The sequence below is a fragment of the Triticum urartu genome, chromosome 6 (assembly GCF_003073215.2).
Source record: "Triticum urartu cultivar G1812 chromosome 6, Tu2.1, whole genome shotgun sequence".
NCBI lineage: Eukaryota > Viridiplantae > Streptophyta > Magnoliopsida > Poales > Poaceae > Triticum > Triticum urartu.
In genome coordinates, this window is record NC_053027.1 from 333,053,498 (window position 1) to 333,125,586 (window position 72,089).

The 72,089-nt window shown below is 45.9% G+C and overlaps 1 protein-coding gene and 1 long non-coding RNA gene across 10 annotated transcripts; one reads left to right on the top strand and one right to left on the bottom strand.

Moving 5' to 3' along the window:
* Nucleotides 1–6,735: 6,735 nt before the first annotated feature.
* LOC125513406 lies at nt 6,736–8,538 on the bottom strand. The gene is made up of 2 exons (XR_007285904.1): nt 6,953–8,538; nt 6,736–6,828 (listed from the first exon to the last, which is right to left on the bottom strand). It is a non-coding gene; the product is annotated as an uncharacterized LOC125513406 (long non-coding RNA).
* A 123-nt stretch (nt 8,539–8,661) lies between these two features.
* LOC125513404 (uncharacterized protein At5g03900, chloroplastic) lies at nt 8,662–35,622 on the top strand. Of its 9 annotated transcripts, XR_007285903.1 has the most exons (15): nt 8,663–9,222; nt 9,312–9,419; nt 9,497–9,597; nt 9,823–9,897; nt 10,015–10,084; nt 10,185–10,250; nt 10,366–10,464; nt 10,903–10,968; nt 29,104–29,246; nt 29,547–29,633; nt 29,714–29,777; nt 33,451–33,614; nt 34,169–34,312; nt 34,984–35,126; nt 35,239–35,622. XR_007285903.1 is itself a non-coding variant. In XM_048678517.1 (14 exons), the coding sequence occupies exons 1-14, from the start codon at nt 8,809–8,811 to the stop codon at nt 35,018–35,020; spliced, it is 1,638 nt and encodes a 545-aa protein (XP_048534474.1). In that variant the 5' UTR covers nt 8,663–8,808; the 3' UTR covers nt 35,021–35,622. The 9 variants fall into 9 exon arrangements, 8 of the variants coding, with proteins under 8 accessions (XP_048534480.1, XP_048534474.1, XP_048534476.1 ...); XM_048678517.1 differs by having other exon boundaries at nt 34,984–35,622; XM_048678519.1 differs by having other exon boundaries at nt 33,451–33,569; nt 34,984–35,622.
* The last annotated feature ends 36,467 nt before the right edge of the window (nt 35,623–72,089 follow it).

The following is a 72,089-nucleotide window of genomic DNA, read 5'->3' on the forward strand; positions in this document are numbered from 1 at the left end:
TCTGTCACTGAAGAAATTGACTGAACTGTATGAGATTTCCAATGGCTTCACTCGACAGGATTGGTAGGTGTAGGATTTTGAGATGAGCATCACTTGGAAACTTTTCCTTAGTTTTACCTCGACCCCCTTTAATAGTACGGTGTTTCCTATGACTCAAGAAAGAGAAAAAGAAACTATGAAAACAAAAGTCTTCACGCTTCATATTCCTCGCATGAATATCAAGTCTTCAGGATCACATCAGATTCTTCATTTTCAAAGTCTTTAGTTGAAGACATTCATTTTTAGGGGTCGACTTTCTCTATAAATATCAAACTCCTCATAGACTTATAGACCTGTGTACACTCACAGACGCATTAGTCCCTTAACCTATAAGTCTTCAATACACCAAAATCACTAAGGGGCACTAGATGCACTTACAGTTGGCGTTGCCTTTCTTGTGCTTGCACGAATGTATCTTGATTTTGACGATGTCGATATTCTTGCTCCTGAATTTGCTCTTGTGGACCATTGACATGTAGAGGATTGCGGCTTGCGTGACAGTCTTGTCGCGCGGCTCGTCGAAGAGTGTTCGATGTCGGTGTACTTGAGCCGGAGATGGTGTCGGAAGAGTGTCGACTTGAATGGCTCTGTTGTGAGTAGGATGAAGTGGAAGAAGAGCGGTTGACCAACAAGGCACGAATCTCATCCATTCTTGCATTGTTCTCTTGATTTTGTTCGTCGAGCTTGTTGTCGAAGTAGTGTCTTGTACGTTGCTCAGAATGTCGCAAGTTGGTGGCGAGATTGTCGATGCGGTCGCTCAATGCTTGTTGTTCTTGATGCAATGCTCTTTGTGCGACGAAGAGGTGGTTCTTGGTGACAAGGTGTTCGAGTCCTTGTCTTGCTCGATGAAGAGTGGGTTGGTAGAAGTAGTTGGCCTATCCATCATTCCAAGTAAATGTGTGACTGGAAGAAAGGAAGAACAATACCCAATGTACCTTGACCGATGTTGAGAATGGATCAAAGATCACTCAATGATGTAAAAAGGAAATAGCACTACCTTGGCTGCAAAGTTGGGAAGATTCCATTCACGTACCTTGGACTGCCGATGGGCACTACTAGGCCGACGGTGACTGATCTCATGACGCTGGTTACGTCGGTCGAGCGCAGACTGTCCACTGCTGCCTCTCTTCTTGACCTCGATTCAAAACTCACCTTGGTTAACTCGGTGATCACGTCCCTTGTGATATACGCCATGTGCTCCATCAGATTGCCCCCAAAAATCCTGGAGCATCTCGACAAGCTCAGGCAATACTGTCTTTGGGCGAAGAACAAGGATGATGGCCCGAAAGCTATATCCCTGGCGGCATGGAACCTAGTCTACCGACCCAAGGAGAGGGGTGGTCTGGGGATAATTGACCTCCGAATCCAGAACCAAGGTCTGCTCCTTAAGCAACTACACAAATTCTACAATCATTTTGACCTGCCTTGGGTTAAGCTGATTTGGGCTGCCTACTACGAGGGATTGGTGCCTCACGCAATGGATCAATGCAGTTCGTTCTGGTGGCAGGATATCATGCAACTTGCATCGATTTACAAAGGTGTCACTATGGTGGAGGTGAGAAACAGCATCACAGTGCTGTTCTGGAAGGATTTGTGGCATAATAATGTTCTCTGTGACAGTCATCCCCGGCTGTTCTCCATTTCTATTGATGAGGATGTCTCGGTGCAGGCCTTGCTAACAGCGCTGACTCTTGGCCATAACTTCCAACTGCCAATCTCTATCCAAGCCAAGGGGAGCTACAAAACCTTCAAAATAGCATGGGCTCGATTGAGTTAAGTGACACACCGGACATCTGGAGGTGCGTGTGGGAATCAGGAGGGTTTGCTTCCAGAAAATACTATGAACATTGCTTCCGTGAGGTGGTGGTGGATGATGCCTTTAAATGGATCTAGAAGTCAAAATGCACTAATAAATGGAGAGTCTTTGCATGGCTGCTGCTGGCGGACAGGCTGAACACAAGAAACATGCTAAAGAGGAAAAGCATGAAACTGAGAGACGATGTCTATACTTGTCTCCTCTGTGAAAGCCCACCTGAAGAAATAGTAGAGCACCTCTTCTTCGAATGTGGTTTTAGTAAAACGTGCTGGAGGAAGCTAGGGATCACTTGGGCCCACGGCGGGAACATACTTCAGCTGGTACATGAGGCACGCAACAAATGGAAAGGTCCCATGTTCATGGAGATTTTTGTTATTACAGCATGGAGCATATGGAAAGAGCGCAACAACAAACACTTTAGGGGAATGGTGCCCACGGTGGATGGCTAGCTCCAGAGGTTCAAAAATGACCTTGGTATGATAAGGCACAGAGTCAAAGAGGCCCTGGTGCCATTTATTGAGTGCTTGGTTACATCCATCTAGAAAAAAGAGTATCTCACCTTGTACACTAGTAATATGCATCCCCCTCTCTCCCCTAGTGGTGAGGGCCTGCCATATCCATCCTTGATGTAACCTCGAATGTTGTAAGTTTCCCAAGTTGAGTTAATATAAAAAGTCAGTGGGGGTTGCCCTCACTATCCTAAGCTTTCAAAACACACACAAGGAAATATCACAATTGGTACCATATCTCGTCAGTCTCTCACACCTACACAAAGAAAGCTTATGGTGGAGCTCGGTTAGGATGGTGGCACAAAATTTATGCAATTTTTAGTGAGACTCAATAATATTGGAAAGATTCGAAAATTTGCAAATGCAACAAGTAGACCAATAGCAAGATATGTTACACGGAAACACACACACACACACGAATAGGCAGGTGGGGTCGTGCAACCAAGGAATGAGCCAAAATGTGGAATCCGCGAAAAATGCTCTTGTTGCACAACGCTAGAGAGGCGCTAGTTCGATTGTACAGTAGGCGGATACGATACTTATGCACAACCTACTAAGCAAAATGCAATGGCTTCTATCCTAAGTATGCTATATGTATGGTGTTCTGATGATATGATCCAAGATAATTGATTATGGCAATCTTAAGGTAGTATGATGCTATGGTTCTTGCTTAAAAGCTCTTTGCTTATCTTTTCATTTTTCTTAAAAGCTTGTTCGGCTCTTTCTCTTTTGAGCTCTTTCTTTGGCCTTGTATGCAAGACTTCACGAACCAAGATAGCAATTGTGTATATGCTATGACAGCCTTGTGACACAAGAGATGATACCAATATATGTACCAAGATGATATGGTATATATGCAATGAGAGCTATGATCACTAATGTGCACAAGTAACATTGTCAGCAATACTCAAATGGATAGTCTCGATAGGTAAGGTACGAAAAATGGGCCATGGGGTTATCAATGCAATGGCAAGAATGTACAATGATGGAATACCACGATACCAAGATGATATAGAGGTTACCGTCAATGGTTTGTCTAGTGTAAGCAAGGGCGGATGATGATAGCATGGTTGGTGTCGATGATGAGTCCATGGCGAAGATGAGCGGGGGTGGTGTTGATGTCGAACCATCCCTAAGTTGCCGAAACGCGTTAGGAAACGGAAACCGCAACTCAAATTCTCAAAATGAAGCGTGTCAAACTTTACGGAGTTTGGTAGCGGGTAAGAGATGGTGGTTTGCGAAAAGCGGTGGTGGTATGCAAATGCGTATGCGGAAGTATATATTGGAGTGGCAATGCAGAAGTGTGTGCGGTGGCTGAAAAATTTTGGGCGAAAAATTTCAGTTTCGTCAGGGAACGTCGGACGTCCGGTGGTGGTCGGACGACCAGTGGGTGTCGAACGTCCGGAGACTGTAGGACGTGCGGTGCCTGGGCGATTTCGGGCACGGGATGAACTTCAAGGGTTCATGGTGAAGGGCAAAATTGGACGAATTTGCGGATGGAAATGGGGAAAAAGATGAGGGAAAGCTAGATCTACCTGCTACACATGAAATCCACGGATCAAATCCAACAAAACTTCATCACACCAACAAAACACAAAAAAATAGGGCTATTTTTGGTGGAGATTTTTTAAATTTAGGATGAAATCAAGCAAAGAAGGCTAGAAAATGGGGGTAAGGGCTCCAAATTCGTGATCAACCATGGCTCATGATACCAAGATGATGTAGGGTGGAACCCTAGGGGCCGATCTTTCATGATTGGATCAGATCCTACGAAGAACACAAGGGGAAACACGAGGGGAAAATGAGAGGAAACACTCAAATAAACGGAAAACGATCACAAATGTGCTAGATCCTTGAACATAACGAGTGATACATGATCCAAACACAACAAAGGACGATACAAGTAGCGGTAGTCTTCTCCGTGCAGAGGTCTTGAGGGTTTTCCCGTTAGGGGTCTTGAATCCAAGATGGATCTTCTCCGTAGAGGCCGCGATCTCTCTCGGTGGAGTAGATCCGGATGGATGAGCAAGGCTCTATCTCTCAAATGAGCTAAACCAATGCTAACCCTAGAAAGAGGGAGGAGGAGGAGTATATATAGTCTAAGTGGACGAAGGGGTACATGGACCTCGGCCCAACACGCTGTCAACACACAGGCGTCGGACGTCCGACGGCCGGTGGCTCGTGAGGGTCCGAACGTCCAGTACTTGTCGGAAGTCCAACGGTTCGGCTCGGGATGGTTGGCGTCAGATTTCTGGCTGGCGTCGGATGTCTAGGGCGTTCGGTGGTCTCCATACTTCTGACATATTGGTTCTATGATGGTGGTGCCGGTCGTCCGGAGGGGCTCGGTCGTCTGGGGGTTGGAGCATGTCGGACGTCCAGTCGGTGTAGGTCATCCGGCCGCTCGAGCATGCGCAGGCTGGGACTCGGCTGGCTGGCTGGAGCTCCCAGGCGTCGGACGTCCGACGAGTACCGGTCGTCCGATGGCTGTAGATTCTTGGTAGCTCTTCCTCTTGGTCACTGTACTTGGCCGTTGGGTGTAGTTGCTCCGTGGCCATCCTCTAGGTACCTAATCACACATAGTGTTTTCGCTCGAGGTAGTAGCCATGTCTCACATGTAGAAAGTGGTAGTTCGGAGAGGAGTGAGTTCACCTTATCTTCGATAGCCTTTACTCGAGCTCTTGTCATTGGTCCAAGTGGTGTCGTGGGAGACGTAGGTAGATCCATGGGGATGACCATAGGATGCTCCGCATCATTTAATGTCCTAAATTGAACCAATATGGTCTCCAAAACAATGTAAACAACCAAGCTAATCTTGTATATCTAAATAGGAGCACCCCACTACTTGATTTCTCTTGACATGCAAGCTATACACATCATCAGCCACGTCATACTTTCTTCCATCTTAGCTGTCGTGTCGTGAGACATGCAGCCTTCCTTGCATCTTAACTATAGCGAGCATGATCTTCAATAGCCTCTAGTGTGCAACAGATAATAATTAGCAAAAAGAATGTCTATCGCCAGACTCTACATGCAAAAGGGTCCATCCGCTTGCCATGTGGTACTACGGGAGGAGCGTTGAATACGATGGGAATTAATACGTGTACTAGGTTCCTTCGTCTCCCTCAACGAATAAATCTCGCTCGATTCCAAGCCCTCACTCATTCTTCTCAACTTCCATCTCTCTCTCTCCATAGTGCGCCGCCGCTGGACAAGTCTTCAAGGGTCATCGTTGGCAGAGGCCGGCGCACTGCTGCCATATTACCTGATTGTTTGTGCCACTGATTTGTTCATATGTGCAGCCGAACGCCATGGCGAGCGGCGCCGCCGGCTCGAACGCGACGACTTGTGTCCTTCTAGCCGTTAGGTCTCCAACAAGCACTACTCCCTGGCAGTCGCTTACCCTGGTCAAGATCTTCAAGCTTGTGGTTGGCGCGCTCGACAAGGAAGGCGCCCTCCTGGTGGTGCTCATGGACCAGTGCATGGTCATCGCGAGCGCTTTTCTGTAGTGAGCACTGCGGCCTCCGCGGCGGGGAATGGTGAGTACACTTACGCGAGGGATGGGCGCACTCCAGCTGCTACACGTTGGGTATGTCATGATGGATTTTCTGTTTAGATTTTTCAGAAAGGAGCAATAGAATTGGGACAAATGACGGAGCTGGGACATATCCATTAAGTATCCAAGGCATATCCAACATGCATCTGGATTTCTTTTCCTTTATTCTTAATAGTGTCAATTCTTTCGATAATTGTTCAGATACTGTACCCAAGATGTATCATTGTTTCAGGAAGCCCAGTAGCTGAGACTACTGTTTCGGCCATCTTCTTACCATCACAACTGTGTAGAGTTTTGTCTAGGTAAGTATCTGTTAGTTTTCCTTCATTATGCCCGGTTAAATATGGTGTTGCTCCCTTCCTTATTTTTTTACTGTAAGTCATTGGTATGTGTTGTTCTACTACCCTCCTGGCTGCATGTCGTAACGTAACGACATATTCTTCATAGCCTTTGAATTATCTATAGTTGCACCCTGAAATTTTAGTAGATTAATGAGCTTGGAAATGAGAAGATAGATCATTGTTTACTTTGTTACACTGAAATGGGTCAACCTAATAAATATCACACAATACCAATTTCCTTTTTTTCCACATCTCTTTAAATCATCACAGAATTTCCCGGCGCAACGCGCGGGGTACCCTCTAGTTGTACTAAAGAGGTTAGATTGCATAGGGAGATGAATATCAGGTGGAAATGGGGCTTGTATATTTTCATGCTCATGTTAATATTATTAGCATACTGTGATTCTTATGCATAAACTGTAAGACAATTGCTCCATTCCTAGTTTCAATTGCTGCTCTATTAATTAGAAGTGAGATGCATGAAATAGTGAAATACACACCAACATGGTACATATCAGTAGCCTCACGAGCTATTTCAGATCTGCGCAGAGTACCTGGAACCAATTTTGCCTGAGATCCACATCCATACACACAACAACATCATCCACACGGTCACACATTCACATCAAAACAATGGAGATCGGCAATAATTCAAGTAAGTAAGCAACGGGGGAGGAGAGACGAAGGGAAGAACCTGCTGGGAGGGGTCGAGCTCGTGGTGGGGTGGGAACCTTCACTCGACGGTGAGGCCAAGGGTAGTGCTTGGCGGAGGAGCACATGGTCGGCGTCTGCCTGGGTTGTCGATCTTCGTCGTCAGCAGCTCGACGACGGGTAGGTGCCGTGGCAGCAGTTGGGCAGCATACTCAATCGTTTCGTGTGCCTTGCCGACCACCGCGACGACAAGGAGCATGAGTAGAAAATAGGCTGCCATGGTGTGCCATGTTCGCCGCCAAAGGAGCGCGAGGGGGTGAGGAGGGGGTCGAAGAAAGAGATGAGATGCGAATCTCCCCATCCTCACCAACCCCTTTGCTGTCTCCGTGCCTGCCTTGCCGGCGTAGAGGGAAGGAAATGATCTCGCGCCTCAGCTGGATCCATTAGAAGACGAGACGGCGCGTCGGCCGCAACCCCAATCCGTTCCTCTTTGAGTCGAAGAGTTTTCCTTTCCGAAGGAGGAGCGCAACGAGGACCCTACTGGGCTGTGTGTTCTATGTTAGATAAAAGGGCTGTTCGACCCAGTTTACAGGGCACGGTTTTTTCCCGCGGAGCAGCAGCCCCTAAGGACATCATATCTAACGGCCAGAAACGATCAAATCGACAAAAACAAACGGCCTAAAACGCAAATCGTTGTGAGGGCAGGGATTAGATGCGATTATACTGTCCTTAATAATTCAGTAAAATATTTTAAAATAATTCAGTAAAATATTTTAAATGCCCGTGGCAAAGCATGGGCATTGTAGTGGTGCTAGTAGAACCGATGCAACTTTTTTGAGTGTGTTTGGTTCCCTGGGCGCATCCAACTTGCATTGCATGAAGGAGCTTGGCTGGGCTGGCTTGGTTGAGCTGATGCAAGAAGAAGTTGAGATGTGTGCTTGCTGTACTTGCATGATATGGAGCAGGCTCATTTCAGATGTTGTTTGGTAGGATGCATGAGGTTGAACAATATGATAAATGTGGAATTTGATTCTAGGTGTTTGTACATGTATGTAAAATAATTAAAAGATTGTTTTGGTGACTTGTACTTCAACTTAGATATCTTTGCTTACTGAAGTAAAAGAACATTCTGAATCAAACACACATAAAAAATCATAATCCCTGCTTGCTCACACCGCGGCAAGGCCTTCCCTGTCAACAAGGGCGCGTGTTCCGTGCTTGCTCACACGCGGGATCGTACGGGCGGCCGCGAACGCCCGGCCGGTGCGCGCGCGCAGGTAGTATACGTGCCGCCGAAGTCCCCTGCTTGCTATCACGGCCAGATCGGGCGGGCGGCCGCGAGCGACGGCGAGCAAGTCGCCAATAGTTGGGAACGGGAGAGAGGGGCCAGAGCTCGTGAAAAAAGGGAGAGGAAAGGGAGAAGGAGAGCTTTGCCTTGGCACCAACGAGGAAATGCGGCGTGGCACCAGAGAAGAGAGCGGCAGGGAAACGGGGGAAAATGCGAGCTGAGACGACCGGAAGAGAAGACTAGCTCGCGACTCTGCACGTGCGGGTGCAGGCGCGGGCCTGGCTCGCGGAAACGGCTGATCCCTGCGTTTCCCCTCAGCCTATCTGGGAGCCTGATTTTGCATCCGTCGGGCCTGGCCTAGTGAGACGTGCAGCCTACCAAACGCAGAGAAAATTGTATGATGAATGCGACGCAGGTGCGACCCAGGGAACCAAACACGCCCTTTATGTTTTGCAGGGAAAGACAAAAACGATGCAAGGGTGCCCATCTCGTGGCCACGGGCAGCACACACCGCCGCTTCCTTCTCCTCACCTTCCCCTCCCTCCACAGCCACTCCTCCCGGCAAGATGCCCACCATCATCTCCTCCTCCTAGACCTCAGCCGCGCCAGCCATGGCCGCCACCGCCACCGCCGCCGCTTCCCTTTCCCTCCACCTCCGCCTCCGCCCTCCTCCCCATGCCCACCGCAGCCCCCTTCGCCATGCCCCGTTCCTCCTATCCCCTTCTCCGTCCACCCCTTGGCCTCCTCACCACCTTCACGTCGCTAACGGCCGGCTCCCTCCCCCTTGCCGCCCCTCTGTGAAGGCGCGGGCAGGTGCCATCGAGGCTCCGAGCCTCGCGCGCCTTGGGGGCGCCGTAGAGACCGACCGCCTCCCCGCCGACGTGCGCGACCGCGCCATGGACGCCGTCGACTACTTGGGCGGCCGCGTCACAATCGGCGACGTCGCCTCCCGCGCCGGCCTGCAGATTGACCAGGCAGAGCGCGCGCTCCAGGCTCTCGCGGCAGACACCGGGGGCTTCCTGGAGGTGCCCCCCGCCCCCGCGGCGCCCGCTACTTCGTGGCTAGCCTTCTTTCCGGCTGCGATCTGAGCGTGGAACTATTGTGATTTGTGTAGGTTTCGGGGGAAGGGGAGGTGCTGTACGTCTTCCCCGAAGACTACAGGGCGAAGCTCGCTGGCAAGTCATTCAGAATGCGGGTCGAGCCACTGGTCGATAAAGCCAAGGTGTTCCGTAGAGGCAACCGGCTGTCTTAATTCATCTGAGCAGGTGCTGATTTTAGTTATGTTCTGCTTCTTTGCAGGAAGCGGGTGCGTATCTGGCGCGGGTGTCTTTTGGGACAGCACTAGTTGCTTCCATTGTGCTTGTATATGCTACCATCATTGCCATTCTCTCAAGCTCGAGGTATGTATGCTATTGCAAGGTAGAGTTTGTGTGCACAGATTACTATATGCTGTACCTCCCAAGATAAGATACACAGTAGATGCCATTATGCCCTTAAGTTTTGAAGATTTTGTCAGCATTTTTTTGCGCATTATTATTGTATAATTTTCTGTGTTTAGGTACTTAAGCAAGATAATCTTTTATCCCCTATCCCCCTTCCAGTGATAGCACTTACTCTTCTTATAGCAGTGATGAAGATAATCGTGGAAGGCGGCGCAGATCCTATGGCTCTACGATGTTCCTCCCAACAGATTTATTTTGGTAAGTATCCTGTTTTAGTTGGGGATCTGGTAAAATATATAACTTCCCATGTGAATGTAAATCAGTTATGTACAGATTCTTATCATTTTCGATACAATCTCATGTGTTCTCCTCCAGGTACTTGGATGCAGGTTCCTCCAGGAGGAGGCGGGTAGAAAAAGATAAGGGGATGAGCTTTATTGAATCTGTAATTTAAACTGGCTTGACATGATTGTTCATTTTGTTTGTGTAATTCTGAGATGCACAGGTGGGATTAAATTGTATATTGTCTGATCAATGTTGTGCAGGTCTTCTCGTTTGTATTTGGGAATGGTGATCCTAATGACGGGCTTGAAGAGAGAAGGTGGAAGATGGTAAAGACTTTCTCAGCATGTAGCTGCTTCTATTTGACGTTCTCCGAACCAGTTACTACTATTTATTAGTTTTTCCAGTAGCAAATTTCAAGTGTCTCATTCAATAAATTCACAGATTGGGCAGTATATTTCATCGAATGGTGGAGTTGTTACGGCAGAAGAACTGGCACCGTATCTTGATGTACCAGCACCTGCAGAGCAAACCAACTCCAAGGCATATAACTTCTGTTCCAAAGCACTAATAAGTATTGCTTGTTTCTGTTAGACCTGATTAAGTTTTCCACTCGTTCATTGAATAGTAAATTAATTAAATGTATAAATAGGTAATCTCCATCCCATTTGTAACCCAAGTCCTTTATGCTATTGTCACAGTCTACAAGGTGAAACTAGAGCCGGCAATTTCTATGCGAATATGTTGACGAACATAATAATAATTATTCATTATGAAAGTACGTTTCATGACGAGATCTAGTAATATTAGTGATGTTATTGGTGTTAATAGTTATTTCTCTATAGATGTTCGAACCTAGAAATGTTTGTCTGGTGCATATTCTGAAAGGACATGTGTTGTGAGATACTGCTATTGTGAGGTATTTCCCCATTTATGGATTGAGTTGAATCTCATCTTATTCGTTCTATCTCTTGAATACAGGATGATGAATCATTTATTCTTCCAGTTCTTTTACGCTTCCAGGGACATCCTTTAGTTGACGATCAGGTCCACCTCTTCCCTCTCGTATATTTCAGGCTTTGATTAAAGAAAAATCATTAGCCACATGTCCCTATATCGCTCTTCTCATTCTGACACCTTCAACCTCGTTATTTATTGGACATGACATGCTCGACATAACTGCCGATGAACTTAAGCCAATGTTTTTAAGGCGAGGCAAGGTTCTGTAGCACCACCTCACCTTTTAAGGGCGTTTTTGATGGTGTAGCTATACCATGTAGGATAATTGGTGACGTAGAAGAGAGAGAGAGAAAAAAGTCTTGCCTTCTCTTAGCTAAGAGATCTCTTATGAAGAAAGATTTGTTCCGAATTATAAGACGTTTTGGATATTTCAATATGGACAACATACGGACTGAAATGAGTGAACGAACACACTTAACGCATCTATATACATTCGATTTAGAAAAAGTCAGAACATCTTATTATAATTCTGAACGGAGGGAGTACAACACTTGTCCCCATTGCATGTGATATCTTATTCACACATTCACTAGTTTTAATTATAACCGTTCCATAATTTTAGTATCTCATAACATTAAATGCTACAAATAACACTAAGAGATAATCCATTGTATAACATGCTTTATTTTCTTCTCTAAATGACGTGGAATACATAAGAAAAGACCGCCTTATCATCCACTGTACATGCCCTAAGTGCTTAAAGCATAAAGCGAGGTGGCACCTTACACACATAAATATGTAATATATGGCAGCCAGTCAGGAGATCTAACAACTAACATTAACATAAAGTGCACCACAACTCTACAGGTTACATAACATGATACGGAGTAGCTGTTAGCAAAGCATAGGCTTGAAATCATCTTGTGTAGATGAGGAAATGGTGCCTTTGAAGTTTGGCCTCATCCTACTCGTCTATATATCACTCCATAGCTTTAAACTTTCTTGTGTATAAGAAATTGCGCAACTCTTTGCTAATTTAGACGGATGCCTTGTCACACTTATCCACATCGCTGATACCCATGAAAAGGTGCTGCTTCAGCCTTCTTACTGTGGCATGAACTATCTTTCCTGACAACATACACGAATGTAAATATTTCCTCTCTAAATTTTGCCAGCACATACTTCCAAGCTGGATCGTAGGATGTAGCTCTTCTCCTAGGATCATTTGACATATCATAAGCATTACCAGTCGCAGGATACATCAGAGCAGGGACACTTGGCTATTGCAGCAACACTAAGAGAGGGCCAATCAGCCGTCAAAGAAAAAGAAAAGAGCCAATTACTAGAGCAACCAGATCAAGCATGAAGGAGAGAAGCGGTGGTGGAGCTATGACCATGTGGGTGGAGTCGTGTTGAAGCGGATGTTGGGAGGAAGCAAATGCGGATGGATATGGAGCTAGCAGATGTAGATGATAAAAAGTAGAGGCGGAGAAGAAAAGGAGCAAACGGAGGGTTGGCAGAAGAGAGAGGAGGAAGAAGAGAACGGAAGAGAAGCCATATCTTGCAACTGCTGGGGAAGATGGAAGAGAAGCCATACCTTGTAGCTGTCGGGGGAGTGTTTCACATCTGCCCAGAGGCTGGAGAGTAGCGACCGAGCAGGATGCTGGCGGATTTGCGCCAGAGGAGCTGAGATCAGAGAGAAACAATGATACAAGGAGAATAGTGAGGGTGGCTCGATCTTCACGAAGTGGAGGTTGATGAGGAAGAACACAACAAAAACACGAAGGTCAAAGGAAAAACTCGTGGATAACTAGTAATGCCAAGGCAACACCCTCTTGTATCGTAGATCCACACCACATGGTTAATGTGACTTCTTACAAATCCAAGGGAAAGCAAGAACGAGGTGGGAGTTTCTTCCGCAAGTCCTAGGATAGGGAGGACTTGAATTACACATGAGGACTCTTCTCCATGGAAGGTCTTGTGCTCGTAGGAGCCTTCAACTGGAAGTGGCATTGTACTCCTTGGAGTCTTTACCCATAACTGGCTTTGTACTCCAATGAAGTATTCTCTTTCCCTTGAGAGTTCTTGATCCCACTAGGGGAGGTCCTAGGATAAGGAGGACTTGAATTACACATGGGGACTCTTCTCCATGGAAGGAGGTCTTGTGCTTGTAAGAGCATTCACCGTGAGTGGCCTTGTACTCCTTGAGTATTTACCCATATAAGTGTTCTTGTACTCCAATGGATTACTCTCCCTTGAGAGTTCTTGATCCCACTAGGTGAGGATCCTATAAGGGGAGGAAGATGACCTAAGCTCTATCAATGAGATCTATTCTTACCTAACCACAAATCTAGGAGGGGAGGAGTATATATAGTCTAGCCAACAAAGGGGTAAGTGCGGAAGGGATACATGGGCCTTTGGCCCAGAACTGCACACAGGCAGGCGACCAGACAATCCGGTTGGGTATGGCCTATCCTGTTCAGTATGGCCTGAACAATCCCGGCCTGGAGCTTTAGCCGACGCAAGCATTGACATCGGATAGTCCATGGACTTGTCCGGGTCATGTAGAGTGGAACCCTAAGTTAATGATCTTTTCACATTTGGAGTGGGGAAAGAAAGCAAATCAAGAGAAGAATACATGATTAGCACTCAAATAGACATGATCCAATCAGACATATGCTAAATCCGCATACACATAGAGGGATACAAAGGTCCAAATCCAACACACAAGGATAAGTGGAACTAGTTCATCCCAATCCTTGAAGGAGAGAGGTCATGAATCCAAAAGGATCTTCCCTAGGATTTGCTCCTCCGATCAAGAGAGATATACTCTGGGTCCCTCGTATGATCCGACCAAGATAAGCATGGCCATGCGACAAGGATTATGAGATAATCCGGTTTGTGGTCGGCATCATTGGAATGAGAAAGAGGTCAGGCTAGCACAAGGATGGCAGACTTGCCTTGAGCACAAGGATGGCAAAGGGAACAAAAGTGTGACATGTTGTACAGGTTCGCCAATCGGCTTCATTGTCTACTTGGTGGCTCGCACGCCTTGCTAGAGGCTGCCACCAGTCGAGCAGGTCGGAGGTGATCCGACCTGTGACCAAGCCGACTTGAACCTAAGGGGTCATTCGCTTAAGGGAAGGAACCCGTGAGGCCGGAACCGACTCCATGAGTCAGATGTGATCCTACTCGGACTCGGATCCAGGCCGAACAGACTTTGGGCTCTAGGATCCATGCAAGGCCCAAGTGCTGAGCCCGCGACGGATGCCTATATATAGTGGGAGTGCGGCACACTCATTCGGTTGATCGCTTTGGCGCCGTCATTAGGGCTTTGCAAGTGTTGCAACTAGCCACCTTCACTCGCCGTTGGTTGTGTGATCGGACCTAGTAGTCCGCCGCATGACGTATCTCTTGCACACGCGGATACTGTTAGAGGCGGTGCACTTGCGCTGCTCCGGTGAATCTGTTCATGGGATCCGATCGGCTACGTTGGAGATGGACGAGGAGGAGACGACTCCGTAGACGCGCTGCCCCGACTTTACTTCCGCTGCACGACATTGCGCATCTAGTGGTAACGATCCGTGATCCATCTCCCGTAGCATGTTCTTGGTTGATCTGCGCGTAGGATTTTTTTATATTGCAGCCGATGCCCCTAACGTAGAACCCAACACATCTCACATAGAGGCCTTGAACTTCATGGGAGTGGTAAGTGGATGAGCAAAACTCAATCCCAAATGAGCTAAACCTTTGCTAACCCTAGCTAGGAGGAGAGGGTCCATATACAGTGTTCCACGAGATGAGAGGGGGAAAGAGGTGATACATGGGCTTCTGGCCCGGTTAAGCACTGGCAGGTGTCGGATGCTCGGGTTGGTGGTCGGATGTCTGGCGGTTCGCGTCGCGTCAGATGTCCGGGTTGGAGCTGGCCAAACTTCTGTCGCTCTCGGGTGTGCTCAGGCTAGATTTTCGGCCGGGGGCCGGATATCTGGGGCAGTCGGGCCGGATGTCTGAGTCCTGGCAACTTGCAACGGCTGCTCTGCCGCGGTTGCCGCTGGACTAGGGGCGTCGGATATCCAGGCCAGGGGCCGGATGTCCGACAGCCATAGACTTCAATGGTCTCCTTCATTCTGCTTTATCATCCGTGTACTTGGGACTTGGTCTTCATTCTGAGCATCTTCGGGGTGGTCTTCCTCGTACCTAAGCACACATAGCATTCCGACTTGGGATAGTAGCCATGTCTCACGTGGGTCATACGGAAGCTCATCAAGGAGAGATGTCACCTCGGTCTCGATAACTATTGCACGTGCTTGTGTCATCGGTCCATTTTGCACTTGGGGAGACGAAGGTAGGTCCATGGGGATGACCGCAGGATGCTCTGCATCACCCCCTCCTCCCTCCGTCATCGGGAAGATTTGTCCTCGCATCGAAATCCTCATCGCCATGGAAAGGAGATAGATCCTTGATGTTGAAGATGTTGCTCATGTTGTACTTGTCGCGTGCAATGTCGATCTTGTAGGCATTGTTGTTGTAGCGTGCGAGCGCCTTGAATGGTCCATCGGTTCGAGGTAGTAGCTTGGACTTGCGCTCGTTGGGGAAACGGTCTTTGCGTAGGTGTAGCCACATAACATCTTCGGGGGTGAACACCATGGGGTGCTTGTTGATGTTGAGCTTGGTAGCGAGGCGGTGCACTTGGTTCTCGATCGTTCGTCGTGTATCTTCATCCACCTTCTTAAGGTAACTTGCTTGTGCACGCGCGTTCATGTTGATGCGCTCTTATAGCATCTCCAGCAGACCCCGTAAAACGCCGACCCGCAAAACTCGTTTACAGTTCACGAAAATACGGGTTTGCGGGCTGACGCAGGCTGCGGCTGAGTAGACCCCGCGTAGCCGACCCGTAAAACAGAACCGAAAACCGCAGATTAGCCAATTTGACATCGATTCCGACAATTGAGTTTAAATTCGAAGAATAAAACATAGTTCGCGCGCAAATGGAAGTATAGTTTTCTATGACAAACGCAAAAGGACTTATGCAAAAGCAACGACCATGTCCATCATCATCTTGGTCGCTTTTCACCCGTCGTCATTATCTTCACTCCGCACCACCGCATCGATGCCATCGCCGCCTTCGAGTCCATCACCGGCACTTGTTCCAACTCCGGCACCGAAAACATCGCCGAGCGCACTGAAAGCGTCAGCGGCACTGGTTCCAACTCCTGGTGGGAAAACATCACTGGCACCGAAACATCCACCTGCCGCCGCTAGCATCCTCCTCTTCAAGAGGTCTTTCCTTGCCATATCATGCCATTCTTTGGTGATGTCGTCCATGTCATCGCGGTTCAATGTCATGATCCTGTTCTCCTTGGCAAGAAGCTTGGCCATGGCTTTGGTCTCATTGGCAAAGACTCTTCTCTCCTCAATGGCCGCCTTGCGCAACCCCTCATCCTTGAGCAATTGCCACTTCTCTTGCTTCTCTCGTGCCATCTTCTCGGCCAACTCTTTCTTTGCCTCCAATGTCTTGGCCAACATTAACTCATTTGATTGCACCATGGTATCTATCTTGTCCCGCAAGCTCGATGCCTCGTGTTCCCTCTTGATCTTCCCCCTTGTCTTCTTGTCTCCATCGGGCTTGTTCAAGTTTCGTGGGCCATCATCATCTTCATCATCATCCATGTTCGTAAGTGAACCTCTCTTCGGTGGGGATTCTTTGTCAATCAACTTCCACTTCTCACACTCTTTTAGCAATTCCCAACAATGCTCTAGTTTAAATAATTTGCCTTTGGAAGCTTCCATGTCTTTGCATCTTTGTTGGGCAATTTTGTCCTACACAAGTTAAACAATGTCAAATGATGCAATCACTTCAAATGCTACAAATGATTTGCACAACTTGGGACGCGAAAATGAACTCACATAGTCGGATTCCATGATTCCACTTGGAGGTGCATTGCGAATTTGTTCCAAGCAAGCAGCCCAACGGCTACAAATCGGCTTGATAACGTCTCAACGACCTTGGAGTGACCAAAAGGTGCGTGGAGTCCTATTGGGATACCTTGCCATCATGCGGAAGTATTGATCATCGATCCTTTGCCAATACCTCTTGGCAGGTTGAAATGTGCCGGTGCACGCATCAAGAGACACCGCACTCCAAGCCTTGATCAAGATTTGGTCTTCGAACAGTGTGTAGTTCTTCGATCTCATGCGTTTTTTTGCTTGCGCTTGGTCATACACCCCCTCGTCTATCTCCTCCACCTCATCTTCACCACCGTGACCATCCACGCCACCATCCATTTCATTGTAACCGAAATCAGCGGTCGGGGCTTGATCAATGTCGACGGTGTTGGTGTCCAACAAGTTGACGAACTCAGTAGTGGCATCGTTCGAACCGGCGCCATAGTTAGTGTCATCAAGTCACGAGCTACCGCAATGGCGAAAAGCGAAGCAAGTAGAAAAAATTGAAGAAGCATACCTTCCAGCCATTTCGTTGAACACCTCGCTTGCAGTGGAAGCAACACTGTTGAAGGGCATCATCGGGGTACCTCTTGTCGGGGCGGAGGGAGAGGATGAAGTCGCCGGCCTTTTTGTAGGAGCCTTCTTGCGCTTCACGGCCGAAACCTTGCCCTTCTTCTCTGGCGGCGGCGGGGCAGATCATGCAGTGGCGGCGGCGCCGGGTGTGCGTGCCTTCCCGGCAGGGCCAGCCGGATTTCCACCCCGCACGACGATGTTGCCCTGCCGCTTGCGGACAGGCGCGGTGGTGCCTTGAGTGACGGCAGGGGTGACATGGCCGGTGACGAGATCTGCTGGAGGGGATTGCGCGTGCGCGACATCCACGGTGACGGGGGACGGCTGGGAGGCTTCCATGGCGGCGAAGAATGGCTGGGGAAGATGGACCGGAGCGGGCAGAGGCAGGGCAATGGCGGCGAAGCGGTGGGAAGCAGGAACGGCCGCGCGGAAATTTCCTTCGCGCCAAATCTCGTTGCGGATAGGGGGCGAGCTTGGGTCGGCCTCCCACCCTGTGAATCTAAAGGTTGAGGGCGCCGCACCCCGCAAATTTTTTTATAGGTCGCGGCCTGATATGGGGTCTGATCGGGCAACTTTTTTTTGCGCGGACCCGTATTTTGGCGATTATTTTGTGAATTGCGGCATATACGGGGTCTGCTAGAGATGCTCTTATAGTGGTAGCTGTAGAATGTCCAATGGGTACAACTGGTTGAAGTCGTAGACGACCTCGAAGGGGATTTGCCGGTAATAGAATCTCTTGCTCAATTGTAGGCGTACTCGGCGATGGGCAAGTATTCTTCCCACTCCTTGATGTTCTTCTTGATCAACACGCGGAGGAGAGTAGATAGCGTCCGTTTGGTGACCTCCGTTTGGCCGTCGGTTTGTGGATGATATGACGATGACAATAGTAGCTTGATTCCGAGCTTGGCGCAAAGCGTCTTCACTTAACGTCGCGTTCTGACACAAGTCTTAGGCACTCCATGTAATTGCAAGTTTTCCCTACAAAAGAGGTTTGCAACATGTGAAACATCGTCTATCTTGTTGCATGGAATGAAATGCGCCATTTAAAAAAAAACGGTCCATAACGACAAATACCAAATCCTTGCCTTTTTGAGTTCGTGGCAAACCAACCACAAAATCCATACTAATGTCTTCCATGATTGGTACGGAATAGAAAGTGGCATATAAAGACCATGGGATTGAGCTTTAGACTTAGCTTTGCGGCATGTAGAGCATCGGTTGGTGTAGCGTGAGACGCCGCAAAACGTCTTTGGCCAAAAGTAGTTCTTGGTGAGCGTGGCGAAGGTCTTGTCATGGTCGAAGTGTCCCATAAGTTCTCCACCGCGAGCTTCTTGCAAAAGCAACAAACGAAGAGAAGAATCGGGTATACATAGGCCCTGTTTGGTTCAGCTTTTATCGACGGATTTCGCTGCCGCGCAGCAGAATCTGAACCAAAGGGCGAACCCAGCAGAATCCGATTCCAGAAATCCGCTGCCAAAATCTGAACCAAAAGCGGAAGCATCCCAGGACGTGCTTTCCAAAATCTGATTCCGCTGCAGGCCAAAATCTGAAAAAGTTGTATCAGCTAGTCTGTCAAATGATCTACATCTTTTTCACATCAGATTTTCCATAGCTGTTTTTCCACAACAGATTTTTCACAGCTGCTTTTAGAAATCCACAGCCGAACCAAACAGGGCCATAGTTTGTTAGTCTGCATAAGATAGCCATTTGGTATAAGGAATTGCAAATGAAACATCATGCGCATACAAGTCCTTAATGTGCTCAAATCCAATAACTTCCAATTCAAGTTGAGTTACTAGCAAGCATTTGCAGGAAAGAGCATCCGCTACTACATTTTCCTTACCTTTGATATACTTGATAACATAAGGAGAAGACTCGATGAACTCACTCCATTTGGCATATGCTGCTTATTGAATTTTGTTTGACCCTTAAGGTATTTAAGCGTCTCATGATCCCTATGGACGACAAATTCACGAGAGCGAAGATAATGTTCCCACACATGCAAGACTCTCACTAAAGCATAGAACTCCATGTCATAAATGGGGTAATTAAGTTGCGCTCCGGGAAGTTTCTCGCTAAAGTATGCGATAGGGCGCTTCTCTTGCATTAACACGCCACCTATGCCATTAGCACTAGCGTTGCAATGCACTTCAAAAGTTTTATCAAAATTTGATAATGCAAGTAATGGAGCATGTGTAAGCAAGTTTTTAAGCTCATGAAATGCGGTGTCTTGAGAAGGTCCCCAAACAAATGGTGCATTTTTCTTACTTAATGCGTGCAATGGTAATAGTGCTAAAATCCTTAACAAATTGATGATAGAATCCGGCTAGGCCAAGAAAACTACACACTTGTTGCAAATTGGTTGGTTGTGGCTAAGTTTTAGTAGTGTCAATTTTAGATTCATCAACTTGAACACCCTTAGAGGACACAACAAAGCCGAAGAAAATAAGCTTATCAACGCCAAAAGTGCATTTTTCCTTGTTAGCATAAAGTCGCTCGTTTCTAAGAACTTGCAAGACGTCCCTAAGATGTTTGACATGATCTTAAGAGATTGACTGAACACAAGTATGTCATCAAAGTATACCACAACACAAATTCCAATATATTTGCTAAGAACATAGTGCATCACACACATAAAAGTGCTAGGTGCTTGAGATAAGCCCATAGGCATGACTAACCATTCATACAAGCCAAATTTGGTATTAAAAGCCGTTTTCCATTCGTCACCCTCTTGCATGCGAATTTGATAGTAGTCACTTTTAAGGTCAATTTTTAAGAAATTGGTTGGAATGGGGTGTCTATACCGAACGGTGATAGTATTGATGAGACGGCAATCGGAACACATCCGAAAACTACCATCTTTCTTAGGCACAAGAATAACCGAAATGGCACATGGACTTAAGCTCTCGCGTACATACTCGTTTTCCATGACATGTTGTACTTGCCTTTGTATCTCTTTGGTCTCGTCGGGCTTGACGCGGTACGGTGCCTTGTTCGGTAAAGGTGCGCCAGGGATGAGGTCGATGTGGTGTTTGATTCTGCGAAGTGGAGGAAGTCTTGGAGGTAGCTCATCGAGGTAGACGTCCGCGAATTCCTGTAATAGATTAGACAAAACCAAAGGAAGATGTTGTGAAGTATTAGTCCGCACCAATTCATCTTTGCACACAAGTACAAAGTGAAGAACACTCGATGGGCTCTCACTCACATCCCTTATGTCTCTTTTGGTGGCTAAAAGCACTAGGTTTTTCTTGTCGCTCATTGTGGAGTCGCTCAATTTTGGCTTGTGGCGCACACTCTCTTTTTGGTGGTTCGCTCACTCACTAGTCTCTCCACGATGGGTTGAAGCTTGCTTGTCGGTGATTACTTGATTTGGCGACATGGGTCGAAGCATGTACTCCTTGCTTTCATCTTGAAACTATAGTGATTGGTCGTCCGTCCGTTGTGGATGACGCCGTGGTCGAATTGCCAAGGTCTTCCTAGGCGGAGATGGCATACGGACATGGGAACCACATCGCACTCCAATGTGTCTTCGTATGCGTCAATCTTGAAGGACACTTGAACGGTGTGCTCAACTTGAATTGTGGCGGAGTCACTTAGCCATTGGACCTTGTAGGGGTGAGGGTGCTTCTTCTTAGTCAATTGTAGCTTGGAGCATAACTCGCCGCTTGCCAAATTGTGGCATCTAATGCCGTTGATGATGACCTTGACGGAAGGTCCATTGATGCTCGCTTTGGTATGAAAGATGTGGCATCGTCGGTCTTCATCTTGTTGGTGTTGAAGTGTCAAGACTTTGGAGACAACTAGGGCACAGTTCTTTTGCCAGAATCTGGGGATTCTCCCAGAATCCGACCCCTACCCAGCTTCTCCCAGAATCTTTGAGCCCCATTTGTTTTACGATCCTATCTAGTTATGGTCTAATTGGATAGAATTGTAAAACAAATGGGGCTCAAAGATTCTGGGAGAAGCTGGGTAGGGGTCGGATTCTGGGAGAATCCCCAGATTCTGGCAAAAGAACTGGGCCTAAAGCGGGGCTCGAATGATTGTCACAAGACTTGAGCGTCTTCATTTTCGTTCACTTGAAGGTGCATGGCCACGTGCTCAAGTGCTTCCATTTCTTCTTCGCTCATGGAGTCGTAGGTGCTGTCATCATTGGCATCATGGTGCGCCAAGTGGGACATTGGCATGTCTTGTGGCCACGGCCTTGGCAAGTGAAGCATTGGATGGAACTTGTCTTGGCAGTTTCATCTGTTGGAGCAGTTGATGATGAAGCTCTTGGCATATAGTTGCTTGTATGGGGATGACTCGAAGATGTCGAAGGTTTCTTGTAGCTTGACGTGTCACCGGTGTTTGGTGAGCTTTAGTCGAGGTAGAAGGTGTCGTAGTCGTTGAAGCTTGAGTGTATGATGTAGGTCTTGGAGGAGTACTTGAAGTACGTGAAGTCATCTTGTACTTGTCGCTCCGCCTTGGTCGCTTGATGTACTAGCTTGAGGAGGTTTGTGTAAGGATGGAAATCGTCGATTTTCTTGATAGGATGGTTGAGTCCATTCAAGAAGCGTGCCATAGTTTGGTAGTGGTCTTCAATCGACTTTGTGCCTTACTTGAGGAGTTGCAACTTCTTGAAGAGATCACGGCTATAGTGTGTAGGCACAAAACGAGCTCTCATGACCTCCTTCATTTGATTCCAAATCGTGATGGGTGGATCACCTTTCTCGCGGTGTCGCTCGATGACTTGCTCCCACCAAATGATAACATAGTCTTGGAACTCAAGGGATGCCATGGCGATCTTCTTTTCCTCTTCATAATTGTGAAGACGGAATATCTTGTCGACCTTAAATGCCCATGAGAGGTAGTCTTTGGGATCGGTGCTTTCGGAGAACTTAGGCATGTTGAACTTGAGTTTGCTGTAGCGTTCCTCATGGTGTTGGGGACAATGGTGATGTCGCTCTTGTCGTGGAGGTGGGTTTTCAACCGCTTGCTCCTCGTGCTCCGCTTGATTATCTTGGCGTTGAGGGCGTGGGATACGTGCTCCGTTCCTCATTTCTTGGCGCTCCTCAAGATGTGTGGCTTCCTCTTGTCGCTCCCGTCAGAGGGCTTCTTCTTCGCGCGTACGGCGGTTGTGCTCTTGCACGGGGCGCGTGTCTTCGCGTAGAGCATGTTGAGCTTCAAGTGCTTGTTCCTCATGGCATTGTTGTTCTTGTCGGAGAGCTTCGCCGTCTTGCTCTTCTTGGCGTTGGCGTTGTCGAGCTTGCTCTTGGTTAATGGCGTCTTGTTCTTGGCGACGATGTCGTTCGCGCTCTCGAAGGCGGTCTTGTAAACCATTGCCATGGAATGGATTTTGCAAAGCTTGATGATCTTGGTAGTCGTATCGAAGATGAGAACGAACTCGTGGTAGACTTGCATCCGAAGAGGTGTCCGATGAGTGTCGGCTTGAGTGGCGTCGTCTTGATGATGACGACGTCGAGGAAGCTCTTGATGATGACGACGTCGAGGAAGCTCTTGATGATGACGACGTCGAGGAAGCATGGCTGACCATCATGGCGCGAAAGTTTTCCATTTGAGTTGATAGCTTGGCGTCAAGGTAGTCCGGTGTTCTTGCTTCAGATTGTCGCATGTCGGTGGCGAGTTGTTTGATGCGGTCGCCCAAAGCTTCATTTGCTTGATGCAAGGCTCGTTGAGCGCCAAAGAGTTGAACCTTGGTGATGTAGTCGTTTAGTGCGTCTTGCTCATTGAAGAGTGGGTTCGAAGAAGTGCTTGGCCTATCTATCATTCTGAAGCAAAATGTGAGCGGAAGAAAGGAAAGAACTAGACCAAATGTACCTTATCCAATGTTGAAGATGAATCAATGATTACCCAACATGGTATTATGAAAGTAGCACAATTGGTACTGGATCTTGCCAATCTCACACCTACACAAGTAAAGCCTTTGGAGTAACTTGGTGAGGATAGTGGCACAAAATTTATGCAATTGTGAGCAAGATTCAATAATGTTGAAAGAGATTCACAAATTCGCAAGTGAAACAAGTAAGACCAATAGCAATGAGGGGCACAAAGTGACATGGAAACACACACACGGATAGATAAGTGGGTTGTGCAACCAAGGAATGAGCACAAAATGTGGAATCCATGAAAAATGCTCTTGTTGCACAACTCTAAAGAGATGTAGCATGATTGCTCAATAGGCGGATACGAAACTTGTGCAGAAAAACCTGTGAGAGACAAAACGTAACGACTTTCTATCCCGATTATGCTACGTATGTATGGTTCCCGGTGATTCTCTCACGATGATCCAAGATGATCAAGTATGACAATTTGATATGCAATGTGGCGATGCTATGGTTATTGCTTGCAAACTCTTTGTTTTCCTTCTTCTTTTGCTTAAAAGCTTTTCTCACTTTTGATATTTTCCTTTGGCCACTTATGCAAAATGCTCGAACCAAGATAGCAATTATGTATATGCGGGAACATTTATGACACAAGAGTTGATCCGATGATATATGCACACTATGATAGCTATGCGGAACGTGTATCACTGAAGTTCACAAGTAGCGTTACCTGGCAATACTCGACGGCTAGTCTCGGTAGGAAACACAAAATTGGCTCGGGGTTAACAATGCAATGGCCAGGGAGATGTACTATGATTGTTGTCGAGGTTACAATCCTTGCTTACGGTTTGGGTGTCAAAATAGTGAAGTGGTTGTTGTCGAAGTGAGTCCGTGGAGAAATTGAGCGTGATGTCGATGACGAACCGTTCCTAAGTAGTCGAAACACGTTAGGAAACGGAAACCGCAAACTCAAATTCTCAAATGGCAAAGGTGGCAAATTTGCGGTTGGTTGCGGAAGTCGGTGGTGGTTTGCGGAAGATGGGAAAACGGTCAAAATTCGACAAAATGGGGCGGTGGTGTAGATGTTGGCTGCGAGGCGCCGGATGTCCGGGCGTCTGGCCGGGGGTATGGGCTGGATGTTTAGATCCGGGATGTGCTGCAAGGCGATTAAGTTGGGTAACGCCAGGGTTTTCCCAGTCACGACGTTGTAAAACGACGGCCAGTGAATTGTAATACGACTCACTATAGGGCGAATTCGAGCTCGGTACCCGGGGATCCGCCTGCAACACTTCAAATCCATGGATCAAAATCAACAAAACATCATCAAACCAACAAATCACAAAAAAATTGGTATGGCTATTTTAGTGGGGATTTTTGAAATTAGGCAAAAACAAACAAAATCGGGGCTAGAAAGTGGAGGGGTAGGGACTCGAAGATGTGAATCGACCTATGCTCTGATCCAAGATGATGTAGGGTGGAACCCTAAGTTCATGATCTTTTCACACTTGGAGGGGGGAAAGAGAGCAAATCAAGAGAAGAACACAAGATGAGCACTTAAGTAGACAAGATCCAATCACACATACGCTAATTCCACATACACATAGAGGGAAATCCGACACAAGAGGGTAAAAGAGGAACTAGTTCATCCCAATCTTCGAAGGAGAGAGGTCTTGAATCCAAAAGGATATTCCCTAAGAAGGGGTCTTGAATCCACTCATGGGATCATCTCACATGGAGGCCTTGAACTCCATGGGAGTGGCAAGTGGATGAGCAAAACTCAATCTCAAATGAGCTAAACCTTTGCTAACCCTAGTTAGGAGGAGAGGGTCTATATATAGTGTTCCATGAGATGAGAGGGGGAAAGAGGGGATACACGGGCCCGGTTAAGCAGTGGCAGGTGTCGGATGCCCGGGCTGGGGGCCGGATGTTCGGCGGCTTGTGTCGGGCCGGATATCCGGGCTGGGGGTCGAATGTCTGGGCTGGAGCTGGCCAAACTTCTATGGCTCTCGGGTGTGCTTGGGCCGGATTTCCGGGCGGGGGCCGGATGTCCGGAGCAATCAGGCCGGATGTCTGGGCGGGGGCCGGATGTTCGGGTCATGGGACTTCGCGGCCGGCTGCTCTGCTGCGGTTGCTTCTGGGCTGGGGCGTCGGATATTCGGGCCAGGGGTTGGATGTCCGGCCGTTGTAGACTTCAGCGGTCTCCTTCGTCGTGCTTCATCGTTCGTGTACTTGGGGACTTGGTCTTCATTCCGCGCATTTCCGGGGTGGTCTTCCTCGTACCTAAGCACACATAGCATTCCTGCTTGAGGTAGTAGTCATGTCTCACGTGGGTCATACGGAAGCTCATTGAGGAGAGATGTCGCCTCGGTCTCGATAGCTCTTGCATGTGCTTGTGTCATCGGTCCACTTGGCACTTGGGAAGATGAAGGTAGGTCCATGGGGATAACCGTAGGATGCTCCGCATTACCGGGGCTTCTCGTCTAGACCCCAAATAGTATGACGACTTGGCCCGAACAGTCCGACCACCTATGCTGGCTCGGGCGAGGCATGACCCGGGCTATCTGGCTCGCTGTTCGGGTGCTCTCGGTCTACGATGCTGGCGAGAAGTCCCAAAGCTGGGCAGTCGGGCCGTGCTGCCGCGTCTGTCCTCGGCCTGCTCCGTCTTGCGGTTTTGTCTCGGCTTCTACACTGAATGGTGTAGTAGCTCTTGCCCATTATCTCCTCCATTGCACATACGTCGTTTGGCTCGAACCTAAAGGTGCAAAACGTAGTAGGGTCAAGTAGTATACCACCCTCGAAAGTAGCGAGTAGACACGCATAAAGGAGAAGATTCACCTTTGTATTGATGGTATACGTGTCACTTGACGTTGAAGCTCTTGACATGGTGATGACACTAGGATGCCCCGCATCACCCCCTCAAGGAGAGTCGTGCCCGATTCGGAAGAGTCATCTCCATGGGAAAGGAATCGATTGGAGACCTTGGTCCCCGCCCCCCACGTGTGAAAGAGAGTTATCCTTGACGAATGGGAAGGAGATAGACCGGCGAGTGTTTACTTCACGCTCACCATGTGCTCATCATCTTGATCCTTATGTGGACACTCTCCAATGTTGCTCCTCTATTCATGAGATGTATCATGCAAAAATAAGGAAACAACAATTATTTGTAGCCGATTCATGAAAGCTCATATTAAGATCGCTCAAAGGGAAGGAGTTATACCTTAGGAATATGCCTTTGAGCTCGTCGAGTAAGATCTTGGCGCGAAGATGTATACAATGTGCATGTGACAAATATGCGGAGAGCCCCTTAGACTTCGGGGAAACTGTACAGTCTACGTGGAAACATAATATAACTCTAGCACCCCCCTCAAACTCTTGATGGATCCGCAACACTGAGTTTGGAGGGTGTGGGCCTTCGTAAAGAAACCCGCCAACTATAACTCGAAAGACACAAACTAAAGAGCAATAACCTGATCCTGCCCACCTGAGCGCACAAAAGAAGCATCAACACCAATACAGGGGCGGCGCTAGGGGTATTCTTTGGTCTTCATGTGAATACCCATGATTTTTACAAAACAGTGACAATTTTCGAAAAATAACAATGATTTTGGCAAAATGAGTACACATGAATACCTGGTTGCAAATTCCTGGAGCCGCCAGCTTGGTGAGCTCATGCTTCACAAGGTTGCGTGCAATACTTGTAGCACCTATACTGTCTGACAAGAAGGGAGTATGTGACAAGAAGGGAGTATGTGTAATGACAGAAACACCAAACTACAGTAACCAAGTCACCTCTACCGTCAAAAGAGCCATAGCTCCTCTACGCTTGCACGGTAAAATGGTGTCTGTTTCTTTGTCTTCTAGGCAATGATGTAACGCCTTGGGAGTGCACTATACAGATCTAGCACTTCCACTAGCAAATGCATAGTATCGACCCCAGGACGCCCACCAAACACAACGTGCATTCTATATCCATACACGCAACATGCATGCTATTTGGCTGGTATGGCAGGTATTGAAACACAACTCTACAAAAGATTTGCAACAAAATATATACAATGACTCCAACGAGTCAAATTTAACAACTCCAACAAGTCAAATTTAACAAGGGTCTTTCGACCAAGTTGCAGCTATCACAACGGAAGCAAAAATATACCTTAGACAGGTACAATTTAACAAATGCCTTAAGAAGGCTTAAAGAAAAGCAGATAATGTTCATAACCCTTCCCAGACCACTGCCTGTGATAACCATAGCTAGCGTCGTCCTTTACCCAGAGATTACCTGCTTCCAAATGCTACTATCTGATTTCCAAATGCCACTATCTGATTTGCAGCATCTAGATCAAATGAATAAATAAAGCAAGGTGAGTATTCAGCTATACTCGCAAGACTTACATCAGATCTATTCTAAGTATGCATCATTCTCAAAGAAGGGGTATGTGGTTTGAGCGGCAACAAGCACTAGCATCCTATGGAGACACGCTACAACTTGCGTCTATCAGAGATAAGGTAAGAGAGCGCAGATGAGAGCCATCTTATCTACCCTAACCTAGCCAAAACATAACACTACCGTGCATCCCCCTTCACATCGCCCATGAGAGGGATCCCCAAGGCATGCACACGGCTGGCAAGTTTTATCGATTATTAGTTAAAGTTGTTTTACGATCAAGTAAAAAATCTCCAAGTCGTCCATAACCTTGGATACGGCTATTCAAATGGATTAAACCTTGCATGGGAAATACAGGGCTCACAGGCACTAGTAATAGGAAGGGAGACATATGAGCACAATCACACACACTAATACAGGGCTCATACTAAATATCCACCCACACTTAAAGAGACTATTAAATAAAGAAACTATTAAACAGCTGATGGCACCTCACAAGGCATTAAAGGTGTTGGCACAGTACAATGCACACCATTAATTGAACTTTCATCCGTTTTGCATGTTCCTGCTTTTCCAGTCAATCTTGTGTCAATGAGTCATTTGATTGATGATTTAGATTGCCGGGTAGCCGTTGACCGAAAAATACGTCTAATTCAGGAGAGACATACAATGAGGAAGCTTGGGACTGGGACCAAGCATAATGGGCTATGATACATGGATCGTGAGGTGCTGAACCATGCAGTGTCTATGGTGTTAGAGTAATGATGTGATGCTTCTGCATTGTAGAATGGGGCACGTTACTTCTGATAAAACGAGCAAGTCTTTCCTGATGTAATGTATGGGGTGAATAAGAACAAACATTTGTGATCATCACTATTCTCTTTCTCAGCTGCTATACATATAAATGATGCAGGTATGGTCCCTTTGGGCCATAGCGCGCAAACGCACACACACACACCACAGCCCGACATATACCATCCTCGAAAGTAGCGAGTTGACACACGTAAATGAGATGATTGACCTTTGTTTTGATGGTACGAGTGTCATTTGTTGAGGCTCTTGACATGGTTATGACCCTAGGATGCCCTGCAGTAAGGAAGACGACACAGATCGGAGACGTGGACGGATGATCTTCACTCGAGTCGCCAACCACTGCCAAAGGTCCGGAGAGGAGAGAGAGCTCTCCTTCTCAAGCGTGCACTATGGACCGATTCGGTTCTCTCACTCCCTCCTATTACTAGTGCGTGTGAGCCGTGTATTTCCCATGCTGGTTGGTGTCCAATTTGGTCGAAGGTGCTGCTCTACGCGCCTAGGATGCTGCAAATGCTTCAATGCCTAAGGCGAGCTTGACGCTGCCAAAGACGCTGCCAAAGGCGTCGGAGGGTGCCCTCTGACGCTTTAGGGACGCCTTAAAAACAATTACTTAAACACAAGTTGCTTGAATTGATCATACTATGAAATGCCAAATATGTTTAAAAATATAATCATTATTCTATGTAGGGAAACATTCTTTATCGATTCCCATCGCTGCAACGCACTGCTTCCTCGAAAGGAGGTGGGAGTAGGGAATATGTTGGTACAAGATGGTCTACAATGTCGAGTGGCGTTGAAAAGTTTATGGAAGAGAAACCATGGGAATTCAGGTTGCTACTCACCGTTAGTCATTTGAAGCATTACTCTCTGAATTAAATTCTTGTTATTTCACCCTGAACTTGTATAATTGGCATATTTGTGCTTCAAAGTTTATCTTGGAATGGTGTCTCACATTACACAATGAACTGCATTGGACTCCAGACCTAGAGATAACAATTGTTTGTGTTTTCGTTTGACACACTAGAGGGTATTGGTTATCACTCATGAGCTCTAAATTGTCATTCTTGAGATCTGCACTATGTCCTGTGGCCTTGCTGCTGTTTTCGTATTCTAATCTGGTTATTTTACAGTGAAGCAAATGCATTAGAGAGGGCAATGGTTGCTGGTTTGGGAGGGCTCAATCTTTTTGGCGTCATAATTCTGGGAAACTTACTGAAGTACGAATTATAATTCTTCCTTCAAAGTATCATTTTGTTTAATTGAATTTTCTTCTACTAAATTAATATTAATTGTGAAGGCAAATGACAATGACACCTGGTGGGCTTATCTCATTTGCTGCGCAGTTATTTCCCTTGCTTCAGGTATAACTGAACTTATTTCTTTATAAATGGGTTGATGCCATTCCTTTTGGGTGTGTTTGGTAGGTTTTACAAGTAAGATATTCCCACTGATACAAGAGTTAAGTTGTTTGGTAGCATGTTCGAGCCGTGCAAGCCATGCCCACCTTGTACCGCAAAGGCCTGATAGCCATGACCACCACAAAACCCAAGCAACCCACCCAGTTCCCTGCACGAGCGTGGCCCACCCCATCGGGCAACATCTCTCTCCCTCCCCCGCCGCCCCCTCCCTGCCGCCACCTCTCACTAGCTCTATCCCAAAAATGGAGCTCCTCCAGAAAGTAACCTGACTTTGTGTAGCTGACATGTTGGCCAGCTTGTGGGTCACACATGTCAGCCACCCTCAAGTCCGGTGACTTGAAGTCAGAGAATCCTAGTTCAGCCACACCGCACCCGCCCAGCAAAAACGAGATCCTCTCACATAGAAAAAGCTATGTCAGAGGGATGTCCGACGCATAGGACCTTTCATGCGCCATTCGATGGCACGGAGCAAATGCTTGCAGAAATAGAGCCCTGCGGTCAGACAGTGATGTGGCACTCGTTTGTGCCTTCGGCGGCGGCACGATCTCGACGGCATGGTGCAGCCTAGAAATAGAGAGCCCTGCTGTCAGACAATGACGCAACGCGGCGGCGCATGGTGCGGCCATGGCAGCGGCGCCACACGCCTCCTTCACCGGAGCTGGCATTGCCCCATATCAGGTCATTCTAGTGGTCCTTGTCGCAGAACACTCGCTTGGCGTGTAGGATGCCGATGTGGGTTGTGGACCTTGCTGCCCTCCCTGTGCAGGAACACGATGGAGTTGCCCGGCGAGGAGCTTCTTCTGGTTCACGAAGTTTCTCCTCCCCGAGTTGAGTGCACCAGCGCGGGGTAACTTGGTAGGTGTGATGGAACATGAAGTCGTCCGCGTGGATGTTCTGCACATGAGGCTCCTCATCGTGGTCCATTGCCGGGAAGATAGTCTCTGCGCAGAACCGCAACATCGAGAAGCACCCACGTCCACCACTGAGGCTAGGGCTGGTCGACCTGCAGCCAGGCTTCATTGGCGGTGTCACCCACGTCCACCACCGGGCTGCAAGGGACAAGCACCAGACCCACACCGCGGACGGGTCGACGACGTCCGTCGCTTGCTCCACGTGGTAGACGGCGGCGCTTGTAGGCGGGACGGGGTACATCCTACCTGAACAGGCGGCAGGCCAACCACAATTGATCCATGGTTCCAGCCAGCTGCTCACTGCTCGCCGGGCATGACAGCTCTATGGACGTGAGCATCTCTTTCCTTCCCTTGCAACCCTAGACTTGCGTGAACATGCGTATACGTTGCAGAGCTCGCCTGGTCGCAGAACCCCATGGCTGCACCACGCCGTCGAGGTCTCGCCGTCGTGCGAGGCACCAAGCGAGCACCACGTCCTTGTGTAGGCCGATTGTTGGACTCTGTTTCTGTGGCCGTTTGCTCCCTGCCGTTGGATGACGATATGGACGGTCCTATGCGTCGGACATCCCTTTGACGTAGTTTCCTCTATGTTAGAGGATCTCGTTTCGGCCCCACCGGCCGTCTGCCTCTAGCTCCTTGGCTGTTGACCCCTGCTCATGCTCCTCCGGATGCCATCATGTGCTCCAACTCCTCCGAACGCGACCTCCTCTAGCCGTCCCTTGGTCAAGCTCCTCAAGCTCCCCCGTATGCCGTTCCCTGCTCAAGCTCCTCCGGCTGCCGTTCCCTGCTGAAGCTCCTCCTGCTGCCGTTCTCTGCTTCATCTCCTCCGACACTAGCTCCTCTAGCAGTCGTGCTCCTCCCTCGTCTACCTCACTTGTACGACGCTGTTGGTTGTTCTCCATCCTCAACAAGAAGGGAGCATGAAGTCTACCTGCCTGTGGGTTCTGTGCTCTGCCTCTCCTTTTCCGTTCTTGGTCTCGATCTCTATGTGGGAGCGGGCTCACCACAATCCATGGGTATTCAAATGAATACCCAAATCTTGTGGAAAACATCAATATGTACTTCTCTATATAATTAGAAAACAAAGAGAAATAACAACATGATCTAGTTTTAGCTTAGCTGGTTCTGACTATAAGGTGACGAAATAAGCGATCAGGAGTTCAATACCTGCTACTAGCACTTTTTTGCTTGCATTTTTGAGATTATTTATTCTGATCAGCATTTCCCCCTTATGTTCTATAGTCGTAGCAATTGCTCCTATGTTTCTTAAGCAGAAGATCATTTGCCTTCTAATACTAGCACTTTTTTGCTTGTATTTATTTTCCTGGTAAATATATCAATGAGCATTTTACCATTATCTATACCAATATAAAAAGAGCGAGTTGTGGAGATACAACAAATCTCGCCCGTTCAACTACATCTATCCAACGTTCTATGTCGCTCCGGTGTTTAGCATTAAACATGTTTAGCACCTTCCACTAATTAATATGAGGCCTAATATCGACATCAACATTAATCAAGTAGTTATATCCTACCTACTATTAATATGCAATTAATATCTTGCCTAATATTAATGTATAATCTAATTAATATTTTGCCTAATATTAACGCGCATTGCACATACACAATTACTAGTATTCTATATATATCTTAGCAATTGCTTCTATGTTTCTTGAGCATAAGATCATTTGTCTTATAAAGTGTGCGCTTACCTGGCCAAAAATCCAATTGCACCTATATGGCTAATTTTTCTTGACAAGAAATTATTTTCACAGTAAAAAAATGTTTGAGGTATATTCTTTATAGATTTTGCAAAAGTAAAGTTTTTAGACAAAATTATCATTTTGGTGCCAAAATCCGCTTTTTGATTAATTTTATTTTAAAAATACTATTTGAATACCGATATCCAAAATCTTGGGTCCGCCCCTATCTCTATGCAGGCAGCAAGAAACTTCCAGATCTCTACCTCTCCCTCTGTTCTTGATTGTTGGGTGAATCCGTATCTTTGGCGCTGTATCTTTTTTTTGTTCTCCTTCGTGTGTTATGATCGAAGAGTAACAACATATAACTTTAGTTAATTGGGGAGGACTGAGGAGTGAGGACAATATATAGGCATTGCTTTGGAGAAAAGGTGTTCAATGTTCAATGAATATTTACAGAAATAGCTGGCAATCTATAATTTAGTTGCATTCTAAATGAATCGCATCCTGTGGAGAGTCACTATGTTCAGTTCTGCAGTATATTACAGACATCCAGGTGACAGTGCTTAGATCGTACTATATTACTGTACATCCAGATGACACTATATTTTATTATCCAGAAACAGTGACAGTGTTTGTATGCTGCTTATTTGGTACTTGTGTTGAGGGATGATGTTCTCCTCCTAGTGATGGTTTAGTCTAATGGTTTTGGTACTTATGAAATTTGAATCTATAACTCCCAGACTTTTGATGTGAATTTTACACTTTGCAAGAATTTGCAGAGCAATGTTGACGAATCTGAATCCAAGTTTGTGCAACATAGATTGTTCTGCAATATGTTTTTCTTGTTAAGATCTTGTCTTTGTTCAAATATTTCTGATATACTCCCTCCGTCCTAAAATAAGTGTCTCAACTTTGTACTAGCTCTAGTACAAATTTGTACTAAGCTCAAGACACTTATTTTGGGACGGAGGGAGTATTTGTTTCACGCTAAAATCTTACTAGAATTGTGTGCCAAGTCCAAGAGATACACCCTACCAAACAAACTCTTGTCTCAGCATGCCTCAACAAATAACATCTTATCTCAGCATGTCTCAGTGGATACCGGCTACCAAACACATCAGGTTGTATACTCTCAGCATGTCTCATCGGAGAATAGCCATGTCAGGGTGATACCAGCTACTAAACACACCCCTTCATTACTCATTGTACAAGGCATATGTCTGAAAGAAATCATGAGCCCTTTCTCTTTTCTGAATGGCATTTCTGACTTCTGTATGTGTATGTAGCAAACTGTTGATTTCTAAATTATGTGTTAAACATACGATGAATATATTATTGATGACATACTGATGAATATTACTCCCTCCTTTCCGGTTTATAGGGCTCATCTAAAAAAAATTGTTTTTCCATTTTATAAGTCTCAGTTCTACTACTCATCATCACATGTTCAGATTTCAAGATGCATTAAATCACTGCATGCAAGGATCAAGAAAAAACTAACCAATGCATGTTGAAGTTTTTGGTCGTTTAATGGTCATGCATGCATGCATTGTAATTAAAAGTGTAGTATTTTTTTTTTGCAAACTACGAAATTTATTCCACCACTTACCATCTACCTTGGTTGGAGAGATTTACAAATTGAGCCTTATAAACCGGAAAGGAGGTAGTATTAATGATTACTGATCATTCATTCATTCTTAAAACATGTGACCATTTGTAGATATATGCTGGCTCCTTTTTTGCAATACCATTATTTAGATGGTTGCTGCTACGCAAGACCAACAATGACATTGCAAGGAGGAACAAGGCTAGAGAAGAGAGAGCCCAGGAACTTTTGTCGCCAGAACCTTCTCTCAGAAGAAAGGTAAGAACGATTAGGCTGCATTTGGCATTGCGGTGGGTTCTCACAATCCCGTTTGCCCCACCCTTGTTTGACCATTTTTGCCTACTTTCGTGCCTAACTTTACGCAGCAGATTATAATATAAGCATAACACAGCACAGTTCAGCAACCGCAGATTGAGCCTTAAAAGTGTATAGCTTTCTGTTTTACTTAACTGAAAATTTCTAAAGTCCAGCAAACTTTAGCTCAACAGAAGTTATGTGGTTGCTGTTTACACACAAATGACATGTTTGGAGAAAGCCGGGTATATTCCAGAGCATTTCGCTTTGAACCTGATAGGCCGAAATTTGAATGGTGTCGATTGTTTACTCCCAGGTTCCCATGCATCATAAGGTTCTAAAAGAGTGCCACTTTTGACGGGCTAAACTAACAACAGCAAATAGAATTATTATGCAACTTGATCATCTCTTTCAACAGCTACAGGCTCCAGCAATGAGTGGCTATTGTTGGTATAAAGTGAAAATACATTGCAATCATGATAGTATCGCGTTATATTCTTGTAGCATGCTTCATTATTAGTTAGTATTATCAATCGGAGTTGTTTGTCATCTTGTCATCAAATTGCCTTGCTAGGTTGCCTTATTGATTTCTAGCAACTTACACTTGTTTTTTGTTGATTGGCATAAATTTTCAGTTGCTCAGTGCACGCGACATGGCTCAGTGGAAGGTGATTACACCAGGGGAGATTGTCTACACAACCGAAAAGGATCTATTGGACCAGAAATATGAAGTTAGGGAGTGGGAAAGGCGATTTAAGAAACTTGAGTCAGACTGATGGTAATGATGGATAATACTTGAGATTCATTTTTTTTGAAAAATAATACTTGAGATTCATATTATATATGGATGGTCCTTTGGTCGTCTGGCATCATTCTTGGATGGAGGATAGATCTGACCGAACCATTCAACCAAGTGGGCAGAATGCCTAGATGAGAGACTGGATGGTTCTTAGGCCCACTGATGTGCTGTGAAGTTTTTGCCGAAGCAGTCTTTAATACTACCATTCATCAAAGGTATTGCTGCTGCTGTACATATCTGTAACATTTAGTCTACACACATGTATATATAGTTGTAGATCAATGCACAGAAGCAGGGAATTGTAATTCAGAGCTAGGGAATTGAAATTCAGAACTGAACACCGGAACCGTAGGACATGTAAAGGATAATGCCCGTTAAACTGTTGTCTCCGATGGGTTATTCTGGATCTAGATTGATGACACTGGTGTTAATGTCTAATTCCATGATATATGCATGAGAGAATTCCACTCCTCAACTCTAAACCTACCACATGGTTTAAGATTCAACCCTGAACGGAAAACCGGTTATGGCACACCTTAAACTCTTGATACTGGTTAAATTACAGCCCCATGATGATTGGTAAGTGTTTTTTGCTCACATGGCATCATGTTGACAAGTGAAAGATGATATGGCATATAAATCGACAAAAAATCTAAAACGAAGTTGGTGGTGCCATGTGCCATACACAAACCACCTTCCTAGTATTTTTTGTACTAAATGACCCTACGTGATTTTTTTGAACAATTGAAGTCGCTCAACGCAAGTATACACTCATCCTTATGAAAGCATGCATATACACCCTACCCCTATGAAAGCATGCATACATACCCTACCCCTATGAGAGCACCTTCGAGAAACTGAGCTGACACACTATCTTGACATGGATGAAGTCACTACAGACGCTTTCATAGTCGACAAGCATGTTTCCTTTCACTGAATGCATATTGTTCGAAGGTTTGAAATAAATCTAGAAAAATACGAGCATCAATGTCAAAGTCTAAAAGCATCTCTAATAGATGACGCAAATTTGGAGATGAAAACTAGGTGACAAAGTGCAATTTACATCCTCAAAAAAGGGGCAACTCCAGCAAATGTTTATTGGTGATGTAAAAGTGCAACTATAATAGATGATGCAAAGTGGAGATGTAAAATGGGTCGATGGCCGCACGGCTGACTGTACAACCACATTTGAACATTCAAATAGTAATAAATTTTAGATTTCTACCAACAAAAGTTCATTGTATCAATCAAAGTTTGAAATCCTACAAGCAAATGCGCATTGCCTTAAACAAAGTTCTTGGCCCAACAAATTAAAGTGACATTGTGGACAGTGATATGATCATCATCAATGACTTTGAAAGTGCAACTAATCCTTAGATTGTTTTGTTAATTCATAGGATTTCAGGATGTTCAACTAATCCTTATGAATTAACAAAACCATCTAAGGATTAGTTGCACCTTCAAAGTCATTGATGATGATGATGATGATATCACTGTCCACAATGTCACTTTAATTTGTTGGGCCAAGAACTTTGTTTGAGGCAATGCGCATTTGCTTGTAGGATTTCAAACTTTGATTGATACAATGAACTTTTGTTGGTAGAAATCTAAAATTTATTACTATTTGAATGTTCAAATGTGGTTGTACAGTCAGCCGTGCGGCCATCGGCCCATTTTACATCTCCACCGATATGGTTCTTGGTCCCATCGGGTTTGCCTGCCCAACCTTCCGTATCCAGTTGCAATTATTTCGGTCTCACTGTGATTTGAAATCGGTCCCAGCGAGATGCTTGGCAAACCTTTTGGAACCTTGTTACAATTATTTCGGTCCCACCGAGATTGCAATCAGTCCCATCGAGACAGCGTGCCAACCTTTTTGTTGCTTCATTTCTTCACCTAGGTCTTACTGAGTCAATGCAATCGGTGCCACCAAAACAAGGCTTGCCCTAACCATTGCGCATCGGTTCATCCGAGTTGTTCCACTCGGTCCCATCAAGATTCCTAACGTTCATATCTTTTACACAGATTGGTGCCATCGAGATTTCTGATCGGTGTCACCGAGTTGGGTCAAAAGTGTGTAATGGTGGAATTTTGTGTGGAGGCTATTTATACCCCTCCACCCCCTCTTACTCAGTAAGAGAACCATCAGAACTTTCCTACACTTTCACTACTCATTTTCTGAGAGAGAACCACCTACTCATGTATTGAGATCAAGAGATTCCATTTCTACCATTTGAACCTTGATTTCTAGCCTTCTCCAAGTTACTTTCCACTCAAATCCTTCTTTCACCATAGCCAAATCTATGAGAGAGAGAGAGTCAAGTGTTGGGGAAACTATCATTTGAAGCACAAGAGAAAGGAGTTCATCATCAACACACTGTCTATTACCTTTTGGAGAGTGCTGTCTCCTAGATTGGTTAGGTGTCACTTGGGAGCCTCCGACATGATGTGGAGTTGAACCAAGAAGTTTGTAAGGGCAAGGAGGTCGCCTACTTCGTGAAGATCTAGCCGAGTGAGGCAAGTCCTTCGTGGACAATGGCCATGGTGGGATAGACAAGGTTGCTTCTTCGTGGAACCTTCATGGGTGGAGCCCTCCATGGACTCGTGCAGTCGTTACCCTTTGTGGGTTGAAGTCTCCATCAACATGGACGTACGATAACACCACCTATTGGTACCATGCCAAAAATCACCGTGTCCCCATTGCGTTTGCTTTCTCCAAACCCTTCCCTTTACTTACATGTGCAATGTCTTACTTTCCGCTGCTATACTCTTAGAATTGCATGTGTAGGGTGTTGCTTGACTTTTTATAATTGCTAAAATCTGCCTACAACTAAAATTGGAAAAATGTTAGGTTTTATTTGGTCAAGTAGTCTAATCACCCCACCTCTAGACATACTTTCGATCCTACAAGTGGTATCAAAGCTTTGGTCTCCGTAAGCCTTGGTTTCCATTGCTTTGGTCACCACAGCCTTGGTTTCACAACGTAGGAGAGTATGGTGTCTAGCGAGGGTAATTATCACCGTAGAGGTCCATATTTTAATGGTACACATTTTGCTAGTTGGAAAGCATAAGATGAAAATGCCCATTCTTGGTCATAACCCCGCCGTTTGGGTTATTGTTCATTGGCTTGCAAGGTGAATTCTTTGAGGATGGTAGAGAACAGGATCGTGAAGCGACCGTGAAAGAATTGAAGATGTTGCAATACAATGCTCAAGCTTGTGACATTCTCTTCAATGGTTTGTGCCCCAAGGAATTCAACAAAATCAACCGCCTTGAGAATGCAAAGAAAATTTGGGATACTTTGGTTGATATGCATGAAGGTACCGACTCCGTCAAGGAATCCAAGTCGGATGTGCTTTAGAGTCAACTTGAAAAATTCAAGATGAAGGATGGTGAAGGAGTCGCTGAAATGTACTCTAGGCTTGCTCTCATCACAAATGAGATTGCCGGCTTAGGAAGTGAATAAATGACTGACAATTTCATCATCAAGAAGATCCTTAAAGCCTTGGATGGTAAATATGATACTGTGTGCACTTTGATCCAAATGATGCCCAATTACAAAAATCTCAAGCCCACTGAAGTCAGAATTGTTGCTCATCAGATGTCACTCAAGGATAAGGAAGAGCTCCACAACAAGTCAAGTGGTGCATACAAAGCTTCAAGTGATGCTCCTACAACATCAAGTGACAAGCTAGTCTCCAATGAGGAATTGAGTCTAATGGTGAAAAACTTCAATAAATTCTACAAGAGTAGAAGCAAAGATAGAAGCTCCAAGTCAAGGTCCTACAATGAGAAAAGATCTTCTAGTCATGATCGTAGTTGCTACAATTCTGAAAGACCCGGACACTACTTCAATGAGTGTACGCCACCTTACAAGAAAAGAGAAGACTCACCTAAAAGGAGGAGTAGAAGAGATGAATCACCTCATAGAGAGAGGAGTAGAGATGATCGTTATGAACAACGACCCTCTCGAAGAAGTAAGGATTCAGAAAGGAAAGACAAGTCATCAAATAGCTACACAAGACGAAGACATCAAGCTCATGTTGGTGAATGGGTTTCCGACTCCGACCCCGACACTCACTCCGGGAGAAGCTATCACTCCGACTCCGACTGTACTCAAGATGAAGGTGTTGTCGGTCTTTCACTAGTGTCATCCTACTCCCACGACATATTTGATTCACCAAATGAAGGAATTGGAAGATGCTTCATGGCTAAAGGCCCCAAGGTATCACACCCCGAGTATCTTTATTTTAATAGTGATGAAGATGATTTGTAGGTGATGATGATTTGCTTGTTGATAAAGCTAGTAATGTGAGCTATAATGAACTTGCTAGTAATCATGACAGTCAAGATGAAATGAATGACAATGTTAAGAAGGAGATTGAGCGTCTAACTAAAATACTAAACACTCTTAAGTTAGCTCATGAAACAACTCGAGAGAACCTAAGAACTCATGAGAAGCTACGCTTCGAGAAGCTAAATTTAGAGCAAGAGCATGGGTTTCTAAAATCAATCAATGATGATCTTCAAAAAAAAGAGTTCTTCTTACATTGCCAAACGTCTTCTCTTGCTCACTTATATGCCAGAAGTTAAACCTAGTAAAAAGAGTAAGAAAGATTCTTCTTCTAGTAGTAACAATAACATGCTAAATCCAATATTATTGCTACTAGTAATTCTCTTGATTCCACTAACGATTCTCTTAGCCAAGTCACACTTGATCAAGAAAATAGCTTACTGAAGGGAATTATAGAGAAAGGTGTTTACAAAAGTCTTGCCGAGTGACGGTGTCCTGGACTAGGGGGTACTCACCACATCGTCTCCCGATCAGTTGGATTGGATCGAGAACCCACAGGGCCATTTACTCATGGGACAGTTCGGACAGCCGATGACATGCACAAGAAAGATTCCACAAGACTTGGTGATCAAGACAAGGACTCCTCTCCATCGGCGTATTCGACTAGGACTCTTGTTATCCTAGGCCTCTGGTACATTATATAAGCCGAGGCCAGGCTAGTCGGTAGATTATTATGACATTACTCATCTTACCTGTAAGGTTTAGACCACAACATACGATCTCGAGGTAGATCAACTCTTATAACCCCTATACTCATCAAAGTCAATCAAGCAGAAAGTAGGGTATTACCTCCATCAAGAGGGCCCGAACCTGGGTAAACATCGTGTCCCCTGTCTCCTGTTACCATCGATCCTTAGACGCACAGTTTAGGACCCCCTACCCGAGATCTTCCGGTTTTGACACCAACAATGGTGCTTTCATTGAGAGTTCCGCTGTGTGATCGGCGAAGGATCAATGGCTCGCCCGCAGATCAACTGCGATGCCGGCATCTTCGTCGCCGGCTCGACTGGTCACCTTGGCTCGACCGAGGACCGCGCTCCATCTCCGATTGTCATGTTCAGACAGGGGCCTTCATCAACATCAACTCCGATCTCTATCAAGATCATGGAGGAATCATCCATGGAGCTCGGGGGCTCAACGTCAACATTACCCTCGGGCGACCGTGCTGTTTTTTCGAATAGCGACCTTGTATATGTTGCCACTACCTCCTCGAGCATCGCTTTGACGATTCCTTTGGTGGAATTGTGCGGAATTGAGTCTACAACAACCATGCAAAATTTTGTCGAGTTCCGATGGAGGAATCTCGGGCAATCTATGATATACCGGAACTCTGTCAAATCTAGACGAAAATCTGGACGAGTTTAGGGCATGGTCTCCAGCACCTAGCTCGGACGTACTTTGGAAGATCCAACCGTTGATCGGCTGCGGAATTCCTATATCTACCACCCCTCAAAATTTCAGCTCGATCCGACCGTCCAAACTCCGGAAACCTTCCGATTAGTGCATCACTTTTCGGATCTGTTTTCTGCGCGAATACGGATCCGAACAGAATTCATGTTTCTTTATGAACGTGATATTGGACAAACTTTTTAAAGGAATTTTCTTTTATGGTATTGTGCGCTGTTTTTAACACATGCCCATAAAATTTTAAGCCTTCTGTAAGTGCATCTAGCGCCACCCCTAGTTGGTTTTGGAGTATTAACGACAAACCTAGTTGAGGGACTAATGTGTTTGTGAGAATTGCAGGATAACACAGGTAGAAGTCCCTCATTGATTCGGTTTTCCTACCAGAGATGACCCCTAAAAATGTATGAAGACATTGAAGTCAAAGGTGGTATATGAAGATATTCACATTGAAGACTATGACAAGAGAAGACACCACATGAAGCCTATGGAGCTCGAGGACTTAGATCTTCCGTAGTTCTTTTTCTTTTGTGTTGAGTCATAGGAACCACCGTACTGTTAAGTGGGGTCCAAGAGAACCAGTCAGAATGACTGAAGTGATGCCTAACCAAAAACCTATGTCTTCGAGTGAAGACTATGAGAGCGAATCTTGTCCAGAGTCGGACAAGTCAGCTTTGCTTGTAGCCCAAGTAAAGTTGCCGTGTGAGTTTGAAATCTGACCGTTGGAACACGTGTCAGTTCCTTAGTGACCCAGGGTCATTTCGGACAAATCAGGTCGGGTTGCCAAGTGGCTATAAATAGCCCACCCCCTACAACCATAAACGGTTGGCTGCTCAGATTCAGAGTACGGCTTTTGTCGTTTGAGAGCAACCCACCTCGAAGCCTTTGAAAGAGAATTCCTTGCGAGGATAAAGCCCTAACCACCCAGAGCCAAAGAGAATTGGGCATCATTTAAGTCTTCTTGTCTGTGTGATCTGAAGACTTATTACACTTGAGGACTGTGCATCCTCCAGCCGGTTAGGCGTCGCGTTCTGAGCATCCAAGAGACATCATGGATTGCCGGCGAACGAAGTCTGTGAAGGTTTGGGAGTCTACCTTGAAGACTTACCAGAGTGATTGGGCGAGGTCTGTGTGACCTTAGCTCAAGGGGAATACGGTGAGGACTGGGTGTCCTAAGCTGCGTGTTCAAGACTGGGTGTGCGGGACTGTGTGTCCTAAGGTTTAAATACCTAGCCGCCCAACCAGACGTACAATTGTCACATCAACTGGAACTGGTCCAACAAATCATTGTCTTCAACGAGTCACTGGTTTCATCTTCCCTTCTCTTTACTTACTATTACTCCTTGTGAAGTCATTGTATGTTTGCACTATCTTTTGTCTTCACTGAGTAACTGCGTGTTCTGTCTGGCTTCACAATATCTTCCTACCTGATCCTTACTACATTGCTGCTATTAGTCATTGTGCTTTCACTCTATTGAATACTTGACTATGGCTTGCCTAGTGTAGTCTACCTTCCGCTGCATGGTAATAGGTTTATTTCTATCGTTTGTCTTCATAACTTCCATGTTTTGAAGACTTTCATAAAAATTGCCTATTCACCCCCCTCTAGTCGATATAACGCACTTTCACCTTCTTTGAGGCACTCTTCACCATCGCGCTGGTGTCACACCAGTCCGGTAACATTGCTCCATGTTTGCAGACCTGCGCTAGACAGATCGTCGCTTCATCGAGCTGAGCCTAACCTTATCGGATCATCAGCTCGGCAAGCCGAACAAGAGTTTGAAACCGCGAAGGATAAATCGTCACCAACAGCATCGCCCTTAGGCGCGCCGACATCGCCGCTCGGTCAATTCATCAATCCGGCATCGGCCGCGTCACAAGTTATGACCAGCGTCGGCATGGCCGCACTGTTGCTTTTTCAAGCCGATGTCCATCACGCCGAACTGCTTCAACACCTCGGCTGACACGGCAGCTGCAATGTCTCCTTATTGACCCGCTCCGTCATCTCGGCTAGATGGGGGACTTCGCTATTTCTTCATCAACATACTCCGGTGACTTCGGCGTCACCAGCCGACCAGCTTCGTCACGTTAGCTAGACCGGGGGCTTTGCCTCGGCAAGCCCACCTTTGCCAGCATCGCCATGCCGTCTCTTTATCGCCAAGATGCCTCTGCCACACACCGGCCAAGAGCTAACTGCTGCTGGCATTCTGCGCAATGACGCCATCGATCTGTCAAGTGATGAAGATCTTGTAGATGACGCTCTTGAGCAACTCATCAAGAGCAAAGAAGAAGCAGAAATCTTCAATGATCTACCTCTCTTTGATGTAGCCATCATCCACAACTTCATTGACGAGTGGTTTGATATGCCAAACATTAGCTTTGAAGATCTACAGCTTCCCATTGGCCTCAGTGTCGCCTTCCAAGGCGCCATTGCTTCAGAGCTAGCTGTCGCCCAGCGCATTGTTGAACTGAAGCAAAAGATTGACTATGAAAAGGCTCAGTTCAAGAAGCATATGGCCAAGCTCAGCATGCAAGAAGTGAAGAACTTCAAGATCATGATGCACGAGCTCAAGGAAGCCTTTCTGAAGAAACGTGCAGACGCTCAAGGTTCGCTTGAGCGCTTGAAGACTCTGGCTGACAGATGTGTGCAAGCCTATAATGAGGCTGAGAAGCGCAAGGCCCTTGAGCGTCCTGGCATCGACCCCAGGATGGCCGCAAAGAAGAAGAAGAAGCCTGTTACGGCTGAACCCGACGCACCAAGGCAGGAAGCAGTTCCGATTGTCTTCAACTAGAATGACTGGCTCGAAGCCAAAAAGCCGGTCAACCGCTTCAGAGCTCAAGAAGACAAGGACTGCTGAGGCTGAAGCCAGGAAGAGGAAACATTCTGAAGCCTCTCCAACTGCCCCCTCCAAGAAGAAGAGGAAGACCAAGAAAGATCGGGCTGCTCCCACAGAGCCTTTGATAGTTGAACCTATTTCTATGGTCTACCCTGAAGCTGAACGACAACTGACAATCCATGAGCCTGCTTCCACAGAGGCTCATGAAGCTGAAGACTTTCCAGCAGCTGATCCCATCGCTGCTGAAGACATTGGTCAACATGACCATGTAGAAGATGGTGCAGTCCTTCCTCAGCTTGAGAACAGCGAACTCATCAGCATTGGTCGTCCACTGACGCCAATTGCACAGGATGCTTCATGGGCGGATCGCCCACAAGAGGAAGAAGACTATGAGGCCCAGCCCACTCCAACTCCACAGGCGTCTCCTGCGTTGCGCAGGCTTCGCAAAGGTCCAAGGCCTCAAGTCTCTCCTGAAGACAATCTGACTGCATCAGTTGTGGAAGAAGAAGTTCCCACTCCCCTGTCCCATCAAGAAGCAGTTCTCAACCAGAACGTGCTTGTGACCGACCCTCTAGCTCGTCAAGTGGAGGATGAAAATCTTGAGGCTGCCACAACCACCAATGAAGCTAATGTGGAGCCCTCCCCAACAAAGGCATCAGAAGACAGCGAAGCCACCGATCCCGCCACTTCTGTTCCTGAGTCTGCTGCCGGTCCCCAGTTCGACTATCATGTTGAGCACAGGCCTCAGGTACAGAAGCCAATCCCAAGATTGCCAAGGTTCCCAGGTCCTGCATCAGCACCTGGCTCCTTCAATATCAATGGCTTCAGGGCAGGCAACACATTCTTCGATAGCTCCAGGAACCCCTACTCAAGGGAAAGGATATCATCTAATCGGTTCTGGAGCTATCCTCAGCGAAGCTATTACTCATGCATTCTTTACAACCAAGGTCGCATCTTCCCACACAAGCGCCTTGACATTGAAGCTATAGCTGGTCTGCCCTGTCTGGAAGAAGCTTTGGATTGCTTCAAGGAAGTTGGACTGCTGCCGTTCGTTACTGACCAAGAGCATTGGAATGAAGAGCTGCTGCTCCAATTCTATGCCACACTTCACATCCGCGGGTACAGCAGAGATCCGAAGACTTGGGTCCTGGCGTGGATGACCGGAAACGTTCATCACGAAGCCAATGCATTTGACATCATTGAGCTCACTGGCTTGCCCACTCCTGGCGATCTCTACGAGCGTGGCTGCCAGCTGCATAGTGAAGCTATTGAGAGCATCTTTCAGAGTCCTGAACCTGATATGAGTCAGATGCTCAGCATGATGAAGCCATTGCCCCAAGATGCTGCTTATCCCACGGAGTTCTTCGTTGAAGACCTTGAGTATCTGCCAAGAACCATCTATCACATCATCAGGCGAACTCTCTGGCCCATCAAGGGGCACTCTCCAAATGCCAAGCTTGAGGGTGCAATGAAGACTTTGGTCTTCTATATACTTCATGGAAAATGCTTCAATGCACATGACTTCTTCATCCGCCAACTTGCTGCATCATGCTCTGATCTGTTTGGCTTGAAGTTCTACGCCCCATGGGTAATGCGGCTAATTAAACTTCACTCTGATATCTCATATCATCCATCTGCTCACAATCATAGGATTTTTCTGCCTGATGTGGATATCTCTACTGAAGCCATCTATCCCGAGCTTGCAAAGGAACCTCTAAGTCTTCAGAATGCAGAGCATCAAAGTTTCTCACAGAACATTGAAGGAGTTGAAGCAGTCACTCGGGTGTATCCTTTGGCTGGCACTACACGTGCACCACACCCTGCTTCCACTGAAGCCACTGATAGTACAACTGCTCCAAGACCCAAGAAGCGCACTCGTGTTCTCAACGACCAAGAGCTTCTTGTGGCTCTTCATCAGAAATAGGATAGGCATCATGACTGGCTGAAGCGTGAGATGAAAAGCCTCTTGGTGGATGTTAATCGCATTCGCAATCTTGCCACCAAGAATGCTTTCGTTGCCCATGAAACCTGTCGCCGCACATGGAAAGGGCTGACGATGATGTGTTCTGAAGATGATCTTCAAGAGGATGGCTTCACTGAGCGATTCAAGTTTGTCTCCACACCTCCTCGAAGGGCTGTGCTGCTAGGAACTCCATCCCTTGAAGACTCTGAGTTCTCTTCCTCTGCTACAACAGTGACTGCCAGAGTTATCGAGGATGAAGACGATGCTACTTCACCGCCACCTCCTTTAGCACGCGTCAACTCTGCTCCAAGCTCTTCAGCACCGCCAAACACCACCAACGACCCTGCTACTTCACCTACTCCTCATGGGAACGAGTAGATGCTCTATGTCTTCAAACCTTTTTGGTCCTTACTGACAAAAGGGGGAGAAGCATATGAGGTTGATAGTATTCATGCGGGTTCATATGGGCGGGTGCTTTATATTTTGCTTCGTGCTTACAACTCTTGTTTTGCTACATTTGGTTCTTTGAGTTGTAACACTTAAACTCAATGGTCGTCTGCTACTTATCTGCCACCTTGTTTTGTGATGATAAATTCCGCATGTGCGACGATAAATTCCACACTTAGATCATTCTGCAGACGTCCATTTTCCATTATGCATGTCATTATCTTCATATACTTTCACATGCATAGTGGATTGTCATCATAAGTTGAAGTGGATCTCCATAAGTACATCCTGCCATGTGCATTTGCATTCCAAAAGCAAATTACTTATATGCACATCTTCAGGGGGAGCCCTTGCAACTTATGAAGACAATTCCTTATCCTTTACAATTTCACAGATTATATTCCCCGTTGAAAACTTCAACTAGTTTGTCATCAATCACCAAAAAGGGGGAGATTGTAAGTGCATCTAGTGCCACCCCTAGTTGGTTTTGGAGTATTGACGACAAACCTAGTTGAGGGACTAATGTGTTTGTGAGAATTGCAGGATAACACAGGTAGAAGTCCCTCATTGATTCGGTTTTCCTACCAGAGATGACCCCTAAAAATGTATGAAGACATTGAAGTCAAAGGTGGTATATGAAGATATTCACATTGAAGACTTGACAAGAGAAGACACCACATGAAGCCTATGGAGCTCGAAGACTTAGATCCTTCGTAGTTCTTTTTCTTTTGTGTTGAGTCATAGGAACCACCATACTATTAAGTGGGGTCCAAGAGAACTAGTCAGGAATGACTGAAGTGATGCCTAAACAAAAACCTATGTCTTCGAGTGAAGACTATGAGAGCGAATCTTGTCCAGAGTCGGACAAGTCAGCTTTGCTTGTAGCCCAAGTAAAGTTACCGTGTGAGTTTAAAATCTGACCGTTGGAACACGTGTCAGTTCCTTAGTGACCCAGGGTCATTTCGGACAAATCAGGTCGGGTTGCCAAGTGGCTATAAATAGCCCACCCCCTACAACCATAAACGGTTGGCTGCTCAGATTCAGAGTACGGCTTTTGTCGTTTGAGAGCAACCCACCTCGAAGCCTTTGAGAGAGAATTCCTTGCGAGGATAAAGCCCTAACCACCCAGAGCCAAAGAGAATTGGGCATCATTTAAGTCTTCTTGTCTGTGTGATCTGAAGACTTATTACACTTGAAGACTGTGCATCCTCCAGCCGGTTAGGCGTCGCATTCTGAGCATCCAAGAGACATCATGGATTGCCGGTGAACGAAGTCTGTGAAGGTTAGGGAGTCTACCTTGAAGACTTACCAGAGTGATTGGGCGAGGTCTGTGTGACCTTAGCTCAAGGGGAATACGGTGAGGATTGGGTGTCCTGAGCTGCGTGTTCAGGACTGGGTGTCCGGGACTGTGTGTCCTAAGGTTTAAATACCTAGCCGCCCCAACCAGACGTACAGTTGTCACAGCAACTGGAACTGGTCCAACAAATCATTGTCTTCAACGAGTCACTGGTTTCATCTTCCCTTCTCTTTACTTACTGTTACTCCTTGTGAAGTCATTGTATGTTTGCACTATCTTTTGTCTTCACTGAGTAACTGCGTGTTCTATCTGGCTTCACAATATCTTCCTACCTGATCCTTACTACATTGCTGCTATTAGTCATTGTGCTTTCACTCTATTGAATACTTGACTATGGCTTGCCTAGTGTAGTCTACCTTCCTCTGCATGGTAATAGGTTTATTTCTATCATTTGTCTTCATAACTTCCACGTTTTGAGGACTTTCATAAAAATCGCCTATTCACCCCCCCCTCTAGTCGATATAACGCACTTTCACCTTCTTTGAGGCACTCTTCACCATCGCGCTGGTGTCACACCAGTCCGGTAACATTGCTCCATGTTTGCAGACCTACGCTAGACAGATCGTCGCTTCATCGAGCTGAGCCTAACCTTATCGGACCATCAGCTCGGCAAGCCGAACAAGAGTTTGACACCGCGAAGGATAAAACATCACCAACACCATTGCCCTTAGGCGCGCCGACATCGCCGCTCGGTCAATTCATCAATCCGGCATCGGCCGTGTCACAAGTTATGACCAGCGTCGGCATGGCCGCACTGTTGCTTTTTCAAGCCGATGTCCATCAGGCCGAACTGCTTCAACACCTCGGCTGACACGGCAGCTGCAACGTCTCCTTATTGACCCGCTCCGTCATCTCGGCTAGATCGGGGACTTCGCTATTTCTTCATCAACATACTCCGGTGACTTCAGCGTCACCAGCCGACCAGCTTCGTCACGTTAGCTAGACCGGGGGCTTTGCCTCGGCGAGCCCACCTTTGCCAGCATCGCCATGCCGTCGCTTTATCGCCCATCAGGCAATGGGTGTGCAGATCGAGTCCCAATTTTGGGATTAACCTTTCTTCAGATTGCTACAACAGATAAAGCAGATGCTATTAATCCTAGTATTCTTTCTTGCTTGGGTTTATTTTTCCCAAGGAATTATTACTCTGGTTTGTTTCATCATCTGTACATAGGTCTATCAAATGGTGGCCACATTAACAACGGTTGCGTGGTGGTTCGGTCAGTTTTCGTATACAGTTCGGCGAATGCCGCATCCGGAACTCAGATCGGCCTGTGAATTCAGGCTTTGCCACGCCTTCACCACGTCATGTCGACGCCCTGCATCGAGATTGACTTCGGCACTAGGCCACATCTCTTTCAATAAATTATTTTTACAAAAATCAATTACCCTTTTTGGACCGCACTATTTTATGTGTATATGTGATCGACTTTGACTGCGTCACGCGGTCACTTTGGCTAGCTGACGTCGTTGTCCCAATCGGCTCGCGTGATCACCTTGTTGGTCGAATTGCCATACCGACATGTTCGGTTGCCTCGGGGACTTCGGCATCGCTGAGAGAGGTCTACCTCATCGAGTGTTTGGCACACGGGCCATGTTTCTTTTATTACTCACTTTGCGTAAATTGTTAATTATGCAACATTATTATTATTATTATTATTCCTATTATCTCTGGCTTTCACTATTTTCTAGGCATAGGTAAAGGATCTGGGTCGGGCAGCGCTGTCACCTCGGCGTACCGACGTACCACGTCACCTCGGCTGGACCGAGGGCTTCGTCATTACTTCATTAAGCCACGCCGGGGACTTCGGCGTCACACCGCCGGCCTGCATTGGCCGTGCTATGTCGCCACTTCGGAGTGCCGAGCTCTTCGCTCCACCACCTTGGGACCGGCTTGGGGGCTGGGACCTTGTCCCGCCGTATGCTCGGGTCGTGCATCGACACCGAGCTCATTAACCAGCTAAGTCGCTTCCATGCTTAAATACCTTCAGTTTTAAATTTCGTTCGGTTCGATAAAGCATTATGCTTTTTTGACAAAAAGTCATTTGAGAAAAACTTTCTTTGCCAAAACCTTGTTTGTTGCAAGCAAATTCAAATACCCCATTTACTTGGGGGCTTCCTTTATGAAGCCTTTCCTCTTGCATATGATTATACTTGTACGGCTTCGTTCCTTATTCGTGTATTACGCCACAATATGCACCATGTTGACTTAAGTGTTTCGCAAGCTGGGTTGCCTGGCTCCTGTGCTTACCCCTACATTCCTGATTGTTCGGCTAGGCGGTAAAGGGAGCACCTCTGCGATTGTAACTACCGGGTCATCCGAGTTAGTACCTCAGACTGGGTGAAGCCGAAAGTTAGCGCTCTTATTGTTTTCAATAATGGTCGGCACACAACGGAACTCATGAGTACAAAAAAAATCTATTGCACAAGTCTCATAGTAACAACGAGCAACCGAAGAAAGGTATCGGTGGAGGTACTATTTTCTTCGAAGATGCTTCTTACACTTCGTCAGTAATATAGCATAAGTTCCCTGAGCGCGCTTTGTCTGTTACAACCTTATGGCATGATTGCCTGGTTATCAGAAACACCGTCGATGCTTTCGACAAGTGGAGTACATGACACTTTTCGGTCCTTGACCAAAGAGGGAGAAGCCAACGGTCGGTTAAGACACGTTTAAAGTTCGGGTGAACACAAATATGATATAAGTACATCGGTACATACAATTATTATACATAAAATTCTTTTACCCAAGTCACTTGGGGGCTCTTAAAATTTATATGAGCTGTTTTATAGTAAATGTGTTTTCTTCTTGGTCGTTGCAAAGTCTTTTTCTATCGCTTCTTTTTCGACTCGAGTGTATGGTCAATAGCCGGATAGCATGTCTTCTCTCTAAAAAGCCGCTCCAGTTTAGTTCGCTAAACTGGCCTCGAAGAAGTACTCCGCCTTTGGGATAAGGAGCTTGAAGCCGTTGGCTGGCCCGCTTGAAGTGTTGAGATCGGATGTGTCATGTTAAAGCACGGCAGAAGCACAATTTTTTTTCTTTTTTTCCAATTTTTGGATTGGCACCGAACACTTGATCTTGTTCGGACGTCAAGTTTTTACTGACGTTTTTTGGTTTTCCAAGATCATGGCACTTTTAAACTATTTGTGTGTTTCCAGCATAAGTATCACAGTGCAATGCTGGACACCTTTAGAGATTCGGCAAAAACACTCTCTTATATTGCTATATATGCATCGGTTTCAAATTGTGTCTCCGGTCAAATAGTTGGGTTGCCTGGCTCCTGTGCTTGCCTCCTACGTTCCGCTTTGTTCGGCTAGGTGTGCAAAGGGAGAACCACTGCGATTGTGCTTCCATCTCGCATGGTTAAGCACCTCAGTGGAGAAAGCCAAAAACTGACTGTCACAATAAGCATAAACTGGTCGGCGATCTGATGACTATGTTAAATTACGGGCCGTTCATAACATTGGCCGAAGTGTTTACGGCTTGACCTCAGATGTCGCCGAACACTAACTGGGGGCTCAAAGCTAGCTTCCCCACTTTAAAGCTCCTATGAATAAGTGAAATTTATAAAGCCCGCATATCTGATTGCCTCGTTTCCGCTAACACAACCGCCTTCGGGCACCGAGACGTCGGCTAAGGGTTGTCTTGTTATTGCGGAGACACCATGCGTAGTATCTACAAAGGGGTAGAAGCCGACGATGGGCCACTTTCAACTGATAAACGGTCGCAACGGAGTCAAAATAAACATATCATCGCCATTTGTATTTAATATACAAGGGTTGCCTTCCGTAATCATCGTTATAAAGCCATAAATATGCATCAATTTGACTTAAGATTTTTGCCAAGCTGGGTTGCCTGGCTCCTGTGCTTACCCCTACGTTCCCGATTGTTCGGCTAGGCGGTAAAGGGAGCACCTCTGTGATTGTTACTACTGGGTCATCCGAGTTAGTACCTCAGACTGGGTGAAGCCGAAAGCTAGCGATCTTAAAGGATCACATTGGTCGGCAATGATAGAAGTAAATTTTTTGGTTCATTAAAACCATAGAGTTCGGGAACTTTCCCCGAACTAAATCCTCAATATTTCCCTCCCACATTGATCGGAGGTGAGGTTTCATGATCATGATAAGCATGATGACCCAAAGAAAGGAACCGATAGCGGGACTATTTTCCTTGGAAGACATTTCTTACATTAAGTAATATAACATATCTCTCCGCGTACCTTTGTTTATAAAACCGTATGGCCGGATTGCCTTGTTTTCCATAAATCTTTGCCCTTATAATGACTTTATAAAGTAGGACAAACACTCCCCGGCTTCTGGCCGAGGAGGTTGAAGCCGATGGTCGGTCAACAAAGTTTTGTACAATGCGGATCCGAGCATTAATGATGTAAAGTACTTGGATACGTAGAATCATTACACATAATTTGTGGTTTTACTCTGGATATCGATCCTTAATTCGACCACCCGTGCCCACATTAAGGCTTGGGGGCTACTGGGCTTCGGGCTTATCATTCACTAATATTGAAAGGGGCGTATCGATCCCCTGATCTGGTGTTGCCACCCGACCAGTGTCTCGGGGGCTGCTGCATTGACAAACCAATGCAGAAAATTTAAAGTGCAATATAGCTTTCGAGGAGATTATGATCCTTAGGTTGGTCGGCTGCACCCAACCTGAGTCTCGAGGAATTTGCACACCGCTTTTTGTGTCCAGAAGTATTCTGTCGAGCTAGGAGTTGATCCTCAGGTTGATTTTGTGAATCAACCTGAGTCTCAGGGGCTACTGGGATCAACAGTCTTATGTCATCCTTCAGGTGCATCTCGGGTTTTATATCGATACACACCTTGAGGGCTACTGGCTATATATCTTAGCAGAGAATAAATTGCACCAATAAAAAATATTTACAAAAAATCGGCACGAAGTTGGGGTGGTGCACCACCTCGGAAGCAGTCCGGCATAAAGCTCGGGCGCTAGTGGCTGGCTCCATAGAGGGCATTTCCAGCATTAAGCTCGGCTAAAATCCTTCAACTTTTTTGAACCAAGGTGATTTATGACACCTCGGATATAGTCCGGCGTTGGAGCTCGGATACAGTCCGGCGTTGGAGCTTGGACATAGTCCGGCGTCGGAGCTCGGATACATTCCGGTGTTGGAGCTCGGAAGCGGTCCGGCGTTGGTGCTCGGCTGCAAAAGATACCTCGAATGCAGTCCGGCGTTGGAGCTCGGACGCAAGAGGACGCTGCTGCCTGGGAACAACTTCAAACCCGAGGTGTGGCATAAAAATAACAAGACATTGATAAAGGCCGAAGACTTAAGGGCTCCTCGGATACCCGACATGTGAGATCTTCAGATTTAGCTCGGCAATCCTCAAGATAGAAGATGGGAAGATTTGTTGAACCAGTTTTCAAGACTGACGACCGAAGACAAAGAACAGTTCGGAAGAACCGAGGAGCGTCCCCAGCTTGAAGACTGGTTCAGGGGGCTACTGACGGTGTCCTAGACTAGGGGGTACTCACCACATCGTCTCCCGATCAGTTGGATTGGGTCGAGGACCCCCAGGGCCATTTACTCATGGGCCAGTTCGGATAGCCGATGACATGCACAAGGAAGATTCCATAAGACTTGGTGATCAAGACAAGGACTCCTCTCCACCGGCGTATTCGACTAGGACTCTTGTTATCCTAGGCCTCTGGTACATTATATAAGCCGAGGCCAGGCTAGTCGGTAGATTATTATGACATTACTCATCTTACCTGTAGGGTTTAGACCACAACATACGATCTCGAGGTAGGTCAACTCTTGTAACCCCTATACTCATCAAAGTCAATCAAGCAGGAAGTAGGGTATTACCTCCATCAAGAGGGCCCGAACCTGGGTAAACATTGTGTCCCCTGTCTCCTGTTACCATCGATCCTTAGACGCACAGTTCAAGACCCCCTACCCAAGATCTGTCGGTTTTGACACCAACACCGGGTGTAAGCAATTCAAAGAAATTATACGCAAGCAAGGAAGACACCAGAAGAATCAAGGTGTTGGTTTTTAACGAAAGTTCAATGCCAATGGATTTGAATGGGAAGAATATCAATACCCCAAGATGAAGTTTGTTCCTCAACAAGATAAGTATGACCCCACTTCTTTTGAGGGAACACAACCTCAAGATGATCTTCCACCACAAGACCACAAGCTAAAAGGCGAGGACAAGCTTCAATAAGAGATTGACTCATTTGAAGAAGCACCTAAAGCCATGGTCAAATGGGCTCCCAAGACTTCATCAAGCTCTACTTCATCAATTTCAACTACAACTCCAAGGATTCCCATCAAGTTGATGTGGCCCCCAAAGAATAAGAACTAGAGTGTTCTTGAGGGTGACTCCGCCAACATACTTCACTCATATTCCTTTTGGCAAGGACTTGTGCAACCAACTTTCACATCTTGAACTAGTTCAAGGAGTCACAAACCCTCTTGTTTGTAAGACAAGGAACAAGGTAACTCAATGCATTCATGGACATCATCATTTTTGCAATTCACTCTATGTCTATGGATATCCTTGTATGTTCCTTGTGGGACTAACCCATGTAAGTATTGAAAGTGCAAAACTCCAAAGGATTACTCCGAACTCTTGATGGACTACATCAACATTGAGCATCCACATCTTCACTGTCTACATGAAGCCATCATCGACAAAACCCAAGGTTAGTTCATCCCTCTTTGGGGGGATATCACATCTAGGGGGAGCTTTGCTCTAAAAATTGAGCTAAAGCAACTCTAATGGTGTGAACACATTAATGCTTTATGTAAAAGTGGTAACCCCACTTGTGCTTAAATGATGAGTATGACCTATGATCAAATGTTCTCACTTGACTCCTAAGTCAATATACTCATATATAGATGACCTAGTCATCGCCAATTGCTTGATAGATGCTAGAATTGGTTGTGCATGTTTCACACTGATATGTCTCCAACGTATCTATAATTTTTGATTGTTCCATGCTATTATATTATCTATTTTGGATGTTTTATATGCATTAATATGCTATTTTATATTATTTTTGACACTAACCTATTAACCTAGAGCCCAGTGCCAGTTTCTATTTTTCCTTGTTTTTGAGTTTTACAGAAAATGAATATCAAACGGAGTCCAAACAGAATAAAACTTTCACGATGCTTTTTCTTGGACCAGAAGACATCTAGAGAACTTGGAGAGGGGGCCAGAAGATTCCCGAGGAGGCCACACGCCTCCTAGGCATGCCCAGGGGGGCTGAGCACTTGTGGGGCCCTCGGGAGTCCTCCAATCCTAATCTTTGCATTATAAATTCCCAAATATTGCCAAACCAAGAGAAGCATACACCAAAATACTTTTCCGCCGCCGCAAGCCTCTATTCCCATGAGATCCCATCTTGGGGCCTTTTTCGGCGCCCTGCCAGAGGGGGATTCGATCACGGAGGGCATCTACATCAACTTTGCTGCCCTTCCGATGAAGCGTGAGTAGTTTACCACAGACTTATGGGTCCATAGCTAGTAGCTAGATGGCTTCTTCTCTCTCTTTGATCTTCAATACAATGTTCTCCTCGATGTTCTTGGAGTTCTATCCGATGTAATATTCTTTTGCGGTGTGTTTGTCGAGATCCGGTGAATTATGGATTGATGATCAAATTATCGATGAATATTATTTGAGTCTTCTCTAAACTCTTTTATGCATGATTAAATATCTTTATATTTCTCTTCGAATTATCGGTTTGGTTTGGCCAACTAGATTGGTTCTTCTTGTAATGGGAGAGGTGCTTAGTTTTGGGTCCAATCATGCGGTGTCCTCACCCAATGACAAAGTAGGGGTAACGAGGCACGTATTGTATTGCTGCCATCAAGGATAAAAAGATGGGGTTTTCATCATATTGCTTGAGTTTATCCCTCTCCATCATGTCATCACTTAAGGCGTTACTCTGTTCTTATGAACTTAGTACTCTAGATGCATGCTGAATAGCGGTCGATGTGTGGAGTAATAGTAGGAGATGCAGGCAGGAGTCGGTCTACTTGACACAAACGTGATGCCTATATTCATAATCATTGCCTTGGATATCGTAAAACTTTGCGCTTTTCTATCAATTGCTCGACAGTAATTTGTTTACCCACCGTATGTTTTCTTTCAAGAGAGAAGCCTCTAGTGAAACCTATGGCCCCCGGTTCTATTTTCCATCATATATTTTCAGATCTATAAACTAAAAAACCCAAAAATACCTTGCTGTAATTTATTTATATTTACTTTAGTTTGCTATTTTATTTATCTTTTATAACTATCTCTTTTAGATCTCAGTCTTGTTCGTGACCATAAAGGGATTGACTCACCAAAAGTGCTATATCCATGGCTCACGCTCATGTATTGCGTGAAAGTTGAAAAAGTTTGAGAACACCAAAAGTATGAAACAATTGCTTGACTTGTTATTGGGGTTGTGCATGATAAAATACTTTGTGTGATGAAGATGGAGTATAGCCAGACTATATGATTTTGTAGGGATAAATTTCTTTTGCCATGTTATTTTGAGAAGACACATTTCTTTATTAGTATGCTTGAAGTATTATTGTTTTTATGTCAATATTAAACTTTTGTTTTGAATCTTATGGATCTGAATATTCATGCCACAATAAAGAAGATTACATGGATAAATAAGTTAGTTAGTATTTCACACTGCCAAGCTAGAGAAAGCACCTGGGATGCCGGTTTCGCTAGAAGAGCGCCATCAGTCCCTGCCTTAATTTTTTCCTTCCTATTACTTAATTTTATTGCCTTGTCAAGTCAAAAACACAAGAAAAATAAATAAAAATTCACTTTTCAGAACTCATTGATGCAGGATGCTGACGAGCACTACTTTAATGTAAGGCGACCACATGATAGGACGATTGAATGTGTAAGAAAAAAGGACATCATTGCATATTCACAGCTATGATGTGTAAACTAAGCAGAAGGCATTTCAACAAATTAGAAGCAATAAAAGCTAGACACCATATGAAAGGTGCAGCGAATATCACTCTACCAAGTTAAAACTATGTCGAGGCACGACTTAGAGGCATAACCGCATGGTGGTTTTGTCGCAAGAGGGGTAATCTTCACACAATCCCATGTACTGAATAAGAAAGGGATAAAGAGTTGGCTTACAATCGCCACTTCACACAAATAACAGTTAAACATACATCATCCAAAGTATAATCAAGGTCTGACTACGGAACCAAAATAAAAGAAGACAACCCCAAATGCTAGATCCCCGATCGTCCCAACTGGGCTTCACTACTGATCATCAGGAAATGACACATAGTAACGGCCAAGGTCCTCGTCGAACTCCCACTTGAGTTCGGTAGCATCACCTGCACTGGTATCATCGACACCTGCAACTGTTTGGAAGTATCCGTGAGTCACGAGGACTCAGCAATCTCACACCCACGAGATCAAGACTATTTAAGCTTATGGGTGGGATAAGGTAGTGAGGTGGAGCTGCAGCAAGCGATAAACAAATATGGTGGCTAACATACGCATATAAGACTAAGATGAGAGGCTACGCAACGGTCGTGAAGCTAGAACTGATCAAGAAGTGATCCTGAAAGTACTTACATTCAAGCATAACACAAGACCTGTTGGGGAACGTAGTAATTTCAAAAAATTTCCTACGCACAAGCAAGATCATGGTGATGCATAGCAACGAGAGATGAGAGTATCGTCTACGTACCCTCGTAGACCGTAAGTGGAAGCGTTATGAGAATGCAGTTGTGTAAGTGCATCTAGTCCCACCCCTAGTTGGTTTTAGAGTATTGATGACAAACCTAGTTGAGGGACTATTGTGTTTGTGAGAATTGTAGCATAACACAGGTAGAAGTCCCTCATTGATTCGGTTTTCCTACCAGAGATGACCCCTAAAAATGTATGAATACATTGATGTCAAAGGTGGTATGTGAAGATATTCACATTGAAGACTATGACAAGAGAAGACATTGCATGAAGCCTATGGAGCTCGAAGACTTAGATCTTTCGTAGTTCTTTTTCTTCTTTATTGAGTCATAGGAACCACCGTACTATTAAGTGGGGTCCAAGAGAACCAGTCAGAATGACTGAAGTGATGCTTAACCAAAACCTATGTCTTCGAGTGAAGACTATGAGAGCGAATCTTGTCCAGAGTCGGACAAGTCAACTTTGCTTGTAGCCCAAGTAAAGTTGCCGTGTGTGTTTGAAATCCGACTGTTGGAACACGTGTCAGTTCCTTAGTGACCCAAGGTCATTTCGGACAAATCAGGTCGGGTTGCCTAGTGGCTATAAATAGCCCACCCCCTACAACCATAAACGGTTGGCTGCTCAGAGTTAGAATACGGCTTTTGTCGTTTGAGAGCAACCCACCTCGAAGCCTTTGAGAGAGAATTCCTTGCGAGGATAAAGCCCTAACCACCCAGAGCCAAAGAGTGTTAGGCATCACTTAAGTCTTCCTATCTGTGTGATCTGAAGACTTATTACACTTGAGGACTGTGAATCCTCCAGCCGGTTAGGCGTTGCGTTTTGAGCATCCAAGAGTCATTGTGGATAGCCGGTGAACGAAGTCTGTGAAGGTTTGGGAGTCTACCTTGAAGACTTACCAGAGTGATTGGGCGAGGTCTGTGTGACCTTAGCTCAAGGGGAATACGGTGAGGACTGGGTTCCTGAGCTGCGTGTTCAGGACTGGGTGTCCGAGACTGTGTGTCCTCAGGTTTAAATACCTAGCCGCCCTAACCAGACGTACAGTTGTCACAGCAACTGGAACTGGTCTAACAACTCATTGTCTTCAACAAGTCACTGGTTTCATCCTTCCTTTCCCTTTACTTACTGTTGGTCCTTGTGAAGTCATTGTATGATTGCGCTATCTTTTGTCTTCACTGAGTGACTGCGTGTTCTGTTTGGCTTCATAATATCTTCCTACCTGATCCTAACTACCTAGCTGCTATAGGTCATTGTGCTTTCACTTCATTGAATACTTGACTATGGTTTGCCTAGTGTAGTCTACCTTCCGCTGCATGGTAATAGGTCTATTTCTATCGTTTGTCTTCGAAACTTCCACGTTTTGAAGACTTTCATAAAAATCGCCTATTCACCCCCCCTCTAGTCGATATAACGCACTTTCAATTGGTATCAGAGCAAGGTACTCCCTTGTTCTGTGTGATTCGGTTTAACCACCTGGAGTTTTAGCTATGTCGACTGCAGGGATAATTAAAGTCTCCGCTACATGTCCCGTCTTCGATGGAACTGAATATCCCTACTGGAAGAATAAGATGCGCATGCATCTTGAAGCCATTGATGTCGACCTATGGTATGTCATCAAGAATGATGTTCCTAAGGCTGGTGAAGGTGTCACCGCTGCTGATGTCAAGAAGTTCGTTCAACTGGACTCCACTGCCAAGAACATCATCTGTGGTCATCTGACCAAAGGACAGTATGGCCGTGTAAGTGCCTTGGAAACATCTAAGCTACTATGGGACTGGCTCTCCAAGGTCAATGAAGGCGTCTCAACCCAAAGAGATTAGAGAATCAACGTCCTTCGCAACCTCTTCAACCACTTCAAGAGAAATGACAATGAGAATGTCCAGCTCACATTTGATCGACTCACTGATATCACAAATGAGCTTCAAGCTCTCGGCGCCATTGAGATCACCAAGCATGAAGTCGTCAAGACACTCCTGAGATCACTTGACAGCTCGTTTGACACCCTAGCCCTGATGATTCAAGAACGTCCTGACTTCAAGACACTCGATCCGTCTGGCATACTTGAGAGGCTCAACACACACGATTTTCAGCTTTCTGAGAAAAGAGACATCTACGGTCCCAACTATGGGCGAACTCGTGCCTTGAAGGCAAAAGCTGTCTCCACATCTGAAGAAGAATCCGATAGCAGTTCTGATGATCCTGAAGACATTGGAAAGGAGCTTGCTATGCTTGTGAAGAAGTTCCAAAAATTCACCAAGAAGAAAGGCTTCAGAAAGTCTTCACGATCAAGCTCAAGGAATGATGAAGCTTCTGCTTATGACTACAAGAAAAGATCATGCCACAAGTGCAAGAAACCTGTCCACTACATCTCTGAGTGTCCGCAGTGGGACAATGAGAACAAGAAGAAGAAGAAGAAGAGCAAGGAGTATGACTCTGACGACAAGAAGAAGAAGAAATACTCAAAGTCCTCTTCCAAGTCTTCCTCCAAGTCTTCATCACACAAGAAGAGCTCATCTGGCAAGGCACGTGCGTTTGTTGGCAAGGAAATGGATTCAGAGGAGGAGTCTGCTTCTGAGGAGGCGGAGGTGGAGTCTGAGGACGAGTCCGATTCTGGCGTTGCGAGTCTGGCTACAACATACGTTGCCAAGTCCATCTTCAACACTGAAGACAACGGCTTCATCACCGACACCGATGCAAATGACAAGGACTACTCCGCTCCTACCTACTGCTTCATGGCACGCGGTGCCAAGGTAAACATGCGCACTACTCACTATCAAACATCTAGTGAAGATGACTCTGATTGTGATTCCAAACCCAGCTACAAAACACTTGCTAAAATTGCAACTGAACAACAGAAAGCTATGGAACATATTCAAAAACTGTTAGACAAAAGCAATGATCTGCTAGACGCTGAAATGACTCGATCTCAGTCCTTAATTGAAGACATAAAAAATCTTCATGTTAAGTATGAGGAACTTGAAAGTCGTCATGAAACACTCTCAATAACTCATGAAAGGCTTTCCTATGATTATCTTCAAAGGAAGCAAGATCTTGAGAAATTGAGAGCGGCTCATGAAGATCTTCAAAAGGAAAACGAGTCACTTTGCGTCAAACAGATCAGTTCCGCTCAGGAAGGATTTGAACCACCATGTCTTAAATGCATTGAGCGTGATAATGCAACCTCTGTTGCTGAATGTTCTACTGCTGCTACTATTGCAATATCTTCAACTGTTGATGTGGTAACTAACCCCTCCGCTGAGGATACCACTGCTATTGCTGATGAGAATGCTAGGTTGAAGACACTGCTTGAAACAGGGATGTACAAAAGTCTCAAAGGGCATCAGACACTATGTGATGTCCTCAAAAGGCAGATCCTGAACCGAAACCCTAGGAAAGAGGGTGTTGGGTTCAAAAGGAAAATGAATGCTGATGGCTCTTACTGGAAACCTGAGCAGTACCCCAAAACTACATGGGTTGCTGCAAAGGAACCTTCAGCGGATCCATCCACCCTATCTCACTTCACTTGTGCTAATCCCATCGTTATTGATGAATCCTTTGATGCAAACTATAAACTGTTTAAGAATCAGAATGGTGAAGTGTTTGCCAGGTATATTGGTACTAACTGCAGGAATGGACCGCCTATGAAGAAGATCTGGGTGCCGAAAAAATGTTTGGAGAATCTTCCTGTGAATGTCATCATGACACCACAGGTGAAGAAGACAAACCCCAGACCACAGGCTTCATACGGTCCAAAGGCTTCATACAGACAGAGGACTCACCTGAGTCGCACTAACGCAAATGTTTTGCAGGGAAGCCATACTCAGGCCTATGAATATGAGCACGGTTCATCAAACCGCCATGTTCATAAGACCAAGAACTATTCTGCTTATTCTTATGAGTACTATTGTCCTCCTGCAAGACTTTTTGCTAGGGCTCCAAAGCCAAAGTTCTCAGATGCTGCACTTAGACTTATTGCTTCTAAGCCATCCTTGAAGATGTGGGTGGCTAAGAAAGCTTAACTCTCTTTTGCAGGGAAGGGTCTCCAGCAGAAAACCAAAATCGTCTGACGCTATTGCTGGGGACCTTAAACATCTTGTAGGGCGCAAGATCAAATGCCCGAATGGTCTTATTATGTACTTCGTTCCTGAATCGCTTGCTACTCGCCCTATCAGTCCAAATATCGATCTAAGCTTTCATAACCCACTGGTTCGTCAAATGTTTTTTCTTCACAATTCTCTTCGTGAAGCCTATCCCCCTAACTGCACTGTAGGGTACGACACCAGCAGCTTCAGAATGGATTATTGATAGTGGGTGTACCAATCACATGACTGGCAAGAGAAGCCTTCTTATGGACTCAACCTTACGCCCATCCGACAAGAGTCACATCACATTTGCTGACACTGGTAAAAGTAAGGTATTGGGTCTAGGTAGAGTTGCAATCTCAAAGGATCAACACATGGATAAAGTCATGCTTGTTGAATCCCTTGGTTTCAACTTAATGTCTGTCTCAATGCTTTGCGATTTAAATATGATCGTGATTTTTGGAAAATATCGTTGCCTTGTTCTAATGGAATCTGACAAGTCTCTAGTGTTTGAAGGGTATAGGAAAGACGATTTGTACGTGGTAGATTTCTCAGCAGGACCACAGCTTGCCGTATGTCTTCTGGCAAAAGCTTCAGAATGCTAGCTCTGCATCGGAGGCTAGGGCATGCTGGCATGAGGAACCTCCACACCCTTGCAAAGAAGAAGCTGTATGTTGCACAACCTCCTGGCTTTGAAGATCCAAAACATCCTGACATGGTATACAAGCTCAACAAGGCACTGTATGGCCTCAAACAAGCCCCTCGGGCCTGGTATGACACACTCAAATACTTCCTGAAGAGCAAAGGCTTCACACCTGGTTCCCTCGACCCCACTCTCTTCACGAAGACATATGATGGTGAACTGTTTGTGTGCCAAATATATGTGGATGACATTATCTTCGGCTGCACCAATCAGAAATACAGTGAAGAGTTTGGATATATGATGCAAGAGCAATATCAGATGTCCATGATGGAGCTGAAGTTTCTTCCTCGGTCTTCAAATATGACAACAACGCAACGGCATCTTCATATCTCAAGAGAAGTATCTCAAAGATTGCCTGAAGAAGTTTGGTATGCAAGACTGCAAAGGCTTCACAACACCAATGCCAGCCAAACATCATCTGGGTCCCGATGACAATGGTAAAGAGTTTGATCAAAAGGTATACCGCTCCATGATTGGTTCTTTACTTTATCTATGTGCATCTAGGCCAGATATTATGCTTAGTGTTTGCATGTGTGCTCGATTTCAAGCGGCACCAGAGGAGTCGCATCACTTAGCTGTGAAGCGAATTCTTCGATATTTGGCTCACACCTCAACTCTAGGATTATGGTATCCAAAGGGCTCAGAGTTTGATCTGGTTGGATTTTCGGATGCTGATTATGCTGGTGACAAAGTTGATCGCAAGTCTACATCAGGCACATGTCACTTTCTGGGACGATCACTTGTATGTTGGTCTTCAAAGAAGCAGAGCTGTGTATCTCTCTCCACTGCTGAATCTGAATACATTGCTGCTGGATCTTGCTGTGCTCAGCTTGTGTGGATGAAGCAAACACTCAAAGACTATGGCATTCATCTCAAGCAAGTGCCACTCTACTGAGACAATGAAAGCGTCATCAAGATTGCCAACAACCCAGTTCAGTAGTCGAAGACAAAGCACATTGAGATTCGTCATCACTTTCTCAGAGATCATGTTGTGAAGGAAGATATTGATATCATACACGTCAACACTGAAGAGCAATTGGCAGATATCTTCACCAAGCCCTTGGATGAGAAGAGATTTTGCAAGTTACGGTGTGAGCTAAATATCTTGGAATCCTCAAATGTCCTGTGATCAGGCACACATTCTAACACTTATGCATATTGATGACTTAGATGTGCAACACACGAAGCAAAGTATATCTTCAATCAATGAAGACATGCATTCTAAGTGTGAATACATTAATGAGGAATTTGACCTCGGAGCGCCACGATAGTTGTGCGCCGTGTTTGGGTCTAACACTTCCTATACGGTGGGTAACGCCACCACCAAATGTTCTGTTTGAAGTGTTTCACTCATGGCGTTACATTTGCTATGTCTTCACATTTTGTTTGGCTTCAATCTCAACATGTCTTCATGATTATCTTCACTATGTTGATTATATATATATATATACTAGTGTTCTGTCCTCTACAGCATTCACTTATAGCTATGTCTTCTTGTTGAATCTTTTGAACTAAGTGAATGTGATCGGACCCTAACCTCTCTATGCTTTCTATCTCAAACTCTATCTCTCCAAATCATATGCATTCTCTTGAAACTGTCAAATGTCTTCTCTGCGTCCTTGTCAGCAGAAGATACAGAGACAAACATTAAGTCCGCTTTCAATGCTAATTCCTTCACCTGAAACCCGGAGAAGTGGGAACGACCACCCGACAATCCAGGCGTGCGTGGGACGTGGAACAACCTCCGATATGCTACATGATGGCCACGTGTTCCTCAGATGTGAATCGCCAGGGGCACCTGTGTAATAACACTGAGCCGCCCCTGTCCCTATAAATACACGCCACACCACAGTCATTATCTCTTCTTCCACTCTCGCACGAACCCTAGCGCCACCGCTAGCCCTCGACGACGCCGGCGACGAAGCGCTTAGCTGCCGCAACCTCTCCGACGCTGTCTTCACGCCGACCGCGGACATCGTCTTCTCCGCCGTCGCCGTAGGTGTCCTCCGTCGCCAAGTTAGGGCACGGACGATCGAACTGCTCGGCCTCCTCTTCTACTCCGTCTAGCAGTTCCTTGTGTGGTAAATAAAACTTCCTTTTACGGCCCCTTTGGATTCTACAGATTCGTCACTTTCTACCACAAGTAGTTTCTGTTCACACATGTTGGATCCACTTCATACTGCATCTCATATTATGCCTAGTATGTTCACTTATGCTTTACAAAGTAGTTAGATTCCTCACTTGTACTGATCTCTAGATTCGTACAAATCTGGAACCAACTCCTTATCTATGAGTGAATGTCTTCGCATGATGAGGTCAATGTCTTCTAAACTGATTTATCTTCAAAATCTTCTGAGAATGCATATGACCTCTTCCCCTTCCCTCGCACCTTAATGCTGTCACAGGTACATGTCCGTTGGAGAATCCCTTGGTTCTCATAGTCTGCATTCATTTGTAGAATTCTTACAGCATCATATAAATTCTCCCGAAGCCAGTTCCTGTTTGTCCAGCAAGCGAAAGCCTCTGAAGCCTTTGAACGTGTTGAAGCCATTCAGTTTAAAGTTCATGGCTACAGAGATATCTGCAAGGAAGGGAGGCAGACAGCGTCGTGGGGGAACATCAAGAGATTTGCCTGATGACCTCTCAGAGCTTTACAAGACAGATCCTGAAGAGGATTACAATCAGCGCAAGACCCGAATCCAATGGATTCGAAGATATTGGGCAGAACAATGGTTCAAATACCGGTTTGTGACCCAGGAATATGGTGAGAAAAATGCCATCAAGCGACCTTGGGGAGACATCCTATACAAAAATCTTCAACCCAGGTCCAGAGCTGAAGCTATTGAACAAGGCTTCTATCCCTGCATGGTCCGTGGACCACAGCCTGCAGATGCACACCCATCGTCACTACTATGGTGTCGTGACGACAATCTATTCAAGCGCAAATTTTAGTTTGCCAAGAACTCAACGAAGCAGAACAAGAAGTCTTTGGGACTAGACTTCAACCCTGGTCCCTCTGCTCCCCGTACTGACGGCACACGTGATGCAGAACCCAATGTCATCGGTCCGTTCTACAACCTGGATGGCCTCATTACTCACATTTCTGTTCTAGGTGCCAAAGTGGATCATTCTGATAATGATGCTGACACTGATGAAGCCCCAACCCCTACTCCAAAGCCGCAGAAGCCAAAGAAGGCCAAGGCTTCAAGATCAGCCACTCCACTGAAAATTTCACGGGCGAAGCCACTGGCTACTGCACCTCCTGAAGACAGTGTGCAGTCTGAAGATCTGTCACGCATCTCCAAGCCCTAGAGAGTCAAGATGCCTCTACCACACACCAGCCAAGAACTGACTGCTGCTGCCATTCTGCGCAATGATGCCATTGATTTGTCCAGTGATGAAGATCTGGCAGATGATGCTCTTGAGCAACTGATCAAGAGCAAAGAAGAAGCAGAAATCTTCAATGATCTGCCTCTCTTTGACGTGGCAATCATCCACAACTTCGTTGATGAATGGTTTGACACGCCCAACCTCAGCTTCGAAGATCTGCAACTTCCAATTGGCCTCAGTGTCGCCTTCCATGGCGCCATTGCTTCAGAATTAGCTATCGCCCAGCGCATTGTTGAACTGAAGCAGAAGATTGACTTTGAGAAAACTCAGTTCAAGAAGCATATGGCCACGCTCAGCGTGCAAGAGGTGAAGAACTTCAAGATTATGCTGCACGAGCTCAAAGAAGCCTTTATCAAGAAACGTGCAGAAGCTCAGGGTTCTCGTGAGCGCATGAAGAGCCTGGCTGACAAGTGTGTGCAAGGCTACAACGAGGCTGAGAAGCGCAAGGCCCTTGGGCGTCTGGACATTGATCCCAGGATGGCTGCTAAGAGGAAGAAGAAGCCCACTGTGGCCGAACCCAACGCACCAAGGCAGGAAGCAGATCCCATTGTCTTCCCAACTAGCATGACTGGCTCGAAGCCAAAAGCCAGGTCTACCGCTTCAGAACTAAAGAAGACGAGGACTGCTGAGGCTGAAGCCAGAAAGAGGAAATATCCTGAAGCCTCTGATGCTGCTCCCTCCAAAAATAAGCGAAAGACCAAGAAGGAACGGGCTGCTCCCAAAGAGCCCTTAATCATTGAACCTATCTCCATGGTTCGCCCTGACGCTGAACGTCAAGAGTGCCAACTGATTGTCCATGAGCCTGCTTCCACAGAGGCTTATGGAGCTGAAGACATTCCAGCAGCTGATCCCACCGCTGCTGAAGACATTGGTCACCATGACAATGTTGAAGATAATGTAGTCCTTCCTTATATCGAACACCAACAGGTATCATCGCCTATGCTCATGCACAACAAACTCATCAGCATTGGTCGTCCCTTGACGCCAATCGCTCAGGATACAACATGGGCTGATCACCCACAGCAATCACAAGTCACACCACCCCGGCAAGAAGAAGAAGATGACTTTGAGGCCCAGCCAACGCCATCTCCAAAGGCGTCGCCAGCATTCCACAGGCTTCGCAAAGGATCAAGGTCTCAAGTCCCTCCTTCCAGCATTCCAGAAGGAGAAGTGCCTCACCAATCTGTTGCACGTCAAGTGCTTCCAGATGCCACTCCTACTGTGACTGAATCCAAAGCCAAACTGGCTGAAGATGTTCCGGCTGCATCAGCCGATGAAGAAGACACCCCAAGAGTTGCTACACCCCCGTCTCACCAAGAAGCTGTTCTCGAGGAGAACGTGACTGTGATCGACCCTCCAGCTCATCAAGTGGAGGTTGAGAATCTTGAGGCTGCCACCATCAAAACAAATGAAGCCAATGACGTTGTCATGGCTGAAGCAAATGTGGAGCCTGCACCAACCAATGAGCCAGAAGTCAGTGAAGCAAATGATGCTACTACTCCTGTTCCTGCGCTTGCTGCTGGTCCTCAGTTTGACTATCATGTTGAGCACATGCCTCAGGTACATAAGCCAATTCCAAGGTTGCCCAGGTTTCCAGGTCCTGCATCAGCACCTGGATCCTTCAATGTTAACGGCTTCAAAACAGACAACACTTTCTTCAATAGCTCCAAGAACCCCTACTCAAGGGAACGAATATCTTCTGATCGGTTCTGGAGCTATCCACAGCGAAGCTATTACTCCTGCATTCTGTACAATCAAGGTCGCATCTTCCCACATAAGCGTCTTGACACCGAAGCAATAGCTGGTTTGCCCTGTCTGGAAGAAGCTCTGGATTGCTTCAAAGAGGTTGGACTGTTGCCTTTTGTCACCGACCAAGAGCACTGGAACGAAGAGTTATTGCTCCAATTTTATGCCACACTCCACATACGTGGCTACAACAGAGATCCGAAGACTTGGGTCCTGGAGTGGATGGCAGGAAATGTTCATCACGAAGCCAACGCCTTTTATATCATTGAGCTCACTAGTCTGCCCACTCCTGGAGATCTCTATGAACCTGGCTGTCAGCTTCACAGTGAAGCTCTAGAAAACATCTTTCAGAAGCCTAAACCGAACATGAGTCAGATGCTTAGTATGATGAAGCCCTTGCCACAAGATGCTGCATATCCTAAGGAGTTCTTTGTTGAAGACCTTGAGTATCTGCCAAGGACTATCTATCACACCATAAGGCGAACTCTCTGGCCCATCAAAGGGCATTCTCCACATGCCAAGCTGGAAGGTGCAATGAAGACTTTGGTCTTCTATATTCTTCATGGCAAATGCTTCAATGCACAAGACTTCTTCATCCGCCAACTTGCTGCATCAGGCTTTGATCTTTTTGGCTTGAAGTTCTACGCTCCATGGATAATGCGGCTGATTAAACTCCACTCCGCTATCTCATATCAGCCATCTGCTCGCAATCATCGGATCTTTCTGCCTGATGTGGATATGTCCGTTGAAGCCATTTATCCCGAGCCTGCCAAGGAGCATCTTAGTCTTCAGAATGCGGAGCATCAAAGTTTCTCTCAGAACATTGAAGGAGTTGAAGCAGTCACACATGTTTATCCTCTGGCTGGAACTACACGTGCACCTCATCATGCCCTTAATGAAGCCACCGAAAGCACTATTGCCCAACGACCCAAGAAGCAATCTCGTGTTCTCAATGACCGAGAGCTTCTGGTGGCTCTTCATCAGAAACAGGATAGGCATCATGACTGGCTAAAGCGCCAAATGCAAAGCCTCTTGGTGGATGTTAACCGCATTCGCAATCTTGCCACCAAGAATGCCTTTGTTGCCCATGAAACCTATCGATGCACATGGAAAGGGCTGACGCTTATGTGCTCTGAAGATGATCTTCAAGAGGATGGCTTCTCTGAACGCTTCAAGTTTGACTCCACACCTCCCCGAAGGGCAGTGCTGCGACGAACTCCATCTCTTGAAGACTCTGAGTTCTCTTCCTCTGCGGCAATTGTGAATGCCCGAGTGATCGAGGACGAAGACGATGCTACTTCACCACACCCTCCTTCAGCATGCTTCGACACTGCTCCAAGTTCTTCTGCACCGCCGAACACCACCGACGACCCTGCTGCTTCACCTACTCTTCATGGGTACGAGTAGATGCTCTATATCTTCAAACCTTTTTGGTCCTTACTGACAAAAGGGGGAGAAGCATATGAGTTCGATAGTCTTCAAGCGGGTCCATATGGGCGGTTGCTTTATATTTTGCCTAGTGTTTACAACTCTCGTTTTGATACATTTGGTTCTTTGAGTTGTAACACTTAAACTCGATGGTCGTCTGCTACTTATTTGCTACTTTGTGATGCGATGATAAATTCCGCACTTAGATCATTTTGCAGACGTCCATTTTCCATTATGCATGTCATTATCTTCACATACCTTCACATGCATAATGAATTGTCATCATAAGTTGAAGAGGATCTCCACAAGTACAACCTGCCATGTGCATTTGCATTCCAAAAGCAAATTACTCATATGCGCATCTTCAGGGGGAGCCCTTGCAACTTATGAAGACAATTCCTTATCCTTTACAATTTCACATTATATTCCCCGTTGAAAACTTCAACTAGTTTGTCATCAATCACCAAAAAGGGGGAGATTGTAAGTGCATCTAGTCCCACCCCTAGTTGGTTTTGGAGTATTGATGACAAACCTAGTTGAGGGACTAATGTGTTTGTGAGAATTGCAGGATAACACAGGTAGAAGTCCCTCATTGATTCAGTTTTCCTACCAGAGATGACCCCTAAAAATGTATGAAGACATTGATGTCAAAGGTGGTATGTGAAAATATTCACATTGAAGACTATGACAAGAGAAGACATCGCATGAAGCCTATGGAGCTCGAAGACTTAGATCTTTCGTAGTACTTTTTCTTCTTTATTGAGTCATAGGAACCACGTACTGTTAAGTGGGGTCCAAGAGAACCAGTCAGAATGACTGAAGTGATGCTTAACCAAAACCTATGTCTTCGAGTGAAGACTATTAGAGCGAATCTTGTCCAGAGTCGGACAAGTCAGCTTTGCTTGTAGCCCAAGTAAAGTTGCCATGTGTGTTTGAAATCTGACCATTGGAACACGTGTCAGTTCCTTAGTGACCCAGGGTCATTTCGGACAAATCAGGTCGGGTTGCCTAGTGGCTATAAATAGCCCACCCCCTACAACCATAAACGGTTGGCTGCTCAGAGTTAGAATACGGCTTTTGTCGTTTGAGAGCAACCCACCTCGAAGCCTTTGAGAGAGAATTCCTTGCGAGGATAAAGCCCTAACCACCCAGAGCCAAAGAGTGTTAGGCATCACTTAAGTCTTCCCGTCTGTGTGATCTGAAGACTTATTACACTTGAGGACTGTGAATCCTCCAGCTGGTTAGGCGTCGCATTCTGAGCATCCAAGAGTCATTGTGGATCGCCGGTGAACGAAGTCTGTGAAGGTTTGGGAGTCTACCTTGAAGACTTACCGGAGTGATTGGGCGAGGTCTGTGTGACCTTAGCTCAAGGGGAATATGGTGAGGACTGGGTGTCTTGAGCTGCGTGTTCAGGACTGGGTGTCCGGGATTGTATGTCCTCAGGTTTAAATACCTAGCCGCCCTAACCAGACGTACAGTTGTCACAGCAACTGGAACTGGTCTAACAACTCATTGTCTTCAACGAGTCACTGGTTTCATCCTTCCTTTCCCTTTACTTACTGTTGGTCCTTGTGAAGTCATTGTATGATTGCGCTATCTTTTGTCTTCACTGAGTGACTGCATGTTCTGTACGGCTTCATAATATCTTCCTACCTGATCCTTTCTACATTCCTGCTATTAAGTCATTGTGCTTTCACTCTATTGAATACTTGACTATGGCTTGCCTAGTGTAGTCTACCTTCCGCTGCATGGTAATAGGTTCATTTCTATTGTTTGTCTTCATAAGTTCCACGTTTTGAAGACTTTCATAATATCGCCTATTCACCCCCCTCTAGTCGATATAACGCACTTTCAAGTTGATGTAGTCGTATGTCTTCACAATACGACCGATCCAAGTACCGAACGTATGACACCTCCGAGATCAGCACACGTTCAGCTCGATGACGTCCCACGAACTCTGATCCAGCAGAGCTTCACAGGAGAGTTCCATCAGCACGACGGCGTGATGACGGTGATGATGTTGCTACCGACGCAGGGCTTCACCTAAGCACCGCTACGATATGATCGAGGTGGATTATGGTGGAGGGGGGCACCGCACACGGCTTGGAACAATCAACTTGTGTGTCCTAGGGTGCCCCCTGCCCCCGTATATAAAGGAGCAAGGGGGAGGCCGGCCGGCCCTTGCAGGGCGCGCCAGGAGGAGGAGTCCTCCTCCTAGTAGGAGTAGGACTCCCCTTTCCTACTCCTACTAAGAGGGGGAAAGGAAGGAGGAGAGGGAGAAGGAAAGGTGGGCGCCGCCTCCCCTTCCCTAGTCCAATTCGGACCAGAGGGGGAGGGGGCGCACGGCCTGCCTTCTCTCTCTCTCTCTCTCCACTAAGGCCCATGTGGCCCATGACTTCTCTGGGGGGGGGGTTCCGGTAACCCTCCGACACTCTGGTTTTCTCTGAAATCACCCGGAACACTTCCGATATCCGAATATAGTCGTCCAATATATAAATCTTCATGTCTCGAGCATTTCAAGACTACTCGTCATGTCCGTGATCACATCCGGTAATCCGAACTACCTTCGGTACATCAAATCACATAAACTCATAATACCGATCGTCACTGAACGTTAAGTGTGCGGACCCTACGGGTTTGAGAACTATATAGACATGACCGAGACACGTCTCTGGTCAATAACCAATAGCGGAACCTGGACGCTCATATTGGTTCCTACATATTCTACGAAGATCTTTATCGGTCAAACCGCATAACAACATACGTAGTTCCATTTGTCATTGGTATGTTACTTGCCCGAGATTCGATCGTCGGTATCTCAATACCTAGCTCAATCTCGTTACCGGCAAGTCTCTTTACTCGTTCCGTAATGCATCATCCCACAACTAACTCATTAGTTGCATTGCTTGCAAGGCTTATAGTGATGTGCATTACCGAGAGGGCCCAGAGATACCTCTCCGACAATCAGAGTGACAAATCCTAATCTCGATCTATGCCAACTCAACAAGTACCATCGGAGACACATGTAGAGCACCTTTATAATCACCCAGTTATGTTGTGACGTTTGGTAGCACACAAAGTGTTCCTCCGGTAATCGGGAGTTGCATAATCTCATAGTCATAGGAACATGTATAAGTCATGAAGAAAGCAATAGCAGTAAACTAAAATGCTCAAGTGCTAAGCTAACAGAATGGGTCAAGTCAATCACATAATTCTCCTAATGATGTGATCCCGTTTATGAAATGACAACTCATTTCTATGGTTAGGAAACATAACCATCTATGACCAACGAGCTAGTCAAGTAGAGGCATACTAGTGACACTCTGTTTGTCTATGTATTCACACATGTATTATGTTTCCGATTAATACAATTATAGCATGAATAATAAACATTTATCATGAAATAAGGAAATAAATAATAACTTTATTATTGCCTCTTGGGCATATTTCCTCAGTCTCCCACTTGCACTAGAGTCAAAAATCTAGATTACACAGTAATGATTCTAACACCCATGGAGCCTTGGTG

Coding starts and splice junctions, on each gene's coding strand:
- LOC125513404 (XM_048678517.1), top strand. CDS start 8,809: ATGGCCGCCACCGCCACCGCCGCCGCTTCCCTTTCCCTCCACCTCCGC. Junction 9,420..9,496: donor CACTGGTCGATAAAGCCAAG/GTGTTCCGTAGA, acceptor GCTTCTTTGCAG/GAAGCGGGTGCGTATCTGGC. Junction 10,251..10,365: donor AAGAGAGAAGGTGGAAGATG/GTAAAGACTTTC, acceptor ATAAATTCACAG/ATTGGGCAGTATATTTCATC.